General features: G+C 44.3%; 2 protein-coding genes and 2 pseudogenes across 2 annotated transcripts in view; 3 read left to right on the forward strand and 1 right to left on the reverse strand.

The window, feature by feature from the left end:
* The window catches only part of IMP4 (IMP U3 small nucleolar ribonucleoprotein 4), a 4,307-nt gene extending 2,438 nt beyond the window's left edge, over positions 1-1,869 (forward strand). The window contains exons 4-9 of the mRNA XM_030307146.1: positions 645-754; positions 833-965; positions 1,064-1,218; positions 1,301-1,395; positions 1,516-1,589; positions 1,680-1,869. Coding sequence (XP_030163006.1) covers positions 645-754; positions 833-965; positions 1,064-1,218; positions 1,301-1,395; positions 1,516-1,589; positions 1,680-1,792 — 680 coding nt within the window. The 3' untranslated portion in view covers positions 1,793-1,869. The remainder of the gene's footprint in view (positions 1-644; positions 755-832; positions 966-1,063; positions 1,219-1,300; positions 1,396-1,515; positions 1,590-1,679) is intronic.
* Positions 1,870-12,653: 10,784 nt separating this feature from the next.
* On the forward strand, positions 12,654-27,645 carry PTPN18 (protein tyrosine phosphatase non-receptor type 18). The gene is given in 15 exon segments (XM_032595054.1): positions 12,654-12,989; positions 13,046-13,158; positions 14,684-14,844; positions 15,354-15,430; positions 15,510-15,597; positions 15,706-15,752; positions 22,858-22,926; positions 23,513-23,575; positions 24,038-24,180; positions 25,083-25,123; positions 25,186-25,304; positions 25,389-25,569; positions 26,204-26,755; positions 27,184-27,258; positions 27,448-27,645. Coding segments are annotated over 15 exon segments (2,133 nt in total). The 3' UTR covers positions 27,516-27,645.
* Positions 27,646-28,749: 1,104 nt separating this feature from the next.
* Positions 28,750-37,582, forward strand: LOC115514818 (annotated as a pseudogene).
* Positions 37,583-48,273: 10,691 nt separating this feature from the next.
* Positions 48,274-49,074, reverse strand: LOC115525148 (annotated as a pseudogene).
* Positions 49,075-72,089: the final 23,015 nt, after the last annotated feature.

Consider the following 72,089-nt stretch of genomic DNA (forward strand, 5'->3'; position numbering starts at 1 on the left):
ATTCCTCAGACACCTTGAAGGAAAGGCTCTGCAGCTCCTGCTCCCAAAACTCTCCCAAGTGCCCTCATGGCTCTGCACAGATGGCACCTCAGAACAGCTCTTCTTTACTGCTCCTCATTCCATTTATGTAACACATACAATATTATCCCACTTTCTGTTTTGTCTGTTGTTTCCCTTACTAGAATAGGAACTCTGCCAGGGCAAGACAGTGTCCATTTTGTTCACTGCCATGTCCCCAGCTCCTGGTACTTCCTTGGCATCCACGTGTTTCATTCATTGCGTTATTCAACAGATATTAAAGGTATCAAAGACATTATAAATTTTTGTAATGAGGGAAAGGAGTCTGTTACCTTTGGCCTAACAATCTGGACTTGTGCTAGTATGGTAGCAACTAACCCTGTGTGATAAATATAATTAAAATGAACTAAAATTAAATCATATTTAAAAACTTAGTGCCTCAGTCACACTTGTGTTTGTGATCAGTGTGGCTGGGGAGCCACCTTCCTGCCCAGTGCAGGTGTGGAGCATTTTCATTGTTGAAGGTGTTACCAGACAGTGTTGCTCTAGACAGATTCACGCTCCCTCAAGTTAGCGTTTTACTTCCCAAGACGATGTCCTGTTCTTGCCCCTCATGCTCCTGACAGGTGTGACCAACCACATGGATGATGAATATCGATGGGCAGGGGTTGAGGATCCTAAGGTCATGATCACTACCTCTCGAGATCCCAGTTCTCGCCTGAAGATGTTTGCAAAGGTACCAGTAGTGGGGAGCAAGTGGGAGATGCTAAGGCACTAGTGGCCCCAGTCCTAATTGGAGTGTGTTCGTGTGCAGGAGCTGAAGTTGGTGTTCCCGGGTGCCCAGCGCATGAACCGTGGCCGGCATGAGGTGGGGGCACTGGTGCGAGCCTGCAAAGCCAACGGGGTCACTGACCTGCTGGTTGTCCATGAGCATCGAGGCACACCTGGTAAGTCTGGTGGGCAGGCACCAAGGTGTCTGCTGGGGTTGCTGGGGTGACCGTCTGAGAGCAGAGCGGGTCTCTGACGGCCTGCCTGGCCCCGCCAGTGGGGTTCATTGTCAGCCACCTGCCCTTCGGCCCCACTGCTTACTTCACACTGTGCAATGTGGTCATGCGGCATGACATCCCTGACCTGGGAACCGTGTCAGAGGCCAAGCCTCACCTCATCATGCATGGCTTCTCCTCCCGCCTAGGCAAGCGGGTGAGTCTGGGTCCAAAGGGTGAGGGCTGGGGGCAGGGAGTTCCAGGCTGGGCATTTGCCGCTCTCCTTCCCTCTGACCCAGGTCTCTGACATACTCCGTTACCTGTTCCCTGTGCCCAAAGATGACAGCCACCGGGTCATCACCTTTGCGAACCAAGATGATTATATCTCCTTCCGGTGGGTCCATGGGCTGGCCTTAGAATGGTGTCCTGACTTTTGTGTCCCTCTGCTGTTTATTGTCGACCCACATCTGCTCCCTGTCTCCCCTCATCCCTGCCCTGCCTCCCCTCGCCCCAGGCACCACGTATATAGGAAGACCAACCACCGCAGTGTGGAGCTGACTGAGGTTGGGCCTCGCTTTGAACTGAAGTGTGAGTTTGGGGCTTTACTCTACTTCTGGTCAGGGATGGGGAGGGAGTCTGGCAGTATAGATGACAATGTGCCAATCTCCATCCCCCCAGTGTATATGATTCGCCTGGGCACGCTGGAGCAGGAGGCCACCGCAGATGTGGAGTGGCGCTGGCACCCGTATACCAACACCGCACGCAAGAGGGTCTTTCTGAGTGCTGAGTGAGCCCACTCACTGATCAGGACATAGACCTGGACCCAGGAGGAAGGGAGGGGTCAGAATAAAGTCTGTGTGCCACACTACCACATTTGTCTCCGTGTGGTCAGGACAAGCCCACTGTCAGGCTGAATGTGAGGGACAGTGTTCCTGGGGTCCCCTCGGAGGGAACCTGACAGCTCAAGGACATTTTGAGGCCTGATATTGATATTGTGTGTAGGACGAGGCAGGCCCAACCTGCTGGCTTGTACCTTAGCCATAGGGAAGGTTCGGGAGATTTGATGCTGCTGTGACTGGAAAGTCAGAGGCCCTCTGAGAACTCATCTCAGACTGGGGATGGACAGTGGTACGGGTTTTACACAGAATGTTCGTGAAGACCCGACAGCATGCACCCAAGCAACACCCTTCGGAGAGAAATCCATCACACCACAGTGGGGCAGCCTGAGAACAAGTCAGGCAGGGGCATGGAGAGTGGAGAGCTACAGGGTAGCGTGAAGCAGCAGGGGCCATCTGGATGATCCATGTAAAGACCCTGAGCTGGACATACTCATGAGGGTCCCAGGAGCAGGAGTGGCCTAGTGGGGGGGGGGGGGGCTTGGGGGGGACTGGCGATAGGACCTCACATGATGTCTGTGGCTTTTGGCTCCACTCGTGAATCCAGAGGCTTCTGGAGCCTCTCACCTTGCCATCGCCTCGGTTCATGAAGAATATGCCACTAAAATTTTCGTGTAAGTTACAGAAATTCCAAAATATATACAAAGCAGAGTAGTATAATATTTTATGTTAGTTTCCAGGGGCTGCTGTCACAAATTGCCATAAACTGGGTGGCTTAAAACAACAAATTCATTTAAATTCTGGAGACCAGAAGTCAGATTAAGGTGTTGGTTGTATTCTCAACCCCTCCTCCGTTACTTGCCTCTTCCAGCTTCTGGTGGCTGCCAACAATCCTTAGTGTTCTTTGGCATGTGATTGCAGCATTGTGGTTTCTGCCTTTGTCTTCACATGATCTCTACTATCTGTGTCCTTTGTGTGTCTTTTATACGGACACTTGTCATTGGATTTATAGCCCATGAGAAAATCAAGGTTTTTTTTAACATTTATTTTTGAGAGAGAAAGAGCGTGAGTTGGGGAAGGACAGAGAGAGAGAGACACATCCGGAGCAGCTCCAGGCTCAGCTGTCAGCACAGAGCCCGACGTGGGGCTCGAACCCACAAGCCATGAGATCATGACCTGAAGTCCAACACTTAACCGACTGAGCCACCCAGGTGCTCCTTATTTTTTAATAGCACAGAAGTCTCACTTAGAACAGCCGCCTTTGTGCTGGGGGCCAATTTTCAGCCAGGGACAGGCAGAAAATAAGATGCGAAGTATTTAATATTCCCTTCATTGTGAGTTCTTCTGTGCTAAAATTAGCCTTCAAGTGTAATTGTTTCAAGTTCCTGGGAAAATCCACACAGGCTCACTGGTAGTGGAGGGCTTTATTTAGACCATTGGGTGTGTGTTTTGCTTATCAGCTGCATTCAGCCATTGGGATGAGTGGTATAAATGTTAACTTTTGTAATGTTAAGTATCCAAGTTAATGGAGGATACTCAGTAAGCAGGGAGGCATCCTCCTCCGGCCTGCCACGTCTGCAAGAGGTACAGGGAGATAAAGAAAACAGGAAGGGCAGGAGCCCCACACCTACTGAAGGTGAGGCATGAGGACACGCAGTTGTTTGAATGGCACCCCCCTCCCTCTCCCCTCCCCGCCCCCCCCCCCCCAAGTATGGCCACAGCCTAATTCTTGGTGCCTGTGAATATGACCTTATTTGGGGAAAAAAAGGTCTTTGCAGATGGGGGGATAATCAAGTTAATGTTAAGTCCTGTTTTCCCTGGAAAAACATACTGTGCTGGTGGAAGAACCTGTGAGTAAAGTCTTTTCAGATGGCAGTTTGGTAGGTTTCTTAGCATTTAAAATGTGGTTCTACTTCTTGAGTCATCATGCTAGGGTCAAAAATGGTCCCTGTGATGCTGCTGAGGACAGTTTAGGCCTGACTGTTAGGCCTGGACAGCTTTACCTGGATGTTTGACCAGGGGAGCTTGTAAAGTTTGTCAATAAAATAACAGTAGTTAAAATAAGGCAAGAGACAAGTTAGGGGAAACGTCCACTGTAGCACTTGTGTATTGCACAGATAATATCTGAGGACTCAGGGAGCCTTCAATTTGAGGCATGGTACAGCAATTAAAGGGATATTTGTGCATCTTTTGTTTGAATTTTCTAGAAAATCAGTTAATAAATTATACAGTTTTGAAATGTGAAGGACAAGAGAGGAGGCAGAAGTGGGTGTGGGCTTTTGGTGCCTACCATTTGGAGCATCTCTCCTGGCCAGGGAGCAGTGGCCCAGGGAGAACAGAGGGCTGTTGGGCTCCCTGTTTCATGTCTGCAACTGATCTTCATGTTCTAGTATTCTTCTCAATATTCAGAAATAAAACATGTGGGGAATCCAAGTCAAGGGCATGAGAGATCCGTGCTCTGTTTTTGTAACTTTTATATATAAACGTGACATTTCAAAAGTAGAAGTTTTAAAGGAATTATTGCTAATCTTATTGAACGACAATATTGGAGTTCCTTTAGAAAATGTTTCGTTAGTTTTTAGAGACATGGTGAAGTATTTGGAGGTGAAATATCAGCTCCATAACTTGCTTGAAAATGCTTCAGGAGGGGGGGGAAAGTAGCTAAAACAAAATACTAATTGTCATATTTAGTAGAGGGTTTGTTACATTCTTTCTAATTTGTTGTATGTTTCAAATTTTTCACGGTAAAGCTTAAAAGGAAAATAATTAAAAATGCCTTCTGTTGTTACTTAAAGCATATTTTTAAGTTATTGAAAAGCTTCAAGCAAAAAAATTGAGGTGTGAAAATAAAAGGTAACTTCAGATACAATGAGGTTAATAGGCCAGCAGGGGGTGTTCTCACCCCCAACCATTCCTTGTTAACTGCAGACCCAACTGGAAGAAAAACCTTTTAAGTCCCTTGCTACTTTAGCTGCTGGTTTGCTATTCCCCACCATCCTCTTGCAGGAGAAAGGTTTTCTACTGGCAACAGCCCAGCCAATGAGAGACAGTCACAACTCAGCCAATGAAAAGCCACTATACTTTGAACTCCCAGTTTATTCGCATGGACTTTTTGTTTAGAACACCCCTCCCAACTTCCCATTTTCCTCTATAAAAGAGCATTCCATTCCTCTCCTTTGTTCTCTGGACTTTCCTATGGTTTTGCCCAATCGTGCTTGTCTTGGATTACAGTTCCCTACTATTCCCAGATAAACCCATTTTTTGTTGGTAAATAACTGGCAGTTTTAAAGTTACCAAAAGAGACATGCTAAACAGTAACAGTAAAGCCATGGAGAGGGCCAAGGGGTGGGGAAGAAGAGGAGAGAGAATGTATTCATTTTTCACTTTTAGGCATTGGTCCACCAGACTGGCTGCAGTGAACATCATGCCCACTTTCCCTTATTCTCCCTTATTATTTCCTTAGGGCACATTCCTAGAAGTGGAATTTCTGATCCAAGGAGATGCATAAGTGTAGTAAGCCTTTTGATACTTGCTACCAGAAAGTTTGTAGCAGGAGACCATTTTTATCAGATTGGCAAAGATGAAAAAGTTTCAGTATGGTTCACACTGTGGGGAATTAGGAATTGAGTTTTGAATAGATGCAAAGCTTTAGGGGGAAATTTCATAATTTCGACTTTGATCCAGTGGCCAGACCTGGGAATGTGCCTGACCTGCACACCATGTGCACAGTGGTCACCAAGCAACCATCTGCACCATTGTTTCTAGCACAGGGAAACGGCCTAAGTGTCCATCAGTAGCACTAAATTTACATAAATTAGGATGCATCCACAGAGTGAAACACTGCAGCCACAGAAGAACACCTCAAGATAGAGTGTTAAGTAAAAAGCATGGTGAAATGCCATATGTGATATGTTACGGGTTTGCAAAATAAAGGGCAAGGGCCCTGTGCTGGTGTATGAACTGCATTATCTCTAGGAGGGTAAACATTCAAATGGTGCCTTGCAGAAGGGAACCAGTGCACTGGGACCCAGGGAGGAGGGAGACTTTACTTCAGTGCTGTGAGTAGACATTTCATTTACTTCTTGACCACTTTTGTGAGCTCCCTTCTGGGTTCCCTGCCCACTTTTCTTTGGAGTGCAGGAGAGGCACTTTGATTTGTTCTGATTGGCTTCAGGAGTTTAAAGATGTTGGAAATACTTCTCTAAAACTGACACTTCTTTAAGTTGTAAAAGGAACACACCCTCATGTTTAAAAAAAATACAGAAGTGCACAGTGAAAAATAAGCCACCTTCCTACTCCCCATGACCCCAACAATCCAGCCGTATTCTCCAGAAACTATTGACTATTGCCTTAAAATATATATATATTATTAATATATATAATATATATGTTATATATTATTAATATATATAATATATATTTTATATAGATATATGTTATATATTATATAGATAGATATAGATGTTATATATATATATATATATAATCTATCTACCGTCTATATACCTATATATCTATATATAGACATATATATCTAGGGATCATGCTGTGCACACCATTCTGAAACTTGGTGTCTTTCCCTTTAATAATTTGATACCTCTAGGTTATCAAAGATACCCAGTACACGTGAATCCACTTCCTATTTAATGGATGCACACTCAAGTGTTTCCTATTTTTACTCTCAGAAGTCTTGCTTCAAAACATCATTGAACATACTTCTGTGTACACTTACGTGAGTATATCTGATGAATAAATTCCTGCGAGTGGAATTTTGTCTTTAAAATGATCATAGATGCTGCTGAATTGTCCCCCAAGAGGCTGTCCCAGCCACTGTCAGTAGGTCTGTTTCTGTGTCCTTGCCAGTACTGAGTACTATCAGACTTATCAACATAAGCCAAGCTCTAGATGCAGAATGATTTGTAGTTCTTTAATTATGACAGGTGTTGTGCATCTTGTCAAATACTATTGGGAATTTGTATGTGTGTGTTCTCTGTGAGCTGTTTGCTCTCCTTCTCTATAGAAATGACTGTTCACCTCTGTATTGATTGTTTTAAATATTTACTTGTGCAAAATTTCAAGCATAAGAGTAAGAGAGGACCATATGGTAGCCCCTCTCAATGTTGGCCAGTCTGGTTTCCTTTGTAGCCCCACCTACTCCCTATATCCACTTCACTCGTTTATTTGAAACAAATCCTAGACACCATGTTATTTTATCCATGAATATTTCTGCATATATTTCTAAAAGATAACAAGAATAACAATACCATATTATACCTAAAAAAACAATTATTCCAAATATATATTTTATATATTCCAAATATGTTATTTTAAATATCCAGTTACTGTTCAGTTTTCCCTGATTACAGTATGTTAGTTTGAACTAGGATCCACATTAGGTCCATTCGTTGCAAATGATTGACAAGTCATTTGTCATTCTTTTTTTAAACAGCTCTATTGAGATATAATTCACACATCACACAGTTAACCCAAAGTATACAATTAAAAAATACAAACAATTAAGCTTCTTCTATTATCTTCACAGGGTTGTACAACCATCGCTCTAGTTTTAGAACATTTTGTCTCTCCGACAAGGAACCCCATCCCCATAAGCTGTCACTCCCCATTCCCCTCCAACCATCCCTTCACCCTCAGCCCCTCGCAACCACTAATCTACTTTTGGTCCATAGACCTATTGTGGGTATTTCATATGAATGGAATCATCCAACATGTGGTGTTTTTGTGACTGCCTTCTTTTATTTAGCAGTACACTGTCAAAGTTTACCCCTGTTGTCAGTACTCCATTTCTTTTTGGTGCTGAATAATGTATGTGTATGCCACATTTATCACTTTATGAAATTTGGGTGGTTTCTGCTTTGGAGCTGTTATGAATAGTGCCGCCATAAATACTTGTGTATACATCCTAAGTCTCTAGTAACCTATAGGATTCCCTGTTTTTAATCTTTTCTTTGAAATATATTCAATTATTCAATTAGGACACTGGTTTATTTGTCTTGTAGAGTTTCCACAGTCTGATCTTGTTCCTGCTGTGTCACTTAATATTTTCCTATGCCTTTATATTTCCTTTGCATTAACATCTAGATCTAAAGGTTCGGTCAGATACAGGTTTAAATCTTGTTGGCAGGAATGCTTGTGTTCTTTTACCAGGAGGCTGATAACGTGTGTCTTTTTTTGATGTTAGCAGACATTAATATCATTGCCTAGCTTTATTAATTCACTAGAGATTTCAAACCTGGTGGCTATTTTTCAGTAAATATGAAATCTTTCTTGCATTATAATTTCAAGTTCATTTTTTGCTAGTATGTAGGGAAGTGATTTCTGTGTGCATAGGTGTGATATGTGTGTATTATATTTCAACCAGATACTTTATTACACTTTCTTATAAGCCCTTTTGGTTTTTCATAAGATTTTCTAGAACATTCTAGCTGATTATGCCATATGCCATATGCCAGTTACAGCATTTTTGACAGACCCCTCCTTTTTTTCTACTTGCCAGAGTGCATCGGCTAGGAACGCAAAACACCCAGCAACAGCAGCAGCAGCATGAGATGCCCCTGCCCTTGCTCTTGGTCTCCTTACAGGAATCCTTCCAGAGATGTAATACTTACCCAGACATAGATGTACAATTAGCTTCTCTCTAGTTTTATAACTGAGTGGCAGAAGCCGGTGGAGACAGACCCATACCTCCCTTTGGTTGTGATGCCATGGGTTCTGCACTCAGCAACCAAAGAGCCCTTAGCTATGCAGGACCCCAGCCAGACTAAGATTAACAGAATGTGGCCAGTTGGTCTTTTCAAAATAAAGTGCCACATACAGAGGTGTGTGTGTACCGGGCTAAAATTGTGTATAGAAAGTGAACGCCAAGGATGCAGAGGCCCCGGGATGCTGCAGCATCATTGTTGGAGCACTTGTTTGCCTAGAGCTCACAGGAGCCAGAGCTGTCAGCACAGAGGGCGCGGAGCTGAGTTTATTTCCTCCACAGACATGCACTAGCATCTGGAGATCACTCTAGGTGATGGAGATAACCAGGCTCTGTCCTGGAAGAGTGGGGCTGGCCTGGGAAAGTTGGTATAAACATTTTAAGGATGTCGTTTTTAAAGATGAGGAAGAGGGCTTCCCCCCTCCCTCTCTAAAGCAGAACAGCAGGGCAGTTCCGAGGACAAAAACAAGCCCTCCACAGAGAGATCATGTGGTTTGGCAGCAGGACTGAGAAAGGATAAGGTGGCTTTCTTTTCTGGGCTGTGTTTCCTCAGCTCTGAGCTGCTGCTCTTTGCCCCATAAAGGGACCAGGAGAGATCCTCAATTCAGAACAATGAAATCCAAAACCGCTGAGGAAAGTTCAAGGAGACTAACAAAAGCCCTTCCAAAGGTACTTAGCTACAGTCACTGGTGGGCACAAGCTGCCCCTCCCATTGGAGACAGTGTCATTTTTCCTGTTTGCTAAATGCCACACTGTGGCTAGACCAACAGGTCAGCCCACCCAGCCTGCAGGTTTTTTGTTTTTTTTTATTTTTTTTTAAATGTTTATTTATTTTTGAGACAGAGAGAGACAAAGCATGAACGGAGGAGGGACAGAGAGAGGGAGACACAGAATCTGAAACAGGCTCCAGGCTCTGAGCTGTCAGCACAGAGCCCGACGTGGGGCTCGAACTCATGGCCCACGAGATCATGACCTGAGCCAAAGTTGGCCGCTTAACCGACTGAGCCACCCAGGCGCCCCTGCAGGTTTTTAACAAGAGCAGTGGGAGAATTTTTTCAACGTTTTCTGCCCTTTTTTTTTTTTTTTGCCTATCAAAAGGGAGCCAGAGAAGAACTGTAAAGTAGTATTATCAATAGTCTCTGCATCTGCCACCAAACTGCCAGGGTTAAGGCGATATCCACTATGTTTCTCCATTGTAAAGTTACCATTTTCCCCTTTGCAACATCAGCTCAGCCTGGGTTCCTCACAGCCTTAGGAAAACTTCTGCAGGCACCCTCCAGCAACCAGTCCACTTGGCCCTGCTGAGTGGCCAGTCAGTGAGCACTCTGAGCTGGCAAACAGGCAGACCCGCATGTGGCATGTGGGCGTCGCAATACTCGGGACCTTCAGAGGCATGCCATCTGCTCCCACTGCATGGGACTGTGACCAGTAGTGTGAACAAAAGGGCCACTAGCAGCAGTAAATCCCACTGTAAGAACAGCGTGTGCAATTCTCTGGGGGAAGAGAGAGGTGCGGCTGGGCTACCGGAGGAGCTCTCGGGGGTCTTCCCACCCTCCACACCCAGCCTGAGCTGAGCAGCTGGCAAGCCAGGAGCATTTGGATGTTTGGAGAGACAGGAAGAGACGGTCGGGAAGCCAGGCAAGTTCAACAGTGACAGGGGGGCATGGAGTGGGGGTGAAAGTGCAGCCAAAAAGACCGACAGCCAACCCAGCTGGAAGTCTCAGCCACTTCTATTCAGAAGCCATAAGATTTCAAGCCACATAGAAAGATCCCCAAACGGACAAACATACAGACCCCTGGATAGACAGACAGACTTCTAGATGGACAAAATCCCAGGGAGACAAACAGACTCCAGAGGGACAGACAGCCAGACAAATGGACATACTCTTGAACAAACGGGAAGACACCCAGCCAGACATCCAGAAAGACCTGTGGTCAGACACATGGACACCCCCAGCTCCAGCCATTTGGAAGATGACCACAGCCAACCGAAGGAAAATATCCCTCAAGGACAGACACCTTCCCCACAAACGGACAAACAGACACTACCCCAGCAGAGAGATACCCACCTACCCAATCAGCTAGCCAGCCAAACCTCAGCTTTACCTTCTACAGTCTTAACTTCTGCCAGTAAAGACAGACTCCAGCCTATGAAAAAGTCAGGCCCTCAGCAGGATAAAAGATACATCCCCACCAAGCCAGCTGGATGGACAGACAACTGTCAAGTCAGGTAGACAGACAGATACACCCCCGCACACACGCTGGACAAACAGACCCTCAGTCACTAGTCAGACAGAAGATCTCCAGCTAGCAGAACCCAGCTTCTGGGTCAGCCTCCCTGCCTCCCAGTCACCATCATAGATGATATGGATGGCCCAATGACCCCTCAGTGTTGCGCCTACTCCTCAGGTACCACCAGTTTCCAGTGACCTTTGACCTCCAATGATATCCACTAACACCACGGTCCACAAAAGACCCTTCATGATCCCACAGTGACTCTTCCTCGTTTACTCTGGTATACACTAGTCCCTAATAACTACCATTAGCATCCATGAGTACTCGGGGATTCAAGAGTGTCCATGAGTCCTCCATTGAACATCCATATATTCTCAAAGTTCCTGATAACTTTTGTGTCCCACTTCCCTGAGTCTCCAAAAACCAATAACTGTCCAGGAAATCTCAGTGATTTCGTTGGCATTCACTGTTGTGCCCTGAGTAGGATCCCTCAGTGACCTTCCCTCTTTTGACCTCTCAGTTACTTAAACTACCACTCCCAATCCCAACAGCCCCTCAGCTACTTTCACTGTGTCTCACTGACCTCCAACGACTGCTAGTAACATCCACTGACAATGCCCCATGAACACCCAAGGAACTCTCAACTGACTTCCAATTAATTCACTATCAATGCCCATCCTCAGTGATCACTACTGACCATCTTTGAAGTCTTAGAGATGAAACTGATAAATACTGAGTCCACAGTAATCCCTCAATAAATGAAACATCCCCACTGATCATCCACTTTGACTTCTGTCACTTAAACCTGGGTTAGCAAACCACAGCCTGAGGCTACACACACACACACACACACACACACACACACACACAAGAATGTTTTGTGACATATGAAAACTACATGAAATTAAAAGTTCAGTGTCCACAAATAGTTTTATTGACACATAGACACACTCATTCCTTTACATGTTGCCTATGGCTTTCACACTGCCATAGTGGAGTTGGTAGCTAGAACAAGACCAGAGCCAGCAAGACCAAAGACCAAAAAGACTTTTAAAAAAGTATGCCCATCCCTAACATAAACAACACTCTAATAATCCCCTAATGAATTAAATCCACAACTTGAACCAATGACCCTGTCAACCCCTCAATGACTTAAAGACCTCACCCTATCCGTTACCCTTTGAGTGCTTGATGACCTCAAACTGGACTCCTGAGATACCCCCTCGAGTGACACCCCCAGAAATTCCTTCCATGACCTCGGTGAAGGGTGGGCTAACCCATCTACCCAGGCGGGACCCCTAGGCCCCTCTCTGCTTTCTCCAGACTCCCCTTGGTGACCCGGGGAACTGGGTCACCAAGTTGTCCTTTGGCCTTTTCCTGCCTATTTTCTGAAGGTGAGGGTGTGGGGACAGCAAAACGGAGAAGGTCTTTGAAAGCGTTGAGAACATCTCCCCTCCCTCCCCCCCCCAACCCACTTCTATGTGGTCAGTTCTGTTTGCCGGCAGGTTTATGCGGGTTGAGATCCTTGAATTAAGACTGGTTGTTTGCTTCCCCAGCTCCTCTTAGCCTGACCCAGAAAACGGAATCTCAGGAAATACGGAGATACAGAAGCATCCACTTCCATTAGGTCTTTCTCACAGCACGGGTGCACAGGTGTCCCCCCCCCCCCCCGCAACCCCCTGCGACCTCTCTCGGGCCCCGCCAGAGCGCACGGGCGAAGAACACCCCCAACCCAGGGTCCTCGAGGCAAAAGTGGCAGCTCGATCTCGGCGACCGTGTCCACTCACAACTGCAGCACCACTTCGGCTCGGAGCCCAGTCTATGTCTCAGGGAGACCCGACGGGGGAGGCCAGGCGAGAACGAATGGCCATCTACCGAACGCGGGCACTTGGAAGGTTGGCCCCGGGCTTCCAAGCAAGAGGAAGCGTCCGCGGGATTGTGCGGTGTCACCCGACGTGCCCCGCGCGCAGACCAAGCGAGGCGCGGGCGCCGGACTCAGTCCCGCCGCACAGCCGCAGGCGACCCGCCGCGCTGGCTGCTACGGGTCCCGGAGCCTGCGGGCGCTACCAGGGCGAGCTCCGGACGCCTTGGCCGAGGGGCGCGCCCTGCTGGCTGTCGCGCGATTCCATTGGGTCGCAAGGTCGGAGGCGGGGCCTCCGCTGCCAGCCGCGCCTCCAGCATGCTGGATACTGGCTACCGGCTCGGGGCTCAGTCCTCGGACACGACGTAGCTAGCCCGCGGCGTCTGAGCCGCAGCTGGGACGTGGCGCGGAGCGGAGCGTCCGGGAGCAGCTGGAGGCGGGCTGCCGGGAGGAGGTGGCCCTTGCCGGCGAGTTCAGCGTGAGCGGGCGAGAGCGGACCGCCAGACGGTGCGCGTCGGCTCCTAGTCCTGGACTGTCTGGAGGTCTGCCCTCCTTCCGTCTCTCCCTCTGTCGGCGTCCGGGGCTGTCCCCCGGCCTCGAGGTAAGTTGTTCTCTCCCCAGCACGGCTCTGTCACTCTCTCCCCTGTCTCTGTCTTCGCCCTCCGCCTGCAGGGCCCCAGAAAGCGAATCCACTAACTGCCTGGCTGGACCGCGCCCATCCCAGCCCTGGCTCCCCTGACCTCGTCCCGCTCCAGAACCGCCTACGGCCCTGGCTCCCATGACCAGGTCCCGCTCCGGAGCCGCGCACACCCCTGATTCTCGTGACCTCGTCCTGCTCCGGAACCGCGCACACCCCTTCCTCCCGTGACGGCGTCCGACTCTGGAACCGCGCACACCCCTGGCTCATGACCTCGTCCGGCTCCGGAACCGCGCACACCGCTGCCTCCCGAGACCTCGTCCCACTCCGGAACCGCGCACACCCCTGCCTCCCATGACCGCATCCCGCTCCGGAACCGCCCACACTCCTGGCTCTCGTGACAGCGTCCCGCTCCGGAACCGCGCACACTCCGGGCTCCCGTGACCTCGTCCCACTGCCGGTCTGGGCAGCAGCAGAAGACGGCGCCGCAAGGGAAGGCAGGCGCAGGATCAAGCTGGAAGCCGATCACCAGGGCCTCTCTGGGAAGGAAACGGCTGGGGGAAGAGGAGCGCAGAGGCCCCGCTGAGGCGGGTGTGGTCGCCGCGCTCTGATAGACGCTGTGGCCTCGGGTGCTTCACGTGGCCCCTCTGGCGTTGGTTTCTCGGGTGAAATGCGGCCCTTGCCGACTAAAGTGGCGTGAGGAACTGGTGTAGGTTAAAAGAGCGCCTAGCACATCTTGAGCGCTCACTTTGTAGGCGTCTTTGTCACTAGTTATAAACACTCTCAACATTACACGGGGGAGGTGCAAGCCGTGCGTAGGGAACGCTAATGCAGCATCGTAGGCATTTGGTAGGTGTTACTTATCACCGTCTGATTATGAGTAGCTGAGGAGGATAGTAATACAGTCGCCACTAATGACAATCTAACAGTAACAAGGTATCTGTAATATTTTGTTACATAAGTAATGTTATACGTTATAATTCATATACAGTGTATATTGTTATATGTATCATATATCATGCTTGTTAAATACATACTACGTTATAGTTATTGTTTGCAATACAATACAATTGAGTGTATAGGGTAGATGCAGAGAGGTCTGAATGCCACCCTCACTGTGCCGCTTCCTGGGGCGGGGGGAGGGGGGGGACTTTTGCCAAGTCACTCAACCATGTGGTGGTGCCTCAGCTTTCTTACCTACGCGGTGGGGACATCAATAATAGTACCCACTTGGGGAAGACCTGGCGATGACTCAATGCCATTGGCACAGAGAAGGCGCGTGGTCACTACCATTAGCAGGGCACCATGCTTTCTGGAAAAGTCTGCATTCGCCTCTCACAGGCCACGTGCTTTGTGTCCCTACAAGCCACTCTGTGCCCCAGGACTTTGACCTGGTTCCTCTTTTCCTTCTCCCTCCCCTGGTCTGCTTGGTGTGCCTCCCAACCAGGACATCCAGGCCTGCTTAGCCACATGGAAGACTGAGCCTGTGCACTCCACCCAGGCTGGCAGTCGGCCAGGGAATGTGAGGAAAAACCACCACAAAGATGCGCTTCCAAGTAAGTCAGGGGCTTTCAGGAGTAGATGGGGCTCTGCACCCACCCCTCACCGCAGCACAGTCCAGTCCACCCCAGTTTGCTCCCAGAGCACTCCCTCCCAGGTCCTTGCCAATCCTTGCAGTGGCTGCCTTTCTTTCTTTTGTTCTTTTAAGTTTATTTATTTATTTATTTATTTATTTTGAGAGAGACAGTGTGAGCAGGGGAGGGGCAGAGAGAGAGAGAGAGAGGGAGAGAGAGAAAATCCCAAGCAGGCTCCATGCTGCCACCTGTGGGAGCCCCACTCCAGGCTCCACTGGAATTCACCAACTCTGAGACCATGACCTGAGCTGAAACCAAGGGCGGGAGGCATAATGAACTGAATCACCCAGGCACCCCCGTGGCTGCCTTTCTCCTGAGCAGCTCATGAGTGTACCTAGGTGGACCCCTGCTGCGTGTGCAGCATCCCTGCTGGCTTTCATCCAGGAGGCTGTCAGGGGCTTGGTGCCTTTTCTCATCTCTCCCACTGGCAGATGATCAGGCACCAGTGGTCCTGTCCCTGCTCCAGGAGGAGGGACACGGCCACTACATCAATGGCAACTTCATCCAAGTCAGGCTGGGAGTCAGGGACAGGGTGGACATGGTGGGGGTGACAACAGGATCTGGGTGGTGAACTTAGCCTTTATCAGGGAGCAGACGGAAGCCGGGCCTATATTACCACACAGGGACCCCTGCCTCACACCTTGCTAGACTTCTGGCGCCTGGTCTGGGAGTTTGGGTTCAAGGTTAGCTTTGGGGGGGGGGGCGGGGGGAGCTAACATTCTGGGTCCTCCCTTGGCCTTGTTTTTCCTGTCCCCAAATCATTCCTCTCTCCCCTTATCTTTCGTGTCTCCGTGATCCTGAAGGCATGTCGAGAAATGGAGAATGGGCAGGTAGGTGTTCTCAGCTCTCTAGAATGCATTTCCTTGTGCAGGGAGAAGGCAAGAGAAATCTTGCTAGCACCTCCCGAATGCTACTACTGAAAGGCCCAGTTCTTGGAGTGACTCCACTATTGCTCTTTAATTTTTTTGTTGCTGTCTTTCGTCTTATTCATGGTGCTTATCCCTGCAGTGTTCACAACCCCTCTACTGCTGGGCTTCCCACCCCAAATCTGCACCATAGACCATCAGGTCCTATACTCTGGCTTCCCTGGTACAGCTCTGATGTCTTTTTGCCTCTCCTTCCTTCACTCTGCTCTAGCCAGTTTGGCCTTTGCTGTTCCTCAGATGTGTCAGGGATGGCTCTGCCTCAGAGCCTGTGCCTTGGCTGTTCCCTCTGCCTGGAACATTCAAGGCTACTTCCTCCATGAGGCCTTCCTGGATCTTACATCATTTAAAACTCCCAGAACTCCCACTCTCCTTCCCTGTCCTATTTTCCTTTTTGCCTCACAGTTCTTCCCACTTCTAGCATACAAGGTAATCTACACATTGTTTATTCTCCATCTTCCTGATAAGAAGGAAAGTCCAGGAGGGCAGGGATCTCTATTTTGCCTGTTAGCATAAATTAGTTCCTCAGTAAACATATATCAGCATCGAAGGCACATGATTCTGCATTCTGGCCTGCATGGACAGGGTTGTGGGGTGGGTAAGTACTGCCCCGGGCGAATGGCTGATCATGGAGTATGTACAATCTGTAGTGATGTCCACTTTTCATTCCTGACTTTGTAATTTGTGGTCGGCGTCTGTCACTCCTTAAGTCAGTCTGGCTAGAGTAAAGATGGGCAAACTTTAGCTGTTGTAGTAGGTCTGTCTTGCAGCCTTTTTCTTTTTTTTCTTGTAAATAAAATGTGTTAGAATATAGCCACACTCATATGTTTATATATCATGTATACCTGCTTTCATACTACAATGGCAGATTTCAGTAGTTTCAAGATGGGTAGATTGAATGGCTCACAAAGTGTAAAGTAGTTATTTATTATCTGGGCCTTTATAGGAAATGTTAGCCATCTCTGGGCTAGAGGTTTATCAGCTGTATTAATTTTTTTTCAAAGAAGCAGCTTTGGGCTTTACTCATTTTCTTTCTTTTTTTTTTCATTTCCTATTTCATGAATATCTTCTCTTCTTCATTTTTCCTTCCTAAAGGTTATTTAGGTTTAACTTGCTCTTATTTTCCTAATTTCTTAAACTTACATCATTGATTTGAAATTTTTCTTTTTTTTATGTATAAGCATTTAGTGTTATTCACTTTTCTTTAAGCTTTAGCTACATCTCACAAACATGATAAGTTGTGTCTTCTCCAATTAGTTCAAAATATTTTCTAATTTCCCTTGTGGTTTCTTCTTTGACTCGTGGTATTTTACCACAGTTGTTCTTAGTTTCCAAATATTTGAGGATTTTCCCATATATCTTCCTGTTATTTTTAGTTAATTCCACTGTGGTCAAGGAACAACTTTATATGATTTCAATCTTTCTAAATGTACTGAAACTTGTTTTATGGCTATGAATATGGTCTATATTGGTAAATACTCTGGTATTTATTGGTTAATTATTGGTAAATATTCTGGTAAATACTCAGAAAGAATGTGTGTTCTGCTTTTGTTGGGCGGAATGATCTATAAATATCAAGTCAGTCAAATTTACTGTGTCTTTGTTGACATTTTAATATTTTTGTATCTTTATTGTATTTTATAAATCTTAACTGATTACTTTTCTCTAAATGTTCTATCAATCGCTGAGAGAGGAGTGAAGTCTCCAGCTGTTCTATAATTGACAATTAGTATAATGTTATTTAAGTCTTATGTTTTGTATGGCCTTTTCGGAGGGGGTCTACTTGCCTTATTATTTGCTGAAATAATATTGAAATTTTCTAATTTTAAAATTATCTGGTTTGTCTTTTCAGTTCTGTCAGTTTCTGCTTCAGTTATTTTAAAAATCTGTAATTGAGTACATATACAGTTAGGATTATGTCTTCCTGATGAATCAATCCCTTTTCCAATATGTAAGGTCTCTTTTTATCTCTGGTAATATTCCTTTTTCTGAAGTGTACTTTGATATTAATACAGCCATTTAAATTACTCAGGTGTGCATATCTTTTTCCATTCTTTTACTTTTTTAAAAAATCTATGTTCATCCTTATTTTTATTTTTTTTTGAGTTTATTTATTTATTTTGAGAGAGAGAGAGAGAGAGAGAGAGAGAGAGTGTGGGTGTGTGTGTGTGTGTATGGGGGAGGGGCAAAAAGAGAGAGAAAGAGAATCCCAAGCAGGCCCTGAGTTCTCAGCGCAGAGCCCCACTGTGGACTTGATCTCACTGAACGTGAGATCATGACCTGAGCCAATATCAAGAATCAGATGCTTAATAGACTGAGCCACCCAGGCACCCCCATCATTATTTTTAAAGTGTCATGTAGGTGGCATATTGTAGGGACTTACTTTAGTATTCAGTCTGACAATTTCTGCCTTTAATTGGAGTATTTAGTTGTTAATATAATTATCAGTAATGTTGAATTTAAACCTACCATCTTTCTGTTTTCTATTTGTTCCATCTGTTCTTTGTCCCTTCATTCTTCTTCTCTGTCTTCTTTCAGACTGAGAATTTTTATGAATTCATTTCATAGTCATTATTGACTTATTAGCTATACCTCTTTGTATTATGTACTTAGTGGTGGCTTTGGAGTTTACAAGTTAGGTCTAATTTATCACAGCAAATAATATTATACCATTTCATTTAAAATATAAGAACTTTAGCATATTTCAATTTTCCCATTCCATGCTTCACGTTATTGTCGCCATAGATTTTAATTCTAAATATGAAATACTCTACCATACACTGCTATTATTTTTGCTATAGATTATCTTTTACTTAATTTTTTAATTTTTTATTTTAACTCCAGTGTAGTTAGCATACAGTGTTAGTTACAGTGTACAACATAGTGATTCAAAAATTCTATACATTACTCAGTGGTCATCAAGATAAGCATACTCTTAATCCCTTTTACCCGTTTTACCCATTCCCCCTTCCCCACCTCCCCTCTGGTAATCATCAGTTTGTTCTCTATATTTGAGTCTGTTTTATGGTTTCTCTCTTTTTTTTCTTCGTTCATTTGTTTTGTTTCTTAAGTTCCACATGTGACTGAAATCATATGGTATTTGTCTTTCTCTGACTTACTTCGCTTAGCACTGTACCTTCTAGATCCATCCATGTTGTTGCAAATAGCAAAATTTCATTCTTTTCTATAGCTGAATATCTTCTTTATCTATTGATCTATTGATGGACACTTGGGCTGCTTCCATAACTTGGCTATTGTAAATAATTCTGTAATAAACACAGGGGTGCATGTATCATTTTGAATTAATGTTTTCATATTCTTTCATATTCTCAAATACCAAGTACTGCGATTACTGGATCATAGGGTATCATGTCATCTGCTAATAGTGAAAGTTTTACTTCTTTCTTACCAATTTGGGTGCCTTTTATTTCCTTTTCTTTCTGATTGCTGTGGCAAAATTAAAACCTTCTGTACAGCAAAGGAAACAACAACAAAACTAAAGGGCAACCTACACTGAATGGGAGAAGATATTTGCAAATGGCATATCCAATAAAGAGTTAGTATCCAAAATATATAGAGAACTGATGCAAGTCAACAGCCAAAAAACAAATAATCCAATTAAAAAATGGACAGAAGGCATAAACAGACATTTCTTTTTCTTTTCTTTAAATTTTAATTTAAATTCTAGTTAGTTTACATATAGTGTAATATTGGTTTCAGGAGTTAATTTAGTGATTCATCACTTACATATAACACACAGTGCTCATCATAACAAGTACCCTCCTTAATACCCATCACCCGTTTAGCCCATCCCCCCACCCACCTCCCTCCATCAATCCTGAGTTTGTTTTCTATAGTTAAGAATCTCTTATGGTTTGCTTCCCTCTCTCTTTTCCCCCCTTCCCCTATGTTCATCTGTTTTGTTTCTTAAATTCCACACATGAGTGAAATCATAAGATATTTGTCTTTGTCTGACTTATTTCATTTAGCATAATACACTGTAGCTCCATCCATATCATTGCAAATGGCAAGATTTCATTCTTTTTGATGGCCAAATAATATTCCATTGTATGCATATACCCCATCTTCTTTATCCATTCATCAGTCGATGGACATTTGGGCTCTCCATAGTTTGGTTACTGTTGATAATGCTGCTATAAATATCGGGGTGCATGTACCCCCTTGAATATGTATTTTTGTATCCTTTGGGTAAATACCTACTGGCGCAATTGCTGGGTCATAGGGTAGTTCTATTTTTAACTTTTTGAGGAACCTCCATCCTGTTCTCCAGAGTGGCTGCACCAGTTTGTGTCCCTACCAACAGTACAAGAGGGTTCCTCTTTCTCCACATCCTCGCCAACATCTGTTGTTTCCCATGTTGTTAGTTTTAGCCATTCTGACAGGTGTGAGGTGGCATCTCATCGTGGTTTTGATTTGTATTTCCCTGATGATGAGTGATGTTGAGCATCTTTTCATGTGTCTGTTAGCCATCTGGATATCTTCTTTGGAAAAATGTCTATTCATTCCCTCTGCCCATTTTTTAGCTGGATTATTTGTTTTTTGGGTGCTGAGTTTGATAAGTTCTTTGTAGATTTTGGATACTAACCCTTTATCAGATATGTCATTTGCAAATAACTTCTCCCATTCCATAGGCTGCCTTTTAGTTTTGTTGAGTGTTTCCTTTGCTGTGCAGAAGCTTTTTATCTTGATGAAACACTAATACTCCATTTTTGCTTTAGTTTCCCTTACTTCCAGTGATTTGTCTGGTAAGAAGTTGCTCCCGCTGAGGTCAAAGAAATTGCTGCCTGTATTCTCCTCTATGGTTTTGATGGTTTCATGTCTCACATTTAGGTCTTTCGTCCACTTTGAATTTATTTTTGTGGGTCCAGTTTCATTCTTCTGCATGTTGCCATCCCATTTTCCCAACACCATTTGTTGAAGAGACTGTCATTTTTCCATTGGATATTCTTTCCTGCTTTGTTGAAGATTAGTTGACCATATAGTTATGGGCCCATTTTTGGGTTTTCTATTCTGTTCCATTGATCTCTGTGTCTGTTTTGTGCCAGTACCATATTGCCTTGATTACCATAGTTTTGTAATATAGCTTGAAGTCCAGAATCATGGTGCCTCCAGCTTTGCATTTCTGTTTCAGTATTGCTTTGGCTATTTGGGATCTTGTGTGGCTCCATACAAATTTTAGGATTGCTTGTTCTAGCTCTGTGAAAAAACGCTGTTGGTATTTTGATAGGGATTGCATTAAATATGTAGATTTCCTTGGGTATAGACATTTTAACAATGTTTGTTGTTCCAATCTGTGAGCATGGAGTGTTTTTCCAGTTCTTTGTGTCCTCTTTCATTTCTTTCATAAGATTTGTATAGTTTTCAGAGTACAGATCTTTTACCTCTTTGGTTAGGCTTATTTCTAGGTATCTTGTGGGTCTTGGCACAATTATAAATGGAATCAATTCTTCGATTTCTTTTTCTGCTGCTTCATTATTGGTGTACAGAAATGCAATAGTTTTCTGTACATTGATTTTATATCCTGTGATTTTGCTGAAATAAGTTCTGGCAATATTTTTGGTGGAGGCTTTCAGGCTTTCTACATGGAGTATCATGTCATCTGCAAATAGTGAAGGCTTGACTTCTTCCTTGCCAGTTTGGCTGACTTTTGTTTCTTTTTGTTATCTGATGTTCATTTTATCCCCAGTCATTTTTTTTCTTTTTTCCACTTTAAATAGTTTCTATTGCTATGTCGTCATGGTCTTTTTTTAATTGTTTCTTCTATGTCTAATCTACTATTAGACAGTGAATTTTTATTTTATGTATTTTATTTTTCCTCTCTAGAAGTTCCATTTAGGTCTTCTTTATACCTTTTGTTTCACTTTCATCATGTTCATGTTTGCCTTTTCATCTTCAAGTATAATTAAAATGTTTTTAAAAATTGTTTAAAGGTCTATTCTTTCCTCATCCCTACCGGATCTTGTCTTCACTGATTTTTCTCCTGGTTAGGGATTTTGTTGTTTGCTAGTGTGTCTAGTAAATTTTTATTGGATGCTTGACATTTTTAATTTTACACAGGTCACTGTTGGATTTTATTGTCTTCCTTTAAAGAGTGTTGGACTTTTTCTGGAGGGTAAAGTTACTTTTTGATGTTTGATCATTTTAAGGTTTGTTTTTAAGCTTTTGTAGGGCAGGTCTAGAGTGGCCTTTATTCTGGAACTAATTTCACTCTACTCCTAAAGTGTGGTCTTTTTTGATTCCCTACTGAATGCCCTTATAGTCAGTCAGGTCTCTCCACTCAGGCTGGAAGGAATGTAAATTATTTCTGTCCCATTATGAACATTGCAGGGAATGTTCATCTTATAGGTCCCTAGTTATTCTCCTTTCTTGGGAAGTTATTCTTGCCTAGTTTCATGACATATTTGCTCAGATTATTACTCAGCTAAAAATAGTCAAGGGGACCATATGCAGACTTCTGGAGGTTTGTTTACTTTTGTTTGCATATCTCTGTTCTTTCCAGGACTCTGCCCTTCAAATTCGAGCTGCCTTCTCCTCCCTTAGCCGTAATCTCTGGCTCCTCAACTCGGTGGGATCTCTGGACTCCCCATGTCCTGCAGCCTGGTGACTGCCTCTAGGGAGTAAGCTGGAGTAGTCATAAGATTTAACCCATGTGTTTTCCTTTGTTCAGTGATCACAATCCTGCAATGCCTGTGGTCCAATGTCTGAAAATAGCGGCTCATAAAAAACATATCCAGTTTTTTTAGTTGCTTACAGTATGAGAATATTCTGGCCTGTCTTCCTCCTGCATAGTCAGAAGCTCAAGTCACCACTATGTCTGTGTGTGTTTAATCTGACAAGGCTCTGCCAGCTGGCCTGCACTGTAGCTGCAGCTGTCTGTGCTTCCAGCAGCAATGCCTGAGGTGTCCTGTGAGAGTGTGGACGTATTGAGCTAGAACTCTAAAGCAGACTGCCCCTCTTTATTCCTTGCCCTTTCTCCTTTACCTTTTTGAAGAAAAAGTGTGAGCATTACTGGGACCAAGAACAGGAACCACTACAGATTGGACTATTCTGCATCGTGCTGGTAAGCTGGAGCAGAGGTGGGAACAGTGTTTTATGGAGTCTTGAATGTTAGGGAGGTTTCACAGAAGATTCTCAGGATGGAAGGCTTTTGGGCTGAGCCTGAAAGGATGAACAGTTTTCCCACAGCCCCCTCACACTTGTTAGTAGGCAAATAGTCATAACTCAATACATGCATTCATTTCGCATTTTAACTATGATCATGATTATCTCTGTTATACAAATGTGCCTTGTTAAGTTCTTAAAATCCTTATTTCCCTTAACATTTCAAAAGTCAGGAAAATCTGTCACCTCAAGTCATACATACAGTTGGTACATGAGAAGTGCAATAAAACTCTTGTAGAACAAAAGAAATCTCTTTTTTTCACTATAAATGAGCTTGCTGGGGTGTTTAATCATATTTCTTCTTTCCCTCCTCCATCAAATGTTTCCTTCAGGAAAGCCATGGGGGGTGTTTGAGCTGAATGCGTTTTAAAAACAATGTTGTTTGACTTTGATTTTTAATCAGAAATGCTTTGTTTTCTGTAAATGTCTTTTGGCACCTGTAGTCTTTGTTCTCCCTTCTCTTCCCACCTGCCCCACATCCTCAGACAAGGGAGACATGGCTGAACACAGACATCATACTCAGGGCACTTTAGGTCACCTTTCAGAAGGTACTGAAAAGGGAGGAGGAGGCTCCCATATGGGGAGAGCTGTTTTCTGTCTCCATTTTCTCATCTGTAAAATGGGCATTAGCAATAGTACTTATCTTCTCAGTTATTATCTGTTGGATTTAAATGAAAGATGTTTAGGGGCGCCTGGGTGGCGCAGTCGGTTAAGCGTCGACTTCAGCCAGGTCACGATCTCGCGGTCCGTGAGTTCGAGCCCCGCGTCGGGCTCTGGGCTGATGGCTCGGAGCCTGGAGCCTGTTTCTGATTCTGTGTCTCCCTCTCTCTCTGCCCCTCCCCCATTCATGCTCTGTCTCTCTCTGTCCCAAAAATAAATAAATGTTGAAAAAAAATTAAAAAAAAAAATTTAAATGAAAGATGTTTAGAATTGAGCCTGACATGTAGTAGGTACTCATAAATGTTTTTTTTTTTTTTTTAATTATTTGTCCCTCTTTTCCTGTGTTTCAGGAATGCCGATCTGTGTACCAGCTGCAATATATGTCCTGGCCAGACAGAGGAGTCACTAGCAATCCTGAACATGTGCTCACCATGGCGGAGGAAGCCCATCACCTCCAGGGATATGGCCCCAGGCCCGTCTGTGTCCACTGCAGGTTTTTAAGAAATGGGTTTTATGGGAGTGTGGTGAGACAGAGGTGACTGGGAGTGGGGGAGGGAGGCAGGGAGGCCAGTGCAGAACTTGGAGCCAGTCTTGCAGATTGAGTGCCTCTTTTTTTTTTTTAATACACTTATTGTCAAATTGGTTTCCATACAACACCCAGTGCTCATCCCAACAGATGCCCCCCCAATGCCCATCACCCACTTTCCCCTCCCTCCCACCCGCCATCAACCCTCAGTTTATTCTCAGTTTTTAAGAGTCTCTTATGGTTTGGCTCCCTCCCTCTCTAACTTCCCCCCCCCTTCCCCTCCCCCATGGTCTTCTGTTAAGTTTCTCAGGATCCACATAAGAGTGAAAACATATGGTATCTGTCTTTCTCTGTATGACTTATTTCACAGAGAGCATAACACTCTCCAGTTCCATCCATGTTGCTACAAAAGGCCATATTTCATTCTTTCTCATTACCAAGTAGGATTTCATTGTATATATAAACCACAACTTCTTTATCCATTCGTCAGGTGATGGACATTTAGGTTCTTTCCATAATTTGGTTATTGTTGAAAGTGCTGCTATAAACATTGAGGTACAAGTGCCCCTATGCATCAGCACTGAGAGCCTCTTGAGAAACCTGAGGCTACACTGCTCACACCACATCAACTGAAATTTAGCATTTATTGGGCACCGACTGCCTGCTGGGGAGTAAGCACACAGTTGATGCTCAACAAATGTAAACAATTAAAAAGCGTTTTCTTTTAAATTGTAATTGGGGGATTCTGAGAATCAAAATGTGCTGCAGGGGATCCCCAGTTAGGGCCCTCACTGAAAACCCCAAATGCCTCATACAAGAGGGGTTGTGGGCAGGTCCTGACCCAGCTTACTCTTATTCTTGCTTGTCAGTGCAGGTTGTGGGTGAACAGGTGTCCCGTGCACTGTGGATTAAACAGGTGCTCTTGACCCAGGTATGAATAGGGCATGTGTGCTTGGGTGCAGTGCAGGCCCCATGGCCACCAGGTCCTGCTCATGTGTCCTCTTTCTCTCCACATGATCCCACCTAACTGCAGCCTCTTCAGCGTGGTCCTGGAGATGAGAAAGCAGCGGCCTGTAGCTGTGCAGACAAAGGTGAGAGCCTTAGTCTCCTCAATTCAAGGACACATGCCTCTTCCTCTTGTCTTCCCTTTTTGATGATTCCTCTTCCCCCACGAGGAGGAGTACAGGAATAGGAACCTGGTGGTTCAGATGTTCTTCTCAGCACTCCACACCTCCAGCCCCCTTTACCAGAACTTCAAGGAGGTACCAAGGCCTCCTGCCTACTGTCTTCCTGTCCACCATCAAACACCCTCAGAGACTAGGACCAGAGCAGAGGTCTGTGGACACCATCACTGCAGCATCTAGCCCCTGGGCTCCCTCTGGGAGCAGGGACTGACTATGATATCTACCTTTGTTCTCCTCCTTGTGACCTTATCAGACTCCGCCTCAGCTTACCCCCCCCAGAGTCCATGGTGACTTCCATCAGGGGTCTGGCAACTTTCCTCCACGCCTCGCAGCCTTCCCCTCCTGTCCTTCCCCAGAATTGTACCCCACTCTATGATGACGCCCTTTCCTTCCGGATCCTTCCCACCACACGCCATTAGCCTGGTGAGGTCCTGAGGCACCCAGCCCTATCTCCTCATTCTTCCCTTTCCAATTTCTCATGCCCAAGGTAACCCTTTCCTCGCCCTTTCAACACCGGCCCCTTCCTTGCTGTTCAATTTACCAAACATTCACTGGCTCGCTCTTTGCCTGCACTCTGGGAACCTGCCCCAAGACGACACTTTGATCCCAGAGATCTCATTGCCTCTGCTTCTAAGGCTCGCCTCGGTGTTAGCCGTTTCCTTGCTTCCCCGGTCATTAACTTAGCAAATATTTCTTGATGCAGCCCACTTGTCAGGCGTCGTGTCAGGTGCTGGGGGCACAGACCCAACCTTCCTTTGCAGCAGAGATGTCACCCCTCCTCTTTAAGACTAGCTCTCCATCTTGAGGCCGTCCCTCCCTCCCCTTTACATGCCACTTCCTCATTCCTTTATTCAAACATCTGCACGACAGGACCACCCCGCAATACCAATACGCTGCGCCCTCCACCCGCCAGGCTGGCCCCTTCCCTCCATCCACCAAACTAGCGGGGCCCTCCGGACGCACAGCGAGACGCCCCTCACCCAGAGGCCCCTCCCTCTCGCCTCGGAAACCCGCCCGCTCCCCCTCTCCCGACCCGCCAGCAGCCTCGGGCGGGAAGGAAGCGGGCGGTTTGCGCGCCGCGAGCGCTCCCCACCCCCTCCTTCCTCGGGCTCGGCGTCTTCACTTCCTCCCCGTCCACCCCGCCCGCAGGAGCATCTCGGCGCCCGGGTCCCCGGCTCCCGCTATGGCCGACACGGACACGTACGCGGTGGTGCAGAAGCGCAGGGCGCCCCCGGGGCCCGAGGCGGGGGCGCCGGGGCGCGGCGCGGAGGAGGCGCCGCTCTACAGCCAGGTGCTGCCGCGCGCCCGGCGGCCGCAGGCGCGCGCAGAGGAGGCGCAGGGGGCGCCGCCCGGGCGCGGTGAGTCCGGGCCGCCGGGGTGTGGGCTGGGAGGGCCGGCGCCCGCCAGCTCCTGCGCCAGACGGCGTGTGGCCGGTGTGGAGGGCCCCGCGGCCTCGAGGACCCCCGCCCCTAAGGCCGGCCTGGTCACGGCCAAGGCTGACGTCGGTGCCTCTCCGGCCGCGCCTCTGGGACTGTTGCCCGCCCCGGCTCGGCCGGAAGTGCCCCAGGCCTAGCCGTGGCCCTAAGTCTGGGTCCGTTTCTCTGGCGACACCAGCTCGTCCGGACGGAGGTGGCCTTTGGCCCCGCCCCTACCGCGCCGGCCCCCAGGCCCCCACCCCCAACCCCTGGGAGCTTGGAGGATGAGGCTCTGCCCCGGGTGGGTTCCAGAGCTCCACGGGGCTGCCTGAATCGATCCGTGGGGGTGGGGGGTGGTTTTCTGCCCACAGTTCTGGCTGACCAAAGCCCCGCTGGGCCTGACGCCTACGAGGACGTGGTGGATGGAGCTCAGACCAGTGGGCTAGGTAAGTGAAAGCCTGGGTTGCTGGGATACCGCAGCTTGGACTGAAAACCAGGTGTTGGGGGGGCTCCCACTCTCCGAGTCCTGTGGATGTGGCTGCAGTAAATCACAAGGGCCTGAAGGCTTGAGGATGACCTTCCACACATGTCCACACCTCAGCTTCTCCACGAAACCCACGGTGCCCTTCTTCCAGGCTTCAACCTGCGCATTGGAAGGCCTAAAGGGCCCCGGGACCCCCCTGCTGAGTGGACCCAGGTGTGAGTGCTGCACCCCTGCCTGCCTGTTGCCCCACATGGGCACCTGGACTGCTGACGGCCATTCTCTGCTGTGTGAAGTGTTGGGAATGGGAATGATGGTCCTGGATCAAAATAAAAGTTTCTCAGGGTGGAAATATGGGGCTTTGCCCCAGTGATTATAGCATTCAGGGCCTGAGGCTGGGGGAGGTAGCTGGGAGATAATGGCTAGTGAGACCACACTGAACAGATTCAATAATAAACATCAGGATGGGCCCAACCCCAGGGTACTAGGCAGGTTCCCCCAGGTGTGAAAGAGAAGATGGACAGATGGGCTTCTGGAAACTGCCCCCATCACCACATAATGGACTAGTTCATCTCAGTATCTGAGTCTCCCTCGCTCAGACATTCAGCTGGACGCAGAGAAATGGGTGGGCCCTAAAAAGGACTGCTGGCTGCTCCTCCCTGCCCCCCACCATTTGGACGGATCCACGCCAGGCATAATAACCAAGCAGACTGATTTCAGACAGGTAAAAAATCCCCAGATGGGTTACACAGTCAGATGGGCCCCCATAACCATACACCTAGACAGCTAGATTTCAGAGGACAGTCCACAGCCGGATGGATGGACCTCCAGTCAGATTAATAAACTAACACCTTGACAGATCACACCCAGCAAGAGAAACCATCAAAAAGACCCCTCTCCCAGATAGGCAGCTAGCCAGATACCAGTCAGATGGACCTCTAGGTGGACAGACTCCCAGACAGACATAAGCAAATCCTTAGCTGAACAGACACACAGACATCCTCTCAGCTAGACAGACCCACCACCAAGTGGGCAGACTGACAGACCTAGTCAAACAGACTCCCAAGTAGCCAGATGGACTCCTAGCCAGCCAGATAGACCCTTGATTGCACAGACACCCCAACCAGCCAGACAGCCTTCCAACCAGGCAGATAGGTGGACTTCTAGACAGGTGGTTAGTCCCCACCAACTCATCAATTCCACAAAGCCCACAATTTAGCAGACAGATTGATGCACCACCATCTGGGAAGACTGCCAGGTAGATCCCCAAGCAGTCAACAGGCCAGAAAAGTAGATGGACCCTCAGGTAGATAAGCATCCTAAGCTAGACAGATGGCCCACTGTCCAGACCATCTACCAGCTGGGTGTACGTTGCAAATCAGCGGGTCCTTTGAATAGGCTAGATCCCTGCTAGCCGATAGGGCCCCATTGGATGGATGAACTTCTAATTAGACACATGACAGATGACCCCAGCCAGACAGTGAGACACTATGCCCAGTCAGAGATAAACGGACCCCCAAGCCAAGCTGGACAGATAGAACCCAAACCAGAGGAACAGATGGACCCCCATCTGGAGAGATGAATGGACCCCCAACAAGTCAGACCCTATTTAGACAGATCCTAGTCAGACAGAAAGACCCCAAACCAGGCTGATTCTGAGCTGTTCACATAGACCCCTAGCCAGACAGACCCCCAGCCATTGAACTGGATGCCAGATGCACCAGTTTGGCACAAATCTGTGGCTAGTGAGACAGACATCTAGCCTCACAGACAGATGGACTGACCCCAGACTGACAGATCAGTGTGTAGCCAGATCGGCTGATAAACCTCCAAGTAGATAGCTGGATAAATGAACTCGAGACAGACTGAATCTCAACTTCACAGGATCCTCAGGAAGACCCCTGGCTAGACACAACCACAGACCCTCAGCCAGAAGGATTGCAGCCAGACAGATCTCCAACTAGGCAGGTAGACACTCTGTGAGCCAGAGAGATCTCCAGCTGGACAGACAAAAATGAGCCACCCAGACAAAACAAACAGTCCTTCATCAAGATAGATTTTAAACCAGACAACCCCAGGTGGACAGAAAGACAAGAGTAAATTTATACTTGATGCTCCTAAACCCTGATCTTGCTCTGTGAACCTCTCTCCCCATGTTCTCTTCCTAACAATGTCTAGTTCATCCAGGTGGATTCCCAGCCACTCTTCCCCAGCACAGTGCCCTCCCAAGGCTATTGGAAAGTATCCTGTGTCTGTGATGAGCATGGGCCACTGAGGCCTTCACCTGCCGCCTGCCACCTGCCCAGCCACACCCACACCCCTCACACAGTTACTGTGAGAATTCAGTAAAAGAGGGAATATAAAGATTTAGTTCAGGAGCTTATGCTTGATAAATGTTAGACCATAATCATGTCTGGGCCCCTGTATTCAATATTGGTTCTGAGACAAGTCATTTGCCCTTTGAGTGTTGGTAAAAGGAAGTGAAACTTGCCTTGGTGCTTGTTGGCATTGGACTTAATTTGTCAAGTGCTGTAAGGTCTCTGTACAAGATGCAGTGAACCAGCAGAAACCAGGAATTTGCAGAGAAGCCTAGGGATTCTCCAGTTTAATGGGGAACGGGAGGCCAGCATCACCTGGAGTCCAAACTGTCAGGCAGAAATTGGAGCTGACCTTTATGGAAAGAGGCAGGAAAGGAGACCCAAGGCTGCTGGTAAAAGAGGAAAGTTGAGGTGTCATTTAGAGTATAAACTGGCCTCACCAGCCAGTTCATTTGGCTCCAGAGACCAGAAGGGGAAAAGCAGTAGTATCTTGGAAGAGAAGCAGCCCATGGCAGAAGGAAGAGGCATATTTCCCTCCTCAGGGGAGGGAAATCCATGCCAATTAGAGTATTGGTCTCTGGGGTCTGTTTTGAGGCCAGTACCCACTCAGCCCAGTTTCCTGCCAGACACTATGACTATGGGGTACAGTAGACAGATGTAGGTAAGATTTTCTTATTGTCTAAGTCTAAGGTTGAACTGTTTGCAATTCTTAGCTGCCCATTCAAGACTGAATGAAGGGTTTTCCTGCTTTGATTATCTGAGGAAGGTGATCAGCAACATAGAAAGTCTGTAGGCTTGCAAGGCAGAACATGCAGGAGAGTGTTGGGTGGGGCCATTTCCATATTTTATCTCATTTAATCTTTAAAATAATATTTATGAGTAAGTATGGCCACCGAGCCCATTTTGCAGATGCAGAGGAGACTCAGAGAAGATGGCTGTTAGTTTGAGATTCACACCTAGATTTAGGTCTCACTGTTTGGTGGTATAGAAATATAGGGCTCTGAGCTACAGAAGCCCTAAATCATTAAATGAATATAAATAGCTAGCACTGAGTGCTTGGTATGAACATGGCCTGAATGATTAATCTCCAGAGCAATCCATGCACACAGGTAAGTTTGTTATCCCCACTTTACAGAAGCCATGAATAACTGCAATGAACACAGCATTGTTTGATATGTCTTTAAGTTGGCCTGTATCATAGTGATTAATAGCTTGGATTCAGTCACTTACTAGTGCTATGATTTTGAGCAAGTTTTCAGTTTCTCTCTGGTTCAGTGAGTTTCCTACTCTGTAAATGGAGGAAAATGTTACTTTTATCATAGGGCTACCACACGAATGCTTAATCAGAGCAAGAGTGAATCTAGATTTTTTGTAACACACATAGAAAAGGAGATTTCTTATTTTTTCATGGATTATTCCCAAAATAAAACAATTCTAGATAGTCCTAGTCTTGGTTAGGAGTTGGGCAGAAAAATGGTTTACTCATCATAGGTTATTGAGCTAAGTAGTCGTTTAGGAAAAAAGTTTGAGCCATACATCATACCTTAGAGCAGTACAGATCCTAAATGTATCAGATTTAAATATAAAATATTAGGGACGCCTGTGTGACTCAGCCAGTTAAGTGTCCAACTCTTGATTTCAGCTCACAGTTCATGAGATCAAGCCCCAGATTGATTAGCGCAGAACCTACTTGGGAGTCTCTCTCTTCCTCTCTCTCTGCCCCTCCCCGAATCATGCTTTCTCTCTCTCTCAAAATAAATAAACATTAAAGTATATATATAATATATTTACATATATAAAATATTAAACCATAAGTATTAGAAGAAATTATGGGAAATTTTCCTTATAATCTTGGACTGCAGCAGTCCTCGCTAAGTATGGAAAGACAAATCAGAAGTCCAAAAGAAATGTAAATAAATTTTAATACTTAAAAATATTTCAACCTCATAAAAATTACCGTAAGCACAGTCAGAAAATTAATGACAAATGTGAAAAAAATTTACAACTGAGATCAAACAAAAGGCTAATTTTCTGACATATACAAGGCTCCTAAGAACTAAGGCTCAAAGCTCAAAACAAACATAAGGTCAATATATGAATTATCTAGTAAGTGATAATTGTTTTATTTATTTTATGGCACATTTCTCTTATAATATACAACTTGGTCCAGGGGACATAAATCCTTAGGAAAATATGAGAAAGATAAGTGTTTGTTAAGCCATACCAGCATTCAAATCAATTTCAGATGTTTTAATAATTGCAGACTGTCCAAACATAAACACAAAGTGCATTTGAAAAGTGATTTCAGTGGGATGCCATAGATTTCAAACATACCTACAGCTGTGTAACCTTGCTTTAAGGAAGACTTCTCCAAGAGATCTGTCCTGGGGCGCCTGGGTGGCTCAGTTGGTTAAGTGTCTGACTTTGGATCAGGTCATGATTTCATGGCTGATGAGTTCAAGCCCTGTGTCGGGCTCTGTGCTGACAGCCTGGATCCTGCTTCAGATTCTGTGTCTTCCTCTCTCTCAGCCCCTCCCCTGCTTCTGCATGTGCTCTCTCTCTCTCGCTCTCTCGCTCTCTCTCTCTCTCTCAAAAATAAACAAACATTAAAAAGAAAAAAGAGAGGTCTGTCTGTCTTTCTGTTTTGGGATTGACAACTGACAAGGTTAACAGGCTGACTGCCATGACCTCTCCGGCCCCAAGCGCTACTTCAAATACCAGAAATAAGAATTTGCATATTATTTCACTTAACTTACACTAGAGAACAAGACCCCAGTTTTAAAAACTTCTGTGTTCCCCCATGGGTTTAGCAGAGTTTTGGGTCAGTGAATATTTATTGAAATTAATAAGAAAGGAAGACTGTTGGTGAGAAAGAGCTCTAAAGTATAACTGTGCCTGCATTTGAACAGAGCCTCAATTGGGGTTAGACAGGGCAAATGCTCTTATATTGAATACTTAAACAGAAAGAACTCAAAATGCTTTCCTTGGGGCTTTGGCAAAGACCAAGGCTCTTGCTGTATATTTTCCATTATTCTGAATTGGAATGCATTACAATGTAAGTATTTTCTCCTCTGAGTTCATAAATACAGTTAGTAACTCCTGCAAAAGGGAGCAGCCACTTTTAAAGATGTCACTGAATGTAATGAAATTTAGTCAGAAGCAAATTAACTGGATGCCTTCCAAAAGTACATAAAAAGATATCAAGACTTTTACCTGCAAAAAGTAACCGGGGGGGGGGGGGGGGGGGCGGGAGCCTGGGTGGCGCCTGGGTGGCTCAGTCGGTTGAGGATCTGACTTCGGCTCAGGCCATGATCTCCTGGTCAGTGAGTTGAAGCCCCACCTCAGGCTCTGTGCTGACAGCTCAGAGCCTGGAACCTGCTTCAGACTGTGTGTGTGTCTCTCTCTCTGCCCCTCCCCCGCTCACACTCTGTTCTGTCTCTCAAAAATGAGTAAACATTTAAAAAAATGTAAAGAGTAGGGTTCATTATCCTAGTAGTATGTTAAATGTATTAATTCATTTAATACTCCCAAAGAGGTTAAGTACTATTTTTATCCCTATTTCATAGATTTAAAAAACTTAGGTGGAGAAGTTAAGCAATCCAAGGACACACAGCTAGAAAATAGCAGAGATGTGTTTCAAATCTAGGCATTCTGGTTAAAAAAAAAAAAAAAAAAAAAAGTTAGCCATACCTAAAAGCCCAGAGTTGAACTTTCTCCACCCTGACCTTCCTTACATAGGTCAGGGGCCCCATGAGAATGTGGGATCAGCTGTTCTACAGCTATCAGGAAATGTTTCAGATTTGCATTGTCATTTGTATAGTGGATGCTTTTATAGCAACATAAAAAATATCAACAGTGTGATATTGTGATTTACAGTAAATGTATATATTTTGGGCTTCATCTACCAGCCCCTGGCTTCCAGCTCCTAAAACCTTTGGAATTTCCTAACCAATAAAAGCAACAGGAGCATCTTTTGTAATAATATTTGACCTTTGGTCCTCAATTCCAGAAATTTCCTCAGAGCCAAAAAGTGAAATGGGTGTCATGTTATTCATAATAAGGCCTTCTACCATACTTGAGTTTATGTTAATTAAATGACTTTTTTTTTCTTTTTTTTTTCTTTTTCAACGTTTATTTATTTTTGGGACAGAGAGAGACAGAGCATGAACGGGGGAGGGGCAGAGAGAGAGGGAGACACAGAATCGGAAACAGGCTCCAGGCTCCGAGCCATCAGCCCAGAGCCCGATGCGGGGCTCGAACTCACGGACCGCGAGATCGTGACCTGGCTGAAGTCGGACGCTTAACCGACTGCGCCACCCAGGCGCCCCTAAATGACTTTTGGAAAGCCTCTAAGTAACTAGGTTTGGAAGCTGGTTGCCAGGGAAACCAACCATATGATTAGAGGGTTGGAACACTCAGCCCCACCCCTGACCTGCAGTGAGGTGAGGTGAGGTGGTACCTGGAGATTATTAAATCCAGTCACCAATGGCCAGTAATTTAATCAGCCATGCCTATGCAATGAACCTCCAAAAACATCCTGAACTGCCAGTTTGGACAGCTTCCAGGCTCGTAGACCAACATGCATCCACATTCTGGGATGGTGACACACCCTAAACGCCATAGGGACAGAAAGTCCTACATTTGGGACTATTCTGGACCTCACTGTATGTATCTCTTCATTTGGTTGCTCATTCATATACTTTGTAATAAATCCTTAAACTAGTAAGTAAATTGTTATTCCTGAGTTATGTGAGCTACTCTACCAAATTAATGAAACCTAAGGAGGGGGTTGTGGGCACCTCCAATTTATAGCCAGTCAGCACAGGTAACAATGTGGACTTGAAATTGGCATCTCAAGGGGGCTCTCGAGAAGATGGTGGCATAGGAGGATGCTGGGTTCACCCTGTCCTGCTGATCACTTAGATGCCACCCACCTCTGCCTAAATAACCCAGAAAACCGCCAGAAGACTAGCAGAACGGACTCTCTGGAGCCAAGCGTAGAGGCCCACGGAAGAGGGTAGGAAGGGTGGAGAGGCAGTGTGAGCTACACGGACTGGCGGGAGGGAGCTGGGGTGGTGGAGGGGCAGCCCCTCTGGCAAGGCAGAGCCCCTGAGTCTGACTTGCAAAAGCGGAGGGGCCGGACTGCGTGAGTTCTGACAGCCAGCAGGACTTAACATCTGGAATGTTAAAAGTCAACAGCTCTGCTCGGAGAGCGGGAGGGCAAGAGGACACTGGGAGGGAGAGGTGTTGAGCCCTGGAGGACAGAACTCAGCTCAGTGGGGGAACAAAGGCTCTGGCCAGCGCCATCTCCCTCTCCCATCCCCCAGCCGAAGTCCCAAAGGGAACCAGTTCCCCTCACGAACTTGCTTGCACCACGCAAACACCCAACACTGTGCTTCTGTGGATCCATCCTTCCAACAGGTCTACCTGCCTCCCTCCCAGTGCTGCAGGGCCCCTCCTGCTGGGGACCACCAAAGGCAAAGCGAGCTAAGCCTGCCCCTCCCACCCCTGTGCACTTTGCGGATCCACCCCAGCTAATATGCCAGATCCCATCAAAGCAGCACCACAAGCCTGGCAGTGTGCAAGTAGCCCAGACAGGGGCCACACCACTCCACAGTGAATCCTGCCCCTGGGACAGGGGAAGATAAGGTACACACCAGTCTGACTGTGGCCCCAGCGGTGGGCTGGAGACAGACATTGCGTCTGACTGCGGCCCCGCCCGCAAACACAAGTTACTCCAGACAGCACAGGGGAAGAGCCCTGCAGTTCCGCACCATTCCAGGGACTATCCAAAATGACGAAATGGAAGAATTCTCCTCAAAAGAAACTCCAGGAAGTAGCGACAGCTAACGAGTTGATCAAAAAACGATTTAAGCAATATAACGGAACAAGAATTTAGAATAATAGTCGTAAAATTAATCGCTGGGCTTCAAAAAAGTATAGAGGACTTTCAGAATTCACTAAGAACATGTATGAATCATATAAGAAAGCCCAAATGAGCTCATCCTAGCCTGGGATGCTTCAGGCCATGACATTACAGAGGACTCTATGCTGATCCATGAGTACTACACGGGGAAGCCCCCAACCCCATTCACCTCATTGTGGACATGAGCCTCGAGATTGGCCGTGTGAGCATCAAGGCCTATTTCAGCACTTTAATGGTGTCCCTGGGAAGACCAAGGGGGTGATGTTCATACCTCTATTAGTGAAATATGCACATTATGACTAAACACATTGAGTTGAGCTGATCATGGAGTCCTGTTTTAGCCCCAACCAGGTGATCAGACTCTCAAGCGACTTTCAGCAAGTAGGAGGGACATCGGCTTGCATATAGGATGCCCTGAGCACAGTGTTGCAGTATGCAGAGGATGTGCTGTCTGGAAAGGTATCAGCTGACAATACTGTGGGCCACTTCTTGATGAGTCTGGTTAACTAAGTACCCAGGATAATTCCCGATAACTTTGAGACCATGCTCAATAGCAACATCAATGACCTGTTGATGGTGACCTACCTGACCACTCTCACACGGTCACAGATTGTCCTCAGTGAGAAACTTGTAAACCTTCAAATGGGCCCTAAGTAGTACTCCTGCCAGGCTTGGCCACCCTAGGACCAGAATGGAGTGAAACAGCATGGTTTCCTCGTGGTTTGAGTCAGACTGAGTCAGTCAACTACTTGTGACTCTAAATAAACATAGCCTACCTTTGGAGAGAGAGAGAGAGAGAGAGAGAGAGAAACTAGAATATAAAGGATTCAGCCCTAGAACTCTGCCAAATGGCAGGGGAGCAGCTGAAACTCACTCTGGATCAGAGGGACTAAGGAGTTCCATGATTACCATTTTCCCTCCACCATGACAGCATGGACAGGAGCAGGGTTTGGGCATCCTAGCTGGTCTACTGCCTCAGTGGGTCCCAGGCTCCTAGCCCATACCAACCACAGCCATCCTACCAAGGCAGTCCCAGCATGGCACATACTAGAAAAATCCCCGGCATGGTGCATACTGGAACACCTACTGAAACAGCTCCAGCCATCTTGCCTAGGTAACACAGGTACAAACCTCAGTATACCTTCAGCACAGAGAGCTTAGGACTGTCCCAGCCATGTCCACATCAGCTTCAGCTGTTCTACCAAGATGCCCTCTGAATGAAGAGGGCAAGGGTTTTAAAAAACAAGGATAGGTTAAGGGATCTCTTGGATAATATCACACAAACAAATATTCACATTACAGGGGTCCCAGAAAAAAGAAGAGAGAAAGGAGCAAAAAAATACTTGAAGAAATAATACTTGAAAGCTTCCTTAGCCCGGGGAAGTAAACAGACATCAAGGTTCAGGAAGCACAGAGAGTTTCAAGTAAGATGAACCCAAGGATTTCCACACCATGACACATAACAATGAAAATGTGAAAGATTAAAGATAAGGAGAGAATTTTAGAAGAAACAAGAGAGAAGCAACTACTTATTTATGAGGGAAACCTTATAAGACTAAAGCTGATTTTTCAGCTGAAATTTTGCAGGCATTATATATTCAAAATGGTGAAAGAAAAAAACCTACAACCAAGAAGACTCTACCTTGCAAGGTAGAATTAAGAATCAAAAGAGAGAAGAAGAGTTTCCCAGACAAACAAAAGTTAAAGGAATTACCACTAAACCAACCTTACAAGAAATGTTAAATGGAATTCTCTAAGTGGAAAGAACAGGCCATAATTAGAAGAAAATTATGAAAGGAAATATTATCATGAGTAAAAGCTAACATACAGAAAAGGTAGTAAAGCAATCACTTATGAAGCTAGTATTAAGGTTACAAGATGAAAGTAGTAAAATCATTTATATCTAAAAAATTAGTTAAGGGGACCCACAAAATAAAATGATGTAAAATATGATAACATATACATAAGATGTGGAGGAGAGCAAAAAAGACTTCTTTTAGAATGAGTTTGGGGGTGTGTCTGGGTGGCTCATTCGATTGGATGTTTGGCTCTTGATCTCAGTTCAGGTCTTGATCTCAGGTTTGTGAGTTCAAGCCCCTCATAGGGCTCCATGGTGTGAAGCCCATATTTATTTATTTATTTATTTATTTATTTATTTAATTTTTTAAATTTTATCTTTGAAGCCTACTTAAAAAAAAAAGTTAGAATGAGTTTGAACTTAAGTGACCATCAACTTAATATAGACTGCTATATACTAAGGACGTTACATATAGACCATATGGTCACCACAAAACAAAATCATATAATAGATAGCAAAAAATAAATAGAAAGAAAGCCAAGCATTACATTTAAAAAGTCATCAATCACAAGGAAAGAGAGCAAGAGAAGAAGGAAAAAACAAATAAGAACTACAAAAACAACCAGAAAACAATTCAATAAATAGCAATAAGTACATACTATCAATAATTAATTTAAATTTACATGGTCTAAATGCTCTAATCAAAAGACGTAAGGTAATAGACTAGATTAAAATAAAAACATAAGACCCATCCATATGCTGCCTACAAGGGACTCATTTCAGACATAAAGACAAGTATAGACAGAAAATGAAACGATGGAAAAAGATATTCCTTGCAAATGGAAGTGAAAAAAAAAAGAAAATATTGGTAGCAATATTTGATCAGACAAAATTGACTTTAAAACAAAGACTGTAACAAGAGAAAGGGCACTACATAATGACAAAGAGGTGAATCTAGCAAAAGGATATAACAATTGTAAATATCTATGCACCCAAAATGGGAGCACCCCTAAATAATATAAATCAAATATTAACAGATATAAAAAGAGAAATTGACAGTTATACAATAATACCAGGGGACTTTAACACCCCACTTAAATCAATGGATAGATCATCCAGACAGAAAATGAATAAGGAAACAGTTCCTCTCAACAAAACATTAGACCAGATGGACCTAGCAGGTAATACAGAACATTCCATCCCAAACCAGCAAAATATAATTTTTTCAAGTGCACATGGAACATTTTGCAGAATAGATTACATGTTAGGCCACAAAACAAGTCTCAATAAATTTAAGAAAGTTGAAATTATATTAAGCATTTTTTCCAACCACAATGCTTTTTTTTGTGTGACTCTATATCCTTGTTTATTATTTTAATTTTTAAATATAATTTATTGTCAAATTAGCTAACATAAGTGTATATAGTGTGCTCTTGGCTTCAGGAGTAGATTCATGTGATACATCACTTACATGAGCCACACCCAGTGGTCATCCCAACCAACCACAATGCTTTGAAACTAGAAATCAATTACAAGATAAACACTGGAAAAAACACAAACGTGGAGGCTAAACAACATGCTATGAAACAACCAATGAGTAAACAAAGAAATTAAAGAAGAAATTTAAAAAAATACATGGAGACAAATGAAAATGAAAACATAACAGTCCAAAATCTTTGGGACACAGTGAAAGTAGTGCTAAGAGTGAAATATATAATGACAAAATCCTACCTCAAGAAACAAGAAAATCTCAAGTAAATAATCTAACCATATACCTAAAGAAACTAGAAAAGAAGAACAAAACAACGCTCAAAGTTAGTAAAGGAAAGAAATAATTAAATAACGAAGACCAGAGCAGAAATAAATGAAAAAAAAAAAAAAAAAACTAAAAGAAAAAAAAAAGGAAAGAAAGGGAAAGTAAAAAAAAAAAAAAAGAATGAAACAAAGAGCTGGCTCTATGAAAGATAAACAAAATGATGAACCTTTAGCCGTACTCATAAAGAAAAAAGAAAAGACCCAAATAAATGAAATCAGAAATGAAAGAGGAGAGGGAGAGGAGTTAAGGTGGTGGAGAAGTATGAAGACCCTGGGCTTTTCTTGTCCCTCAAGCAAAGTAGTATTGAGGTCAGATCACCTAGAATACCCAGGAAATCCATCTACAGACTGGCAGAAGGATCTCCACAGTTGGAGGGAGACAGCATGGCAGGTAGAGGTACACGGATGTGAATTGGGAGAGAGAAAAACAGCTGTACTGTGGAGGGGAGAGAACCCATTCCATAGAGAGGCAAAAGGAAGAGAAAGAGAGAGGGGTTGAGAGAGTGCAGCGTTGGGTTCACCCAAGAGGAAAACCTCTCCAGACCACGGACTGGGGAGCAAGAGGTACTGAGTGTCACGTTGCAAACAACGTTTAGAGTTCAAATTCTGAGCTTTTGGAAGTGTGAGACTTTGGAGTGAAGCTGTGGCATGCACTCCAGGGGAGAAGGAGGACACTGGCCCCAGAGTGCATAGCACTCCCTTCCTGGAGTACCTTTGGAAGTGGGTATACTGCCTCTCCAAGGCCGAAAAGACCCTGGAGGCACCAGCCAAAGGCCTTTCATCAGCAGGGGACAGAGGGGCATGCAGAGGGCAGATAACCTGGTTGCTGCTTTTTGCTGTGCTACACCATAGATTCCGTGCACTGCACAGGCATGGGATCATTTTTCTTGGACAAAGGACATCAGATGCATTGTGGGGAGGCTCTACTCTGGAGGAGGGGGGTGGGTCCAAATGGTGCCAGGTAAAGATTTCAAGTTTTGAATCCCAGCTCCATGCTGAATATGTGGACCAGGACACACTGACTGCCCTTGCTATTCTGTGAGGGCTTACTGAACAGAATGGGTGTGAGATCCTCTGTCCAAGAACAAGAGAGTAGGTGGAGCCATTTCCCCCCCTTACTACCAACATCATGGGACTTTAGAGAGCAACACAGCAGCCCTCAGTGGAGGTGGGAACTGCTGACACCAAATCCCAAACCCCTGTGCCTGGCAACTGCGTATTTACTGGGGCAGGTCTGACTCTTAGCCAGTGCAGCAGACTTCTCCAGAAGATCAGCACAGGCAGCACCCTGCATGCACCAAGTCTACTACCATAGAGTGCTTCAAAGCATCACCTGCGGTTCTTGTGGAAATAGGACAAGGCTTAATTTTTTTCTTTTCTTCTACTTCTTTTTTTTCCCCTTTGAAACCAGGCTTACAGTTTTTTGTTTGTTCATTTCCTTTTCTCTTTTTTTTCCTTTTTTCTCTTTTTTTCCCTTTTCTCTTTTTCTGTTCTGTTTTCTTTTCTTTTTCTTTCCCTTACTTTTTCTTTGGAATCAGGTTTATACTTGTTTTTTTTTTTTTTTTTAATTGTCTGTTTAGGTTTTTTTTTTTCATTCCTTTCCTTATTTTTTTTCTTTTTTTTTTTAGTGGGGAAATCAGGCCTTTTTTTCTAGGCTTATTTTAACAAACAAATTAAAACATACCTAATTAAAGTTCCAAATACTCCCCACTGCAAGCTAGGAGGAGCTCTGCAGAGGACTGACCAGTGGGAAAGAGCAGCCAAAACACAACAGCAAAGTGCACACAACATACACCAGAAACACTTTCCTGAAGTACCAGGCCCTGGGCAGTGTATGGCCCCTTTTAATATAGCAGTACTCTCAGATTCAGGAAACATAACAAGCTTTTAAAACACACAAAAGACAGAAACAGCCAAAATGATAAGACAGAGGAATTCTCCCCAAAAGAAAGGTCAAGAAGAAATCACAGCCAAGGATTTGCTCAAGACATATATAAGCAATATATCTGAACAAAAATTTACAACAGCAGTCATAAGAATACTAGCTGGGCTTGAGAAAGGCATAGAAGACACTAGAGAAACCTTTGCTGTAGAGATAAAAGACCTAAAAACTAGTCAGGCCGAAATAAAAAAAAAAAAAAACTATCACTGAAATGCAAAGCTTACTGGATATATAGTCACAACAAGGATTGAAGAAGCAGAGAAGAGAATGGGTGATAGAACATAAAATTATGGAAAATAATGAAGCTGAAAAGAAGGCGGAAGAAAAACTATTAGATCATGAAGGTAGAACCCAGCTATTACATAAAGCACAATAATATCTACAGCATAAGAGTCCCAGAGGAAGAGCTGGGAAAAGAAGCAGGTTTATTTGAACCTCCTTAATCTGTGGAAGGAAAAAAGCATTGAAGTCCAAGAATTACAGGAAAATCCCCTCAAAAGCAACAAAAGCAGGTCTACACCAAAACATATCACAGGAAACCTTACAAAACACAAAGATAAAGAGAATTCTGAAAGCAGCTAGGGACAAAATGTCCTTAACCAACAAGAGTAGAGTAGACATATGGTCAGCAGTAGACCTGTCCACTGAAACTTGGCAGGCCAGAAGGGATTGCCAGGAAATATTCAATGTTCTGAAAAGGAAAAATATGCAGACAACAATTCTTTATCCAACAAGGCTGCCATTCAGAATAGAAGGAGAGGTAAAGAGTTTCCCAGACAAACAAAAACTAAGGGAATTTGTGAACACTAAACCAGGCCTGAAAGAAATTTTCAGGGGAACTCTTTGAGTGAAGAAAAAATTTAAAAAAGACCAAAGCAACAAAGACTATAAAGGGCCAGAGAGCATCACCAGAAACACCAACTCTAAAGGTTAACACAATGGCACCATATTCATATCTTTCACTAATAACTCTAATGTAAATGGAATAAAAGCTCTAATCAAAAGACATAGCGTATCACAATGGATAAAAAAAAGCAATACCCATCTATATTGTACCTAAAAAAGACTCACTTTAGACCTAAAGAGACCTGCAGATATAAAGTGAAGGGATGGAGAACCATCTATCATGCTGATAGACATAAAAAGAAAGCCAGAGTAACCATACTTACATTAGAAAACTAGATTTTGAAACAAAGATTGTAACAAGAAGGGCATTACATCATAATTGAGGGGTCTATCCATCAAGAAGATCTGACAATTGTAAATATTTATGCCCCCAACTTGGCAGAACTAAATATATAAATCAATTAGTAACAAACATAAAGAACCTCATTCATCATAATACCAGATTATTAGGGGACTTTTAACACCCACTTACAACAAGGAATGGATCATCTGAGCAGAAAATCAAGGAAACAATGACTTTGAATCACACACTGGAATAGATGGACTTAGTAGATATATTCAAAACATTTCATCCTAAAGCAGCAGAATACACATTCTTCTCAAGAGCACATGGAACATTCTCCAGAATAGATCACATATTGGGTTACAAATCAGCCCTTATCAAATACAAAAAGACCAAGATCATACCATTCATATTTTCAGATCATAACACTATGAAACTTGAAGTCCACAAGAAAACATTTGGGAAGTCCACAAATACATGGAGGTTAAAGAACATCCTACTAAATAATGAATTGGTTAACCAGGAAATTAAAGAAATTTTTAAAAATACATGGAAGCAAATGAAAATGAAAACACGACAATCTAAACCCTTTGGGATGCAGCAAAGGCAATCCTAAGACAGAAATATATTGTATAAATTTTTTTAATGTTTGTTTATTTTTCAGAAAGAGAGAGAGAGCCAGAGCATGAGTGGGGTAGGGGCAGAGAGAGAGGCAGACACAAAATCTGAAGCAGACTATCAGCACAGAATCCAGCACAGGGCTCGAATTCGTGAACAACGAGATCATGACCTGAGCTGAAGTCAGATGCTTTAACAGACTGAGCCACCTAGGCATCCCAAGGGAATATATTGTAATTCAGGCCTATCTCAAGAAGCAAGAAAGATCCCAAATACACAACCTAACCTTACGCATAAAGGAGCTAGATAAGGAACAGCAAACAAAGCATAAGGCCAGCAGAAGAAGGGAAATAATAAAGATTAGAGCAGGAAAAAAATGATATATAAACAAAAAAAAGTAGAAGATATCAGTTAAACTAAGAGCTGGTTCTTTGAAAGAATTAACAAAATTGATAACCCCCTAGCCAGACTTACCAAAAAGTGAAGAGAAAGGACCCAAAGAGATAAAATCATGAATGAAAGAGGAGAGATCATAATCAACACGACAGATATACAAACAATTATAAGAGAATACTATGAAAAATTATATGCCAACAAACTAGGCAATATGGAAGAAATGGACAAATTCCTAGAAACTCACAATCTACCAAAATTGAAACTGAGAGAAATAGAAAATTTGAACAAACTCCATAACTGGCAAAGAAATTGAATCAGTAGTCAAAAATCGCCCAAGAAACCAGAGTCCTGGGCCAGATGACTTCCCAGGGGAATTCTACCAGACATTTAAAGAAGAGTTAATACCTATTCTCAAACTGTTCCAAAAAACAGAAATAGAAGGAAAGCTTCCAAACTCATTCTACAAAGCCAGATTTGCCTTGGTTCCAAAACCAGGCAAAGACCCCACTTTAAAAAGAATTACAGGCCAATATCCCTGATGAACATGGGTGCAGAATTTCTCAACAAGATCTCAAGATCTCAAGATCTCAAGCAAATCAAATTCAACAGTACATTAAAAGAATTATTTTAATGTACTGTTTGCCTCCCTCTCTGTTTTTATATTATTGTTCCTTCACTTACTCTATGTTCACCTGTTGAATTTCTCAAATTCCACATACGAGTTAAATCATATGATATTTGTCTTTCTCTGACTGACTTATTTCACTTAGCATACCTCCAGTTCCACCCACGTTGTTGCAAATGGCAAGATTTCATTTTTTTCATCACTGAATAGTATTCCACTGTGTATGTGTGTGTGTGTGTGCATGTGCACGTGCGCGTGTGTGTATACCACATCTTTTTTATACATTCATCAGACAATTAACATTTTGGGTCTTTCCATAATTTGGCTATTGTTGACAGCACTGCTATAAACATTGGGGTGCATGTGCCCCTTTGAAACAGCATTTTTGTATCCTTTGGATAAATTCCTAGTAGTGCAATTGATGGGTCATAAGGTAGTTCTATTTTTAATTTTTTGAGGAACTTCCATACTGTTTTCCATAATGGCTGCACCAGTTTGCATTCCTACCAACAGTGCAATAGGGTTCCCCTTTCTCCACATCCTTGTCAATATCTGTTGTTTGCCAAGTGGTTAATTTTAGCCTTTGTGACCAGTGAGAGGTGGTATTTCATTGTGGTTTTTCAACGTTTTTTATTTATTTTTGGTACAGAGAGAGACAGAGCATGAACGGGGGAGGGGCAGAGAGAGAGGGAGACACAAAATCGGAAACAGGCTCCAGGCTCCGAGCCATCAGCCCAGAGCCTGACGCGGGGCTCGAACTCACGGACAGCAAGATCGTGACCTGGCTGAAGTCGGATGCTTAACCGACTGCGCCACCCAGGCGCCCCTCATTGTGGTTTTGATTTCTATTTCTCTGACGATGAGTGATGTTGAGCATCTTCTCCTATGTCTCTTAGCCATCTGGATGCTTCTTTGTAAAAATGTCTGTTCATGTCTTCTGCCCATTTCTTAACTGGGTTTTTTTTGGGGGGGTGTTGAGTTTTATAAGTTCTTTATAAATTTTGGATACTAACCCTTAATCATATATGTCATTTGCAAAAATCTTCTCCCATTCCATAGGCTGCCTTTTAGTTTTGCTGATTGTTTCTTCCACTGTGTAGAAGCTTTTTATCTTGATGAAGTCCCAATAGTTCATGTTTGCTTTTGTTTCCCTTGCCTTTGGTGACATGCCTAGTAAGAAGTTGCCCCTGCTGAGGTCAAGGAATTTGCTGCCTGTGTTTGACCTATTAGCTTTTTGAACTTCGATGTTTCACTCTTTCCCCAGGGAAGTTTTCAGCTATTATTTCTTTAAATAAATGTTCTGCTCTCTTCTCCCTCTCTTCTCCTTCTGGAATCCCAGTTATTCAAATGTTTGCCTTTTTGATTGAGTCTCATTGATCACACAGGTTTTGTGGGGGAAGGCATTTGCTCATTCTTATCCTTTTTTTAAATTTACTTACTTACTTATAGAAAGAGAGGGAAAGAGAGTATGATCAGGGGAGGAGCAGAGAAGGAGGGGGAGAGAGAGAATCCCAATCAGTTCCTGCACTGTCACGGTAGAGCCTGATGAGGGGCTCAATCTCATCAACCATGAGAATATGACCTGAGTCAAAATCAAGAATCAGACACTTAACCGACTGAGTCACCAAGGCACCCCTCATCCTTATTCTTTTCTCTTCTTTTTCTTGTGTGTTATTTCAAAATTTCTTCTTCCAAGTCACTTATTCTATCTTCCATCTGCTCTACTCTACCTCAGAGGCTCTCTACTGCATTCTTCATCTCATTCATTGAATTCTTCAGCCTCAGGATTTCTGTTTGGTTTTTTAATGGTTATTTAATCTCTTTTGTAAAGAGTTCATTTTGTTCATGTATCTTTTTCCTAATCTCATTGCGCTGTATTTCTTTTTTTTAGGTTAATCATTTAATGTATTAACATTTTCACTTCTAAACATACAATTTGCATATACAGGAAAAAACAGGTTCTGTGGGCACTAGAGAACATGAGAGGAAAGCAATCAGAAAATCAATTCTGGGGGAGGTGGGAAATAGAACTGCATTCTGTGGCTGTGTCTACATAAACTTGGGAAGGAGAAAGAAAAATGAAACAGGATCGTAACTGATGTAGAAAATAAACTTGGGCCGTTCATTTCAACTGTAGGAACTTCTTCTTATGATCCATTTCTTGGGTCCAGGTCTGGCCTGTTTCAGGATGATCATCTGAAACACAGCCACTGGTCTTTCCCTTCTCTTTACAATCTAGGATCCTGAAGTTCACTCCAGTAACTAAAAAAACCAATCAGCTTGGCATGTGTGCAATGTCAGTGGCCAACTTCTTCCAGGCACATTATATTGAAGTACACATGAAAGTGAAACGCTTACTCACACCTGAACAAGTTTTTTCCACCTCAACTAACTTCTTGATTTAGGATTACCTAAATTGAGGTGATTACAAAGCTGGCATCTACAGAAATTGGACCAAGGAAATGAAATCTCTCAGCCCATCTTTATACCTACTATGCATTTCCTATCAGCATCAAGTCACCGGCAACACTGAATTTCCAGGTTCAACTATGTCTGCCCAATAGGGCTGGCCAACAGAGTGCACACACGTGTGCCCAAGATTCAGTTCATACCTCTCCCTTCCGTCAGAGGGGGACTCTGCTTCCCAGGCATTTCAGTGACATAACTAAGTACTCTGTGGTTCCAATAACTCCAAGTTCAAAATTAATACCCTAATGCCACATTAAACACTGTTTAATATTTTGTTAGTAAAGTATACAGCTCTAATAATGACTATCATATAAACAAAGCCATTCTTACTCTACAGGATGTAAAATCATTAAAGCAACATTTTTTACCATCAAAACCAATATTGTCACACAGCACATCTGGCAATTTTCCAACATCTCAAATATCCCAAAGGATGATAGTCAAGTGCACATCCTTTCAACTAGAAACAGACTCTACAGTGTCAGTAAGTTCAGCAGAACTGCCCAGGAAAACAGACCTGACTGTGGTCACCATCAGGGTCATTTGGCATATGGCCTCATATGGAGATCTCTTTAAGTCTGCTCAGAGATGGAGTCAGTTGACCTATAAAATTGGCCACAGAAAATAAAAACAGAACTTGTGCTAGTAGGGAATGTATTTTGGGATGTTGGGTCAGGAACTATTACTGTGCTAAACTGCCTTGGTAGAAGTACATTGTTTAAAGCCTGCGGGACAGAAGACCGAACTAATTATGGGCTTTACAAATTCGCATAAGGAAATAACAGAAGTGCAGGATTATTGGTTTTCTAGAGTTTCACACATAGCTGGGGCTCAAAATTACATGGTTTAAGCTTCTGTATCAGGAATAAAAACAAAGCCCGTGTCCTGGTCAAGTTTAGTAATATCTTGACAAAAGGCCATTCATGTCCTTAGGCATCATTTCCCATCTATAACCTGAGTCTCCCCCACAGCCATGGTTCCAAGGGCCCCCACTATGCCACCACCAGGGCTCCATGAACCCCAGTGCTTGGGGGAGAGTGACAGTGCCCCAGTCCTGCACAAAGCAGGACACCTGCTCTTCAGAAGGACAGAAGAGAGGAAAAGAGCACCCTCTGCACAGTGCAATCTCTAGAGGCCTGACACAGTAACACTATAGCTATGGCTCTCATTCCATTTCCTCACCACTCTTTTAATATCACTTTCTCAACAAGTAGAAAAAAAAGCTATAAGTAGGCTGATGTGGCAACAAAAATACTCAAAGCAGACACTAAAAACATAGGGTCATCTCTGAATAAAGCACATCTACCTCCACATACTTGAAACTGTTTTGCGTTCTTCAAGTTTTAAAGGATAAAACTTTGAGGCTCAAGCCAATTCCTAATGTGGGATATTTTCCAAGGATCGCTACCAAAAAAACAAAGAGTAAAATGAAGAAGCATCATTCTAAGAGGAGGCAGGGCAGGGGGTGCGGGGAGGGGGGCTGACCCTCCCCCATTATCCTGAGTAGTCAGCCTTGCTGGCCCCAGAGGTCCTGGGGATACCACCCCACTGCCTCAGGGAAGTTCCTGGTTGCTTACCAGCCCACAACTCCTGAAGTTACATGCAGCCAGCTCTGATCCGAGATTTCAAAGTTCAATGTTCAACAGAAAGAAGCTGTAGTCCTCCTTGCCATACCACTCACACATGTGTCACCATATATTAACAGAACACTAAATTATCCCTTAAGCACTATACCTAACTCTGAAAAAAAAATGCCATTCTAAACAGGTGTAGCCAAAATAAGGTATTCCAAGAGTTCTAGAAAGAAACTCCTGGAACGAGCCAGTGCCCCAGAGAGTCCATGTTTTAGCTAAACACAAGTCAGAAGCCTTCTCTACAGTACGTGTATGGATTAGTTAGAACTATGATGTCATCACTTTCAAAAGAACAATTAAACTATTATTAAAAACATTTATCACCAACAGAAATGCCCTGCAAATTATATTATTGCACACAGGGTATCAGAAGCTATGCACATCCAGATCTGAAGGACTCTAGAAGACCCAGACCAGAGAGCCTAAGGCCATGCCAGTGGCAGCTCTGGCCACCATGTCCAGTGCCAGATCACTGTCACTGTCTCGATACCACTCCCGAATGATGACTTGGTTGGCAGGCTGTTGTCCATAAAGTCCTTCATGTGGGTACTGGCAGGATACAGAACAATAGATAGCTTGAGTTCCTGGAGGCTATGCACCACTGTATGGACCATAGCCATATGCCTCAGGTTGGTGTCCCATAGGCTGTGTGAGGAGGAGAGGAAGAAGTCACGGCTGTCTTATCATACAGGATTTCTGAGCCAACATAAGCTGTGTTTGTCCTGGAATCCTGGAGTGTAAATTTCCAGGCCAAACAATCCTCTGTGCTTTCTGCACAAAGACGCATGGTTTTCCCATCTCAGCAAACAATCTTCAGCGTACAGTCTTTTGGTTTCCCATCTGGAGGCTGAGTATCCTGACACTCATGCCCCATGCAGATGTTGACAAAGTCCACTGGCATGTGGACCTTGTCTTCAACACTTTGCCAAGTTTAGTTATCATAATAGATCAGGTAACCATCTGACCACAGGTCAAACCAATTCTCCCAATGCTTCAAAATAGTACTCTGTCGCAGCAACCATCCGCTCTTTACAAACACCATCTTTCTACCTGCAAACTATCCGGCTGCAGCTGCGGAGCACTGAAGCAGGGCTGGGCCATTGAGCTGTATTTCTAAGTTTTCTTATAGCCTGTTGAGTTTCTTCAATACACTATTTTGAATTCTTTATTAGCTAGATCTTTATTAAAGTGTCTTTGGGCTCGATTGTTAGAGAATTATTGGTCTCTTTTGGCAATGGCTTGCTTTCTAGATTTTTAAAGTTCCTTGTATTTCTGCATTGCTGCTTTCACATTTGAAGTATCTTTACTGGTTATATTCAGATGGGGTACTGTTCCTTGGTGTTGCTTTTCTGGGGTTTTCCTAGGCTTATTATGGATAAACGTGTTCCACTTCTTTGATCTCTTTTGTGGCCAATCCTTAACTTTGTGTTTTTTTTTCTTCTTCCTATAATTCATCAGGCTGACTGCAGGAAACCTCTCTCTTGTTTTCCAAGAGGTGGCACTATAACTCTAGTTTGTGGTTTTTACTTTGCCCACAGGTAGTGGTCCATTTTTCCCAAGAAAATCCAATTACCCAACGTGTTTTCACTGCCCACACTCAAGAGTGCATACAGACAGCTGGCCAAACATGGGGGGAGACGTGGATTTAGCACTAGGGCATTGGGTGTGCCTGTGGACCTGATGGAGAGATCCTCAAGGGCAGTTTTCCTGTGGAGGACTTCCTGCTGCAGCAGGAACCAAGTTCCTTTAATACCTTTTGGTATTTAAGATATTTCCTTCCTTTTCTCCTTCTCCCAAGTCATAAGGGTCCTACCTCAGAAATCAGGGTACTTCTGGAGATAAAAATGGGTTTTCTCCAGCTGCAACCCCACAACTGGGATACCCAGGCATTCATTCCCTGCTTTCCACCTCCTCACAGAAGGACAGCTTAGCCCTGTGCAGTGTCATCCTGGGGAGGAGAGTGGCTCTGGAGTTCTTGCCTCTCCTCTGCATCCAAACACATCTCTATCTTGCTTGAATCTCCCCCTCAGACAGGCTGTACCTCCACAAATTCTGTCTCACCAGGAGTATCTGCCAGGTCAGCACTTTCCAGGTTCCCACGCCCCACCTGCCCCACTTGGTGAGTGAGGGTGGGGAAGTTTCCCTGACTCCCTTGGATCTGCAACCCTTGCTGAGGTCTTCTTTGTTTATTTTTCAATGCATAGGTGGGCAAGGAGTCCTCCCAGGTCCTTTGGCATAGATGTTGAGGGTTTTTGAGTTCATAGTGATTATCTACTTAGTTGCTTAAAAGGGGGAAAGAAAAGAAAATGACTTACACTGCCATAATGCTGACATCATTCCAGATGTCCCTCTTTCTATAGATGACTTTCATGACCAGGGTTCAAAGCAGCAAGGTCAGAACTTACTCTTACACAGCACTCTGTCTGGGGTGAGATTGCTGTGCATTGTCCTTCTTGATTCCAGCCCTATGCCCTTATTCTGCCCTGGGTTTCAGCACCTCCGCACATGCCTACAGTTGAGCGTATTAGGCAGTGTGCAACCGTAGGACAGTATGACATGGGTGTATGAGTGGCCACCCTTAGGTTGGGCACCAAAAAACTGCACTCAAGAGTACACGAACCCTGGAGCTCTACCATCATCTCACAGGCTTGGTTGGGAATGCCACACAATGTCAGCTTTCAAGAATGTGAGCATATGTGTGTAACACAAACTCTCAGGAAAATGTTCCTTTTTATATAGGAAAAAATTCTCCTTTAAAAGTAATTCAAGTCCTACCTAGTTATTATGTGGAAAGTGGTATACAAAACCTGAGGAACAATAAAAAAATTTTCTTACAATCTGAACTGTTACCAGTGAGTCCTTTTTGCATGGTAGAAAAGTATGCATTCACCTGCAATGTTGTCTTGGGCATGCAAACCTCCTGGGAGTCCATATAGAACCCCAGAGAAGAGTAAGGTGAAGCTCCTGACAGCTTGGTATGAGGAGCCTTAATTACAACTCCCCAAGACCTTTTTGAAGAGAATTTTAACTAAAGCTTGTCAGAGATGAAACTCCAGCATCTTTTTCTGTTCTTCCCATTAGACTTCTCAGCTTTCTTCATTCCTTTCATCTCCTTTGGCTGTCATCTACATAAGTGGGAAACTGGCTCTACCCAGTGAATTTCAAGCCAAAAGACACAGATATCTTCACCACCCAGCCCTAACCCCACATGTGCCCCAGGCTGGAACACAGAGGGAGTGAAATGACTTCTTTCATAACAGTCCTTTTACAGTCAGAAGGGTTTCTTCCTCCAAATACAAGATCTTCCCTATCCATCAGTTATATAGAATCACCATGAAATTAGATGGGTTTTTTTATAAAATTAAAAAAAATTTAACGTTTATGCATTTTTGAGAGGCAGAGAGAGACAGAGCATGAGTGGGGAAGGGGCAGAGAGAGGATGACACAGAATCCAAAACAGGCTCCAGAGTTGAGCTGTCTGCACAGAGCCCGGCGTGGGGCTTGAACTCACGAGCTGTGAGATCATGATCTGAGCCAAAGTCAGACACACAACCGACTGAGCCACCCCAGGCACCCCTGATAAAATTCTATAGAATCACGTTTAGAATCAAGTCTTGCTTGAAAGAGTGCATGCCTTTCCCCCAAAACAGTATTTAAAGTCAGTTAAAAAAGCAGTTACACAATTCTAAACAAGTGAGTTCAAGGGTTACAATGTTGGCATTGCAGAATGAAGGATTTGAAGGCATTGTGGTCCTCAACTTGAGCATGTTTCAGGGTGACCTGTGGAGCTTTAGGGAATATATTGATACTTGAGTCCAGATTCTAGAAGATTCTGACTCAAGAGGTCTGGGGATGCCATGCAAATCTTGTTATCCACCTATTGATCTATTGTCTATCTATCTATCTCTATTTGCTTAAGTGATTTCTGTTGCCTCACCAAGACTGACAATCACTGGACTAGAACTTTGGAATAATTTATTGAACTAAAGATGTGAATCAATGAAACTGGGTGACCATAAGTTACCTTTGAAAAGAAAGCAAAGTAAATTTGAATACAATGAGTTAAAATAAGCCTTGCAAACAACTAAATCATTTGTTTCTCATTAAGCATCTTCCTCGCTTCAGGAATCCTTGGCTGAAATGTGGACAGTGGGTAGTCATTTATCTTTTTCTACTTCCAAGGAAATTGCTTCTCCCTTTTACAGGACACACACGAAAAGCTCCACAAGCTCCTGGATCAGCTCTCTTATGTTCACACTTTATTGACACTGCTGTATTATAATTGTTTATCCCACATACGCCCCTCCCGTTAATTTTAATCTGTTTCCTCAGTTCTATCTCAGTGGAGTCTAAAAGCAGGCCATTGAGCATCTTCTACATACAAGACCCATGTGTCAACCTGAAAATGTGCTGAAACTTGCCAGCCAATGTCAGCCTCTTCTGCCAGATTCAGTATGCCAGTTCAGGAAAGTTTTCTTTTGTTCAGGCAGTCCAAAAGAGGCTTTAAAATGTTGGGTTTCAGGAGCTTGGGACTTTAAAAGTAAGTGACACTATTTTTAGAATATTTCTAGCCCCTTTAAAGTATCTAAGCACATATACATTAATCTATTTGATCTCTCAAGAAACCTGTTGGAAGAAGGCTGGTATACTATTTAATTTTATGTTGGGAAATCTAGGGACTCAGAGAGGCTAAGCAATTTGCCTGGTGTTACACAGCCGGTGCCCAAATTAATGCAAGGCATCAACCCGGCATTCTAACTCTAAAGTCAGTGCTTTCTCCACCCTTTAAAATCTGTTCCAGGCCATGGATTTATGACTCTGAGCTTGTCATCAGCTGCCCACAACTCTGGAACTCTGAAGACCCTCGGCCATTATTACACGCCCTTTAGTCTCAACACACTGTGGAACCCAAAGGGATGCCTGTTCTCTGCTTCCAGAACTGAAGGCCCTAGACGGCAGGCATGAAGGAAGTCAAAAGAATTCCCTTGTAATTCTATGGCCAAATAAGCTAATCTCAGGTCTCAACTTCAAGGACTGCAAGGCGTATACCGTCTGGACTGGGTTGCCCCTCTGACTTCAGGTCTATTCTGCTCTCTTCCCTCTCTCTATGCGGGTAAATTTAAATGAAGTATTATTTTGGATGAGCTTTATATTTATGTTATTTATTTCTTAAGCAGACCTAGGCTGGAGGCTATGGCCCCATGAACTCTTCTGTTAAGAATGTTGGGGCATTCTGCTGTCCTAACCTGACTGTCCTTCCATGCTCAATGTGCACCATGCTCAGAGTACAGGGCCCTCCCCCAAGGCAGTGAGGTGTAGTGTGTATCAAACCCATCCTCTACCTGTTCTGGGACAGGCAGCAGCTCCATAGTGAAGAGGACAGCTCCACCTCTAACAGCCATTGCTGATCCTGAGGGAGATATCTCAGTGATGCAAATTCAGAATGAGTCTGGGTGGCTTAGTTGGTTAAGCAAACAACTTCGGCCAGGTCACGATCTCGCAGTTTTGTGAGTTCAAGCCCCGCGTCGGACTCTGTGCTGACAAACAGAGCCTGGAGCCTACTTTGGATTCTATGTTTCCCCCTCTCTCTACCCCTCCCCTGCTCACAATCTGGTATCTCTATCAATAATAAATAAACGTTAAAAAAATTTTTTTTACAAGAATGCACAAGAATAAATGACAGTAGGCCTGCAAGCGATCCAAGATGATGTCAATAGTGAAATATCAGCAATCTCTTCTCATCTGTCACCAAGCCTGTTAAGTTCTTGCATGAAGAACTTGGAGGTCAAGGATCGCCTTCACTCTTGTCACCAGGTCCCAACATTCATCCACCTGGTGATGTTCCGGGGATAGAGCAGTGGAGGGCTGCCACTTCACACCCCACAACTCCTCCTCTGACCCTAGAAAGCGTGGGTGGCTGATTGGTGTCATCTTATAGAAATGCTTGCCAACTGTAACATAAGCTCCTTTCCCAGGCAGGTGGGCTGTGAATCTGGATCACTGAGGAGTAAGGTTTTTTCCGTGAGAAGCTGCTTTTACTAGACAAGTTTTCACATGATAAGTTGCAGTTCTGAGAAGCTCATGGTGGCTCTAGGCTCTAGAGCAATTCATAAATTTTAATAACCCTTGCCTACTTCAGCTGAAAATTAGATATAAAGAAAGTGGTCTGGGATCAAGCTGTAAGCCCCAGCATGGAACACAGAACTCATATATAGGTCAGGCATCCTCTTCTCTTCCCTAGAGCTGCCCTAGCCAGGAAGCCCTTTGGCAGTCTCTGTGGGAACACCAAGGGCTTAAAGGACTATACCACATGTATTCACAGTTGTTGGATCGTGCTGCTGTGTTTCTTCATTATGCAAGTGCTGAAATGCAAAATGCTGGTCCTCCAGCGTGATCAGCATCCAGCACAGGATGTGTCTCATCCCATACATCTCTCTCCCCAATTCCTGAAGTACCCACATCAGGTTTTGAAGCCTCTATCCCTCTTAATCCCCACAGAGTCCAAGGTAAGGATGACCTTTAAGCCATGGGTCGCCTGTGTTCTCCTGAGAAATGCAAGAAAGTGGCTTCCGACATCAAACTGATGCTGGGTCAACTTGGCAGGCCCAGCAACTCTGGCAGCCATTGTGTTTCAATATAAAACAAGACCCTGTTTCCAGAAGCCTTCTCTGTCTCAGGAGCAAAACAACAGGAACCTGCTCCTATAAGCTGAAATGAAAATAAATATGCCTTATAGGAGGGCAGCGTATTTTAATAAAATCATGTCTACCTGGTAAACATTCTATAACCCAGATGTTAGAAGCACTGCAAGGCAGCTTCAGCCAACAGTATACAGAGTCTAGTGTCCTCACTCACTTCAGGAAGGCAGGATGTAAGGAGGGGAGGCAGACCACAGGGCTGTGCCTGTGGGACTGCCTGCCCCAAATCCTCTGCCAATGGCTTCCCTTCCTGGATCTACCTAGCATTGTCAGGATAGGGAAAACCCTGAGGGATATGGCCCATCCTCAACAGGGCACTTCAAAGTGGTGCTCCAATCAGAACATGGTGCCCTCTGCATGAGAAGCATCTCCAAATGTGTCCAATCAATAAACCTATCTTGCATGAGCCCCACCCCCAGCTGTCTGGTTGTGGCTTTTGTAGGCAGATTTGCCTCCTGGCACATTCAAGAACGTTGTGTTTATGGGGTGGGTGAAACACATTGATTTTGCCTCTGTGATGCTGGAAGTAACAAGATGGATGGGAACTGTGAGCATGCCTCTGATCGGGAATGTAAACTGGAGATGTGATTGCTGCCTGCATTGTTCCCCGAATTGGATATACAGTGTTGGCTTCATGTGTATGTTTTTTTTTTTTTTTTTATTGTTGCTGCTGTTTTCAGGAAAATGGGTCCACGTTTCATTAAGGCTTAAATATAGCAAGTTAGCTCCAAAATGATTTCAAGCCACTGCATGAAACAATGGAAAAGAGACCCTGGACACACACTCTTGCCCAGTCCACCTCCCTAGGTGGTTTCTGAGACAAAGTACAAGGCAGAGATGTGGGATAGATCAAATTACATAGAAAGAAGTGGAGAAGCACAGAGAATGGAAAAACATTCCCCCATGCTTATGGATCAGAAGAACAAATATTGTTAAAATGTCGATACTACCTAAAGCAATCTACACATTCAATGCAATCCCTAAAATATAACACCAGCATTCTTCACCAAGCAATAACAAACAATTCTAAAATGTGTATGGAACTGCAAAACATCTGAATAGCCAAAGCAATCCTGAAAAAGAAAACCAAAGCTGGACGCATCACAGTTCCAGACTCCAATCTGTATTATAAAGCCGTAATCAGGGGTGTCTGGGTGGCTCAGTAGGTTAAATGTCTGACTTCAGCTCGGGTCATGATCTCATGGTTCGTGAGTTTGAACCCCGCATTGGGGTCTGTGCTGACAGCTTGGAGCATGGAGCCTGCTTTGGATTCTGTGGTCTGCCCCCCCCCCCAAAAAAAAACAAATAAACATTAAACAAATTTTAAGCTGTAATCATCAAGACACTATGGTACTGGCACAAAAACATACAGATAGATCAATGGAACAGATATAGAACCCAGAAATGGACCCACAAACGTATGGCCAACTAATCTTCAACAAAGCAGGAAAGAATATCCAATGGAAAAAAGACAGTCTCTTTAGCAAATGGTGTTGAAAAAGCTGGACAGCAACATGCAGAAGAATGAACCTACACCACTTTCTTACACCACACACAAAAATAAACTCAAAATTAATGAAAGACCTAAATGTAAGACAGGAAGCCATCAAAATCCTACGGGAGAGAACAGGCATCAATCTTTTTGACCTTGGCTGCAGCACCTTCTTACCAGACATGTCTCTGGAGAAAGGGGAAACAAAAGCAAAAATGAACTGTTGGGACCTCATCAAGACAAAAAGCATCTGCACAGCAAATGAAACAATCAACAAAACTAAAAGGAAACCAATGGAATGGGAGAAGATATTTGCTAATTACATATCTGATAAAGGTTTAGTATTCAAAATCTATTAAGAATTTATCAAACTCAACACCCTGAAAAACAAATAATCCTGTGAAGAAATGGGCAAAAGACATGGACACTTTTATTTTTTTAATTTATGTGTATATATATATATATATATATAATTATTGTCAAATTGGTTTCCATACAACACCCAGTGTTTATCCCAACAGGTGTCCTCCTCCATGCCCATCAACCACTTTCCCCTCTCCCCCCACCCCATCAACCCTCAGTTTGTTCTCAGTATTTAAGAGTCTTTATGTTTTGCCTCCTTCCCTCTCTGTAACTTTTCCCCCCTTCCTCCCCACCCCACCCCAGTCTTCTGTTAAGTTTCTAAGGATCCACATAAGAGTGAAAACATATGATATCTGTCTTTCTCTGTATGGCTTATTTCACTTAGCATAATACTCCCAGTTCTATCCACATTGCTGCAAATGGCAAGATTTCATTCTTTTCATTGCCAAGTAGTATTCCATAGTATATAAACCACACCTTCTTTATCCATTCGTCAGTTGATGGACATTTAGGTCTTTCCAATTTGGCTATTGTTGAAAGTGCTGCTATAAACATTGGGGTATAAGTGCCCCTATGCATCAGCACCTGTATTCCTTGGGTAAATTCCTAGCAGAGCTATTGCTGGGTCATAGGGTAGATCTATTTTTAATTTTTGAGGAACCTCCACTGTTTTCCAGAGTGGCTGCACCAGTTTGCATTCTCACCAACAGTGCAAGAGGGTTTCCATTTCTCCACATCCTCTCCAGCATCTATAGTCTCTGATTTGTTCATTTTAGCCTCTCTGACTGGCATGATGTGGTATCTCAATGTGGTTTTGATTTGTATTTCCCTGATGAGGAGTGACATTGAGTATCCTTTCATGTGCCTGTTGGCCATCTGGATGTCTTCTTTAGAAAAGTGTCTATTCATGTTTTCTGCCCATTTCTTCACTGGATTATTTGTTTTTGGGTGTGGAGTTTGGTGAGTTCTTTATAGATTTTGGATACTAGCCCTTTATCCGATATGTCATTTGCAAATATCTTTCCCCTTCCATCAGTTGCCTTTTAGTTTTGTCGATTGTTTCCTTTGCAGTGCAGAAGTTTTTTATCTTGATGAGGTCCCAATAGTTCATTTTTGCTTTTAATTCCCTTGCTTTTGGAGATGTGTCAAGTAAGAAATTGCTGCAGCTGAGGTCAGAGAGGTTTTTTCCTGCTTTCTCCTCTAGGGTTTGATTGTTTCCTGTCTCCCATTCTGGTTTCATCCATTTTGAGTTATTTTTGTGTGTGGTGTCAGAAAGTGGTGTAGGTTCATCCTTCTGCATGTTGCTGTCCAGTTCTCCCAGCACCATTTGTTAAAGAGACTGTCTTTTTCCATTGGTATTCCATCCTGCTTTGTCAAAGATTAGTTTGCCATACTTTTGTGGGTCCAATTCTGGAGTCTCTATTCTATTGCATTGGTCTATGTGTCTGTTTTTGTGCTAATACCATACTGTCTTGATGATTACAGCTTTGTAGTAAAGACTAAAGACTGGAATTGTGATGCCTCCAGCTTTGGTCTTCTTCTTCAATATTCCTTGGTTATTCAGGGTCTTTTGTGGCTCCATACAAATTTAGGATTGCTTGTTCTAGCCTGAAGAAGAATGCTGTGCAATTTGATTGGGATTGCATTGAATGCGTATATAGCTTGGATAGTATTGACATTTTAACAATATTATTCTTCCAATCCATGAGCACAGAATGTTTTTCCATTTCTTTAAATCTCTTCAATTTCCTTCATAAGCTTTCTATAGTTTTCAGCATACAGATCCTTTACATCTTTGGTTAGGTTTATTCCTAGGTATTTTATGCTTCTTGGTGCAATTGTGAATGGGATCAGTTTCTTTATTTGCCTTTCTGTTGCTTCATTATTGGTGTATAAAAATTCAACTGATTTCTGTACATTAATTTTTATCCTGTGAAGACATGGACACTTTTAAAAGAAGACATCCAGATGACTAACAGACACATGAAAAGATGCTCAACATCACTTATCATCAGGGAAATACAGATCAAAAACCATAATGAGGTACCATTCACACCTTTCAGAATGGCTTAAAGGAACAACTCAGGAAACAACAGATATTGGCAAGGAGGCAGAGGAGGGAAATACTTTTGCACTGTTGGTGGGAATGCAAATTGGTACAGCCACTATGGAAAACAGTATGGAGGTTCTTCTAAAAATTAAAAATAGAGCTACTCTATGACCTAGCACTTGCACTACTAGGAATTTATCCAAAGGATACAAAAATGCTGATTCAAAGGGGCACATGCACCCAGTTTATAGCAGACTATCAATAATAGCCAAATTATGAAAACAGCCCAAATGTCCATTGACTGCTGAATGGATAAAGAAGATGTGGCATATATATCAATGGAATATTACTTGGTGATCAAAAAGAATGAATTTTGCCATTTGCAACAAAGTGGATGGAACTAGAATCTATTATGCTAAGCAAAAATAAGTCAGTCAAAGACAAATATCATATGATTTCATCAAATGTGGAATTTTAGAAACAAAAACATATGAACATAAGGGAAGAGAAGGAAAAATAAGATAAAAACAGAGAGAGAGGTATATCATTAGAGACTTCTAAATAAGGGAACACAATGAGGGTTGCTGGAGGGGTCTTGGTTGGGGGGATGGGCTAAATGGGGGATGGGCATTAAGGAGGGTGCTTGTTGGGATGAGGCTGAGTGTTATTAGTACATGCTGGAATTACTACTTCTATTCCTGAAACCATATACACTATATGTTAACTAACTTGGATTTAAAGAAAATTTAATAAGAGAAAGCAAAGAAAGAAAGAAAAAGAGAGAAAGAAAGGGGAGGAAGGAAGGAAGGAAGGGAAGGAAGGAAGGAAGGAAGGAAGGAAAGAAGAAGAAAGAAAGAAAGAAAGAAAGAAGAAAGATCAGAAAGAAAGAAAGAAAGAAGAAAGAAGTCACAGCCTTTAGATGGGCCTGAATTTAAATCACATCTCGGTGTCTTAATAGAAGAATAACTTTGGGAAATTAGGTCTGTTATAGCTTCAATCTCCCTATCTATCGAGTTAATAATAACAGATACTTCACAGAATTATTGATGGGTCAGATGAAATAATGTTCATACAATGTCTAGAAAAATCAAGTCCCCAATGAAATGGTCAGCAGCAGCATCACCACTATCATCATCACTAATCATAATCACCATTACCGTTACCATCATCATTATCATCATTACCATCATGATCACCATGACCATCACTACCATCACCACCATGATAATCACTTTCATTATCATCACCATCACCATCATTACTATCATATAATTATCACCATCATCATCATGGCACTGTGACTTGAAATGATCAAGGTCCTTCTCTTATTTTCACTGTCACTCTCTGGCATCAGGGCCCAACCATCAGGAACACCAAAAGAAGCTGGACTGACACTTACTAGGTCCACCAAGTTCAGAGGCTCATGATTCAATAGATCAGTTATCATAACAAAAAGTCATCCATCCTAGAACCTCTGCCAAAAGTTCACCACTTCTCTCCCTATGTGTGGAGTGGGAGCCAGATCTCATTGCTGCTAACAATGAAGCCAGCAACTGAGAGAGACTAAAAGGGAAGTTGAAGATGCACTTAGCTGGCTGCCTACAGCCCCAGCTGCTCTCCTCTGGAATCTGGGAGAGGCCTGAGTGATAGACCAGGTCTGAGTTTCAGAAATAAAAGCCTGAAAATCTCCCTAGCTTTGAGGTTCTTATGGGAAAGCTGGTTGGGTTTTTTTGTTTTTGTTTTGTTGTTTTTGTTTTTGTTTTTGTTTTGTTTTGTTTTGTTTTTTCTATCTTGAGGCCTTGCTCCTTGGTGAAGCCCCATAACCTTCATGTGTTCACACCTTGGTAGATGTGACTGACAAACTTGGTGTTAAGCCCCTTTTGCACTAATGCTGATTGAATTTAAATTGGCAATTGTTACCTGTAATAAGAGTTACACAAGTTCCTGGAAATTTTTTGTGAGGTAGAAGGAAATGGATGCACTGAGGTTCTTTTGGGAACAGTCAGCTTGACTCAGTATAGTAGACAGGGCCACACTGATCATCTGGGCAGAAATAAAGCCTTCTGTGGGGCTCACAGTGCAGACAGTATTTCTCCTGAATCATTATTCTTCACAAAGGATGCATTTTGGAGCATATTTCCAGAGAAGGCTGGGGTTGGGGCTTATCTCAGGCTTCTGTCTGAGAAATGGAGACTGGGACAGGTGTGGGTATAGCTGACACAAAGGTGGCCCCAGACCAGATGGCTTGTCTAAGATGAAGGTGGGCAACATCAATCTGGGTTTGTGATTGAGGAGAACAGAAAGTGTCTCCGGTCAAGGTCAGGGAACTCAGCTTTCTTACAGGCCTGCATCTCACTGTGTGGACTTGGGCACATCTCCTCACCTCTCTGTGCCTTTATCCTCCAGGAAATAAGGAAGTTGGACCAGATTAGTAGTTCTTAAACTGCTCTTTGAGGTAAGCAGTTTGTACAGGGAGCCTCAGGGGCTGCCTATGGGACAAGCTGGAGAGAAAAGGGGCCTCTGGATTCCCCCTGCCCCACCATCACCTCCCTTTAAACCAACCAGAGCTCTTATCTGCTCTGTTTGCTGGGCATCTGTATAAGGTTGAAAAATAAACTTCTGCAGTTAACAGAGACACTGTTGGGCACCTCTCAATTCTTTACCCTTTCTCAAGGACTTACGAGGTAGGTACCCACTACATGCCAGGTACTATGGTAAGCACCAGGGCCACAGAGGAGGAGAGTTCAACCAGGTCATTGCTCTCATGGCCTTAGAGTCCACTGAGGAGAGACCAACAATCTGTGAACAAACAAGATAAACATCAATGGTACTTAGTGCAAGCAAGAGAATTAAAACAAGGCAGTGTGGGGAATCAGACAATAAAGAGGAAACACTTAAGCAGAAATCTGAAACAGTCCTTAAGAGTGTGAGGAACAGAAAGATGGCCTTGTGACTGGGCACAGGGATGAGGGAAAGTCATACAACTGAGGCGGTATGGGTGGGCATGTCCAGTGCATGGATGGCTCTGAGTCCCTCTAAAATACGATAGCTTTTACAAATCAGCAATTATAGGCAACATCACATCCGCCAAGATTACTGACCTCACAACACTTTAAACCTGAGGTGCATCCTCCAAGGCCAAACCCGAGCTTCAGACACCTAGTCACTAGTGTCCCTGTCCCTTGGAGGAGCCAGCTCTGGGTAAATAAAGGTGTATCATCATCCATGTCTGGATGGTTCCCCAGGGCCATGAGAACCACAGACATTACCATGGGAAGAGAGCTGAGTCAGCATGGACTCTGGCTAACACAGACTGGCTTCTATCACTTATATAGTGGGCCACCTCAAGCAAGTCACTCTTCCTACTGCACCCGTAAAATTCCACCTCTTACAGAGCTCCTGAAAAAGTAAATGAAAGCTGGCCCCACAGTAAGGCCACATAGTGCTAACTGGTTTATGATGATGGTGTTTGGAATTTCTACCTGAGGGCTAGTCTCATAACCTTTAAGCTAAGCTCTAAGGACATGTGCCAGGACTTTTACTCTTCTGCCCATTGTATGCTGCCACACAAACTGTGAGTGCTCAGTAAATTAAAACACAAATTAGTAATGCTGCTAAGCATGTGTGTGCAGGCACTGCTCTGAAGATGCCTGAAACTCCGTTAGCTCTCCCACAATCCCAGGAAATATGTAGTCTTGTCACCTCAGTTTTAAAGATGAGGAAATTGAGACAGAAAAATAGTAAGTTATATGCAGGATCCTGCAGCTAGTAAGTCTCATGAGTGCATCAGAACCTGGCAATCTGGATCTTCTCAGAGGCCATCTGGAAGGACAGGAGAGCTGGACAAAGAACACATCCCTCCTGTCTTCCTCTGATGCACTCAGGGATGGCACGTTTCCCAGGGAACCTTGGTGGGGGGTGTACTGGGTCTGGTCCTAGGCAGCTGCAGAGGCCAGGTTACAGCAATGTAGGTCACATGTTCCAGCCTAGAGAGGCTAGGATCTGGCACATTATCTGCACTCAGCCTTTACCTGTCACTGCTCCAGCATGCTGCAGCCTGGACTCTGGATGGCCCTGGCCCCTCTGCTAGGTGCCCTCAGTGCAGGTGAGCCAACAGCAAGATCAATGAAATAACAGCCATGACATCTGGGTTTATGCTGTGTGTTGGGACCTGGGCCTCTACCTGCATTCTCTGTTAGACCTCTTGTCAACTCTGCATATATACAACTAACCTCGCTTTTCAAATGAGGACACTGGGGTTCAGAGAGTAAATCACTTGGCCAAGGGCATGCTGTCTGTAAGTATCAGGTCCAGGTATGAACCCAGCGCCGGGCCTTCATCACTGCTGGGTCACTGCCCTAAAGGAAGCATCTGGGGCACACACCGCTGGCCTTCCTCTTCTGGGTTTCTCTAACCTACACTCCTCTGTGTATGTGTGTGTGTGTCCCCTCCCTCCATCTGCATGTTTTCACTCTCTCCCTTACCCAAGTGAAGCTGCCTTTTGTACACAGCCTTTCCCCCCCAAGTTCTCAGTGATCACTCCCTTTCTTGTCCCCTCATCCTTATACTCTGCCCCTTGTCTCGGCCCTGGAATCACATGCAGTCTGAGTGGTTTTGTATGTCCTAGTGGGTATTGTTTCTCTCTGAATTGTCTGCCTCTCTGGGCCTCATGTAAAGCAAGTACTTATAGTTGACTTTGTCAAATGAAAATTATATAAATCTTATATAATCTTATAGCATACCTATAGCATACATAAATATATGCATTTATATATTTGTTTAATATATATTTAATATATAAATTCATTTATTGTTCACAATTTTTCATTTATTGTTTTCATTATTGTTTTTCATTTATTGTTCACAATTCTCCGAGGTAGGTTTCATGCCCCAATAAAACATGATCAAACTGAGGTGGACAGAAGTTACCAACTGGTAGTGGGTGGAAGACCTGGGATCTGACCCAGGTCTGTCTGTCCCCAAAGCCTGTGGATTTCCCTTGAGAACCCGGAGTCTCTTGGGGTCACCCACAAGGATTTGCTGAGCAGTTCTGAGGTAAAGCTCATGCAGCTCTTCCTTGGGTCTACAGTGCATCAGTTTTCAGGGATAGAGGGTTGGCGTCCCAGCACTAAGGAGGGGCTGCATATCAGGCCTCATGAACTGCAAGGGGGCCCCAGACAGGAGCCCTGCCATACCATGACCCCTGCCTGTGCCAGCCTTTTCACCAGGGCCTCAGGGTGACTCTGGCCAGTCCTGTGATCTCTCTGAATCCCCACTTCCCCACATGTAAATTGAGAGGGTTGACCAGATGAAATGTCAGCTCTATTATCTTATGATAATAGAGCCTCAGGGCACTTCAAGTGCCTGAAATTCTAGAAGGTAAGGGTGACAAAAAAGTCACTAGGCTTCATCAAAGCATCAGATTTCTGAGGCCTTGGGTGGGGGGCTCTCAGCCAACCTGGTGTCCCTGTTACATCTGTGCTTTTCTCTTCCTATGTCTCAGGTTGGCCATGTGTCCAAAAGAACTATCATCCTCAGCACCAGCCATGGCACCCCATGTCCTCAGGGAAGACCCATTTGTTATGACAGTTTCTCAGTAATTGCAGACTTTTGTTCAAGTAACATCATCACAGGAGAAGGCCCAGAGCAGAAGGACTCTCTAGAGGCAAAAGGGGAGCAATGCCCTCACACCAAGCCTGTCGCTCCTCTCTTTTGCTTTTCACAGGGACAGCTGCCCTCTGTCACTGCAGTGGGGCCCTCTGCTACCTCCTGTGCCTCATTGCCTGCCTGCCAGGCCAGGACTCCATGGCTGGGAGCTGCCTGCAGTGCTCCAAGGACTTTCAGTAAGGAGTGGACACCCTCGTGCCCCAGGAAGAGAGGAGGGAAAGGGCAGGAAGGACAAAGCAGCAGGGCGAGTGGTTGGGAGAGACCAGGGCTTCCTTCTCCCTGGAAGAAAGTGGTCCTGTACAGGTCCCTTCTATGGTGGCCCTGAGTGTGATGAGCTCCCAGGGGCATGAGTCCAGTAGCCTGGTGGTTGATCCCTTGGAGCCTGCCCAGGACACAGTCCCTGGATTTCTAACCTCAATCACAGCCAAGGTGCAGGATAGGTACCAGAAGACGTGGGCTCTAGACAGGCACTGTTTCTCTCCTGCCCTATGACCTGGTGAATCCTCACTTGGGAAGTGGGGCTGGCCATCATATGATCTATCTTCCCACATTCACTGTTAGCAGCTCTGGCTGCTTGCAGCTTCTCCTCAGACCAGATGGCAGCAGACTCAAATGTACCAAGGCCAGGTGTGAAGGGCCTCAATGCTATCTGCACTGCCATTAAGGCCCAACTGCTCCCTGGCTCCCAAACCTGCAGGGCCTCTCCTCAGTTGCTCAGATTCCTTTGGCTTTTGCAGCTACCATGGCGGCAGGACAGCTCAGCAGCCGTGCCTCACCAGAATCTGCAGCCGGCTCCCAAGACTCAGAGAAAGCAAAGACTACCAGGTGACCCCGGGGGAAGGGCAGCTCCTTGTCTCAACCATTCCTGTGGGAGGGGGCATGGTGGTTATCAAGAAGTCCCCAGAAGAGGCTAAATTTCTCAGGATCAAAACAAACATGTCAAAAGTAAGATGGTGATGCTCTCCTTGGGGAGACACCCAACACTCCTTGCTCGCTTCTGACCCAGTGCCCGGGGACTTGCCCAGCCAGTTCAATACAAAAACAAATATAACACACCTCTACTGTGGGGATTAAATGAGATGATACCTGTGAAGTGCTGGGAGGTTCAGAGTCACTGCTTCCATGAGACATGCAATTAACATAGAAACTTTGGAGCTGGGGCACAAATGCCCACAGCAGCCACATTGCACCTCACTCACTTAGTGGGTGTCAACCAGGCACCTACTGTGTGCACCACTGGGTAGAGGACAAGAGTCAAGGCAGACCTCTGTCCCCTGAGAACTGAATCATAGCAACAACTACAGCTCAAGAAGTTTAGCTCTGGAGCTGCAGCATCCACCAAAAGTTAGACAAGGAGTACTTGAAAACCTCCCTTCAACCATGGATCACAATAATTAATTCCGCCTCACCATGACATATGGAGGTAATGTTGGTGGTAATTTTCTGTTACAGAGAAAATGGAGGGGCAGAAAAGTTAGGGGATCTGTAAAGACCCTTGGCAAAGTAAGCACCTGAACTGAGATCCCAACTCTCAACAGCCTCCAGGTACAGGTGTTAGTCATGACCTACCTGCCTTCTCAACTTGTGTTTCCTTGTGTTCTCTCAGTGTTACCTGCCCAGGCAAGAGCCAAAAGCAAAGCACACTGCCCATGTCTTCTGCCCTCTGGGCTACTTCTTCATAGACAGAGTCCTTAGCTGCCAGCCTCGCCCCACAGGTAGGTGAGAATGGGCTGGGGCCCTGATGCCACTGGGGAAGGACTGGCACAGGATGGGATCGAAGGGTTTTCTGCTTGAACTACATCCCCTGGAAGCCCAGGTGGTCTCTGAGGGACAAAGTCTGGCTACTCCTGGGCCCCGAACATGCACTCATATGGCTTGGGGAGAGTGAAATGAGGCAACACAGAAGGAAGGAAGTTTGCAGAGTGGTGAGGAGCATGGACTTTGGAAGACAGTTCAAGTACTAACTCTGTTCCTTACTAGATGTATGATCTTGGCAGAGTTTTGCAGTTCTTAATGTACAGCATCTGCACAGTTTGTTAAACTTATCCCTAAGTATTTCATGTTTTGGGATGCTATTATAAAAGGAATTGTATCTTTTATTTCAATTTCCAAGTGTTGGTAGCTAGTTTTTTTTTTTTCAATTTGCTTTTTATTTGTGACAAAATACATGTAACATAAAATTTAGCATCTTAACTGGTTTTTAGTGTTCTGCTTAGTGGTATTAAATACATTCATAATGTTGTCCAACTATCACCACCATCCATCTACATAGCTCTTTTCATTTTGTAAAATTGAAGCTCTATACTGATTAAACAATAATCCCCATTCCCCTGTACCCCTAGCCCTTGGCAACCACCATTCTACTTTCTGTCTCTATGATTCTGACTACTGTAAGTATCTCATGTAAGTGGAATCATACCGTATTTGCTTTTTGTGTGACTGGCTTATTTTACTTAGCATAGCATTTCCAGGGTTCATACCATTAGGTCAGAATTTCCTTCTTTTAAAAGAATATATATATTCTATGGGTGTACAGATATGTCTTTGGGACCCCAGCTAGTATTGACTTTTTTTATATTGACCTTGCATCCTTCAATCTTACTTGCTTCATTTATTTGTTAGAGTAACTATTTTGTGTGTAGATTTCATAATATTTTCTCTTCATGCAATATTTTATCTTTGAATAAAGACTTTTTAACTTCTATCTTTTCAAGCCACATGCCTTTTTATTACCTTTTCTTGTCTTATCATGCGGTCTGTGAATTCTAGTACTAATTTGAATAGAATTGGACATCTTTTCTCTGTTCTAAATCTTAATTGGGTTGAGGAAATCCTCTTCTATTTCTAGTTTGCTGAGAGTTGTTATCATGGATGGGTATTTAATCTTGTCCTGTCTTTTTCTGCACTGATTGAGATGAGCATATGGTTTTTCTCCTTTGTTCTGATAAGATGATGAGTATCATTGTTTTTTGAATGTTAAATTAACCTTGCATTCCTGAGATAAATTCCACATAGCTCTGATATTTCATCCTTTCTACCTATGATTGAATTTGATTTGCTGATATTTTGTAAGAATTTTTGCATCTATGTTCATGAGAGATATTAGTCTGTATTTTTCTTTTCTGATTTTTGTCTGGATTTGATATCAAAGTAATACTAGCCTTATAAAATTAACTTCCAGTTTGTACCTACTCCTCTATTTTATGAACGAGTTTATGTAGATTTGGTATGAGTTATTTCTTAAGTGTTGTATAGAACTCAGTAAAGCCACAGGGCCTAGAGTTTTCTTAATGGAAAGGTCTTTAATTACAAATTCAAAATTTTAACAAATTTAAGGCTATTCAGATTTTCTGTTTCTCATTGTGACAATTTGGTAATTTAAGTCTTTCATGGAATTTATCTGTTTATGTTTTACAAGACTTATTGTCATAGAGTTTTCATACTATCCCCTGACTAACCTTTTAACATATCATCTGCAGTGATTCTGTTTCATTCCTAATATTGGTACTTTGTGTTCTTTCTTTTTCTTTTTTTATTGATTGGTCTAGTTAGAGCTTTATAAATTTTATTTATCTTTTCAAATAAATAGGTTTTGGTTTTATTGATTTTCTTTATTTTTCTATTTCATTGATTATCATATCCTTCCTTTTACTTGCTTTGATTTTAATGATATCCTTTTTCCAGCTTCCTAAGGTAAAAACAGATAATTGATTTTCCACCTTTATTGTTTTCTGATATAAGCATTTAGTTTGCAGGCATTTAAATCTAAAATTTGTATCTATGCACTGCTTTAGCTATATCTCACGAATTTTATGATGTGGGGTTTTTATTATCATTAAAGTTAAAAAGTTTTCTAATTTCCTTCTGATATTTTCTGACCAGAAGATTATTTAGAAGTGTGTTGTTTAATTTACAAATATTTGGGGCTTTTTTAGATGTCTTACAAATTTCTATTTTAATTCCATAGTAGTCAGAAAACATACTCTCTGATATTTCAATCTTTTGAAATCTATTGAGACCTTTCTTATGGTCATATGTATGAGTCTGGGAAGGTTATTTAAGTTTTCCTTAAACCTCTCTTTCCTTATTTCTAAAAATGGAGTAGATAATAATGGTGACTAAATATGCCTGCTAAGTAAAGTCATATGTAGAAAGTTCTAAGTAAAGACTCAGTAAATGGTAGCCACCATACTCAGAAAAAAGTTGTTCCTCACATGAGCGGTGGGGACTCTGGCACCTCATCTCAGAGACAAGAGCTCTGTCACTGCCCAACTGGCTCTGCTGCCCATCAGTAAGGAGGCTCCTCTGGTTGGCCACATACACATGCAGTCCCCTGTTCTCCCTCCCTGTCCAGCTTCTGAATGTTCTACAAGCCCCATAATTGCCTGAGTTCTTAGTGGGAGCAATAAAGGCAGACAGAGCAAGCAGCGGAGAGGCCTGTGTGGGGCCATACTTCATTCCAGAACCCATAAATGTCAAGTGGAAAGGGATAGAGAGGTCTTCTTGTCCAGCTACCTATCCATCCCACCGCTAACTCCTGCAATCCTTTTGTCTCCCATCCACAAAGACATTTAGGATTGAAATGAGCATGAGAGAGAGAGAGAGAGAGAGAGAGAGAGAGAATGCTCAGAGGACCCTATCCCACTCAGCTGTGCACAGATGATGCTATCACTGTGCAAGGGTGGTTTGGAGTGACAAAGAACATGAGACATAGAGGGGGCCTGAGGGAAAAGAAGATAGGGAGAAATAGCGTACACAAGAGAGTGCCAAGGCCCTAACAACCAGGCCTCCCAGAGTGGGGAGGCCAGAACAAGGGAACCAGGAGCTGGATCCAAGGTGGATCCCTACTCCCATCAGCAGCATGCACAGGGCCACAAGAGAAGTGGGGTTCTAAAGATCAAGAAGGGAGTATCTCAAGGCATACATCATTTTTACTTTTGTTAACTTTAAGACTGTATATGGTTTTGTTTTCAGCAGTATTTCCCTCCTTAATTTTCTTCAGGTTGAAAATGAAGTGTATTTGTATTTCCAGGGCACTGGCCAAAGGACAGCAGTGGAAGAGGAATGGAGGGAGAGCCCCTGCACCTGCGGGCAGAAGGTAAACAAGGCTGACACTGAGGGTGCTGACACCTGCAGGAGCAGGAGTGGTTTCTCATCTTTATCCCTTCCCCTCTGTAAGGATACTGCCCCTACCTCAAGGTCACCCAGCCTCTTATCCACCTGCTCTTTGATGTATATTGTGGGGCAGGGCCAGGCACTGAAGCCAGGGCTTCAGGGGGAGCCGACTGAATTCATGGGACACTTAGGAGCCAGAGCCACTCCCAGGGGAACTAAGAGGGCTTGCCATCCATCAGTGTGAAGCAGCCTAGGGAAACACATGGCTGGACTAGAGGCAGGCAAGGACCTCAGTGAAGTGTCTGGCTGCCTGGAGAGGGACCATAGATTGCACTGCAGTGACAGGAGGACTAGAAAGGCACAGTGGGAAAAGGAACACAGCTGACATGGACCTCTTGCCAGCCCTCCGCCCACCCATGTTCTGCCTCACACACTCTTCTTGAGCACCTGCACGTACCAGCCACTGGGCCAGTGTTAGGGTCCCTGGAGCTCACTGTTAGAAGACAGACAGACACAGGAACCCCCTAAACTACAGTGTGGAGAGTATTGAATCAAAGTAAGGACAAAGCCATCGAAGCTCAGACAAAGGTACTGGCAGTCTTCTTGGCAAGGGACCCAGGAGGGTTCTTGGAGGAATAGACATGGGAGTCAGGCCCAGAAAGTGCACAGGCTCAGTCAGTCAGTCACGGAGGGCAGAGAGAACCCTTCGAGCAGAGGAAGTAGCTTTTTGGAGAAGCAGAGAGCAGAGACTTTGCTGCTCTGATCTTCTCCCCGGCAGTGATGCCACCCCAGGGCTCTGGGCTATAGATTGCCACAGAGGCCAGCCTGGTCTTGGGCCCCCAACTCACCACCCTAGGGCCTGCAGACTCCTCCCATGATGAGGCCCTGAGTCCTGGTGGGACCCACCCATATGGCTTCCCTTCACAGGCCACTTCTGCCCAGATGGTGCCATCACCATGCCATGCCTGGCCAGGACCTTTGAAAGCAGGAGGGAGACACCCCACCCCAATACCAGCTTCTGCTCAGCAGGTCAGTTCTGAATTTTGTCTGCTGTTTGTACAATGGGAAGAGTGAGTTGCTGACTTTGCTGATTAGGTGCTCATCCAAAGTCTACCATACATACTTCATGATGCTGACTATAGCCAGCAGCATCTCCAGGCCCTGGTAGAGGTGAACACCAGGAAAGCCCCACTCAGGATGCAGTAGGCCCCATCAGGCTACCAGGTCTGGGAGCCCCATGTTGTCTTTGCTCAGCTGGGAAAATCAGGACATGTGCAGGAAGTTCAAGGCAGCCCAAATTGTTCAACATAGAGTTTAAAGACAGAGGGGTCATGTGGCTGGGAACCACTCGCACTGAGCACATGGAGAAAAGAAACGAACAGTTTAAAAGTGAAGAATGAAAGTGCTGGTAGGCACAAGGGAGGAGTGGTCAGGAGCCCAGACAGAGAACACCATGTGGGAATTGGGACACATCCAGATCTGCTATTGATGGGCTATCAGTAGGTTCCTTGACCTCTCTAAGCCTCAGTAGTAATATTTGCCTTATAAGGCTTCTGTGGGCATCAGACAAGACATCTATATAAAGGACCTTGCACTGAACCTAGCACATATTGAGTGCTCAAGAAAGAGTTGCTTCTGACCTCATAATCACCGCCATCAACAACTTCCCCTATTACCTTGGAAGAATGAGTCTGGGGGCAGAGAAGGGGTATTTATCAGGTCAGACCACTCTGTCCTGAGGGAATATTCCCCCTCTCCTGCCCCAGCACTACCAGATGCACCACCACAGATCCCAACGCACTGTCATGTAAGTGCTTGTGACAGCCAGTAGTGGTTGAGGAGAGCTTGTGACCACCCTGGGGATGTAACGATTTGGGGGCTCAGGAAGCTCACTCGCTCCCCAGGATCATCTAATTTTGGCAGCGAAGCCAGGACCAGAACCCAGGTGTCAAGACAACACAGGGCTGATGCCCTCCCCTGCAAGCCTGGGCAGGGTTGAGGCTCCTGAACTTCAGCCCCACACACAGTGCTGTATGGGATATGAGGGCACCTGCCAATCCAGCTGCTGGCCTTTGACAGGGCCACTGCCATCAGCGATAATGGTGTGTGGTGTTGGGGGGCCCTGAATACCCAAGAGACCCACCACATCATGGGCCCTAGGCCACTGCTCCCTGCACACAATAGGTCTCACTGCCCGCTTGCCTGTCCCCTAGCCCAAACAGTTCTCTCCCCTTGCCTGCAAGCTCTCCACTGCTTATTCTTTTAGTGCTGTGTCCAAAGGCCAATACAGGATTTCTCCAGAAAAATATAAACGGCCACAAACATCTTCCTGCTTCCCATTTGTCACAACTCTGCAACAGTTCTGAGCACCAGTTTACTTGCCATGGGCTGGGTGACACTTGAGGCCCCTCCAAGCTCTGACATCCTGAGTCTGTGACTCATGGAACACAGTACAGGTTTGACCTGGCAGGGGAGGAAAGGCCCAAGCATAGTGGGGTGGGGCTGGAGCACCTCTTGGGTGTCAGACTCTGCACTAAGTGTTCTCACATGTGTTAGCTCACATAACACCATCGAACACCATCGATTATGATCTGGGGCTCATAATCCCCTCTGAACTTCAGAGGTCAATTAAGTGGCTTGGGTCACATAGAGTGAGGTCACAGTGCAAACCCACATCTGTC

Source organism: Lynx canadensis, chromosome A1 (assembly GCF_007474595.2).
Source record: "Lynx canadensis isolate LIC74 chromosome A1, mLynCan4.pri.v2, whole genome shotgun sequence".
Lineage (NCBI taxonomy): Eukaryota > Metazoa > Chordata > Mammalia > Carnivora > Felidae > Lynx > Lynx canadensis.